At 38.8% G+C, this 72,089-nt stretch overlaps 2 protein-coding genes and 1 non-coding gene across 9 annotated transcripts; 2 read left to right on the top strand and 1 right to left on the bottom strand.

Moving 5' to 3' along the window:
* Window positions 1-13,949: 13,949 nt before the first annotated feature.
* On the bottom strand, window positions 13,950-21,133 carry NPY5R (neuropeptide Y receptor Y5). Its single transcript, XM_045831869.1, has 4 exons — window positions 20,772-21,133; window positions 19,031-19,070; window positions 17,125-17,159; window positions 13,950-15,607 (listed from the first exon to the last, which is right to left on the bottom strand). The coding sequence occupies exon 4, from the start codon at window positions 15,596-15,598 to the stop codon at window positions 14,258-14,260; it is 1,341 nt and encodes a 446-aa protein (XP_045687825.1). The 5' UTR covers window positions 15,599-15,607; window positions 17,125-17,159; window positions 19,031-19,070; window positions 20,772-21,133; the 3' UTR covers window positions 13,950-14,257.
* Window positions 20,445-40,191, top strand: NPY1R (neuropeptide Y receptor Y1). Of its 7 annotated transcripts, XM_045831872.1 has the most exons (6): window positions 20,445-20,496; window positions 31,547-31,626; window positions 32,094-32,203; window positions 33,304-33,531; window positions 37,484-38,328; window positions 38,450-40,191. In XM_045831872.1, the coding sequence occupies exons 5-6, from the start codon at window positions 37,633-37,635 to the stop codon at window positions 38,906-38,908; spliced, it is 1,155 nt and encodes a 384-aa protein (XP_045687828.1). In that variant the 5' UTR covers window positions 20,445-20,496; window positions 31,547-31,626; window positions 32,094-32,203; window positions 33,304-33,531; window positions 37,484-37,632; the 3' UTR covers window positions 38,909-40,191. The 7 variants fall into 7 exon arrangements, with proteins under 7 accessions (XP_045687828.1, XP_045687830.1, XP_045687831.1 ...); XM_045831874.1 differs by lacking the exons at window positions 32,094-32,203; window positions 33,304-33,531; XM_045831871.1 differs by lacking the exons at window positions 20,445-20,496; window positions 31,547-31,626 and having other exon boundaries at window positions 31,894-32,203; window positions 33,415-33,531.
* Window positions 40,192-58,382: 18,191 nt separating this feature from the next.
* On the top strand, window positions 58,383-58,486 carry LOC123814233. Its single transcript, XR_006784858.1, has one exon. It is a non-coding gene; the product is annotated as a U6 spliceosomal RNA (small nuclear RNA).
* The last annotated feature ends 13,603 nt before the right edge of the window (window positions 58,487-72,089 follow it).

Raw genomic sequence — 72,089 nt, 5'->3', positions numbered from 1 at the left:
CTCTTGATCCCAGATCTGAGCACATCTTGGGAAGGCTGCCATCTCTTGGGGATCAACCCATTGTAACGGTTTATTGTGTGTGTCAACTTGGCTGGGCCATGATGCAGTCCGACATTATTGTAAGTATTTCTGTGAGTGTGTCCTTAGATGACATTAACATTTAAATTGGTCGACTTTGAGTAAGTCAGATGGCCTTCCATAACATGAATGGGCCTCTTTCTATCAGCTGAAGGCCTCAGGAAAACAAGAAACTGACCTTTTCTGAGCAAGAGGAAATTCTGCCAGCAGACAGACAGCCTTTGGACTTTGTGCTAGTCAGGATTCGCCAGAGAGACAGAATGAATATAATATATAAAGATGTGTCAGAGGGGATTTATTATGGGAATTGGCTCATGTGGCTATGGAGGCTGGGAAGTCCCATGATGCACTGTCTGTTGTAAGCTGGAGAAACAGGAAAGCTGTTAGTCCGAAGTCCAACCCAGAAGGCCCGAGAACTAGAGGCTGCAGGTATATGTCCTGGAGCCTAAAGGCCCAAGAGTTGGCTCTGATGATGAGCATCTGAAGACAGGGAAGATGCATGTCCCAGCTCAAGAAGAGAGAGAGAGAGAATTCACCGTTCCTTTGCCTTTTTATTCTATTTGGATCCTCAAGGAACTGTATTCTCCCTGCCCATATTGGTGAGGGTGATCTTGTTTACTCAGGTGGCTGATTCAAGTCCCAGTGTCTTCTGGAGACACCTACAGACACACCCAGAAAGAAGGTTTTACCAGCTCTCTGAGTAACCCTCAGCCCTGTCAAGCTGCCACATAAAAGTCATCACAGACTTCAACTTCAGTATTGGCTCTTTGTGGGTCTTTTGCCTCCTAGTGGGGCTGCTCCACACATTTTGGACTTGGGAGTTTCCATAAACACAGATGCCTATTCCTTTAAATAATTGCCTTTGTATTTTATATATACACCCACACATAAACATCCTATTGGTTCTGCTTCTCTGGAGAACCCTAATACACTTATCCACCATGGGTTAGACAGCCAGCTCCAGGAAAGATCGCCCACTGTGCCCTTGGCCAGGGCTCTGAATTTTCATGGTCCATGTGGGCCACAAATCATGTAGCCAGCCATGATCTGCCCCACACATTTTCTGTCTTCTTCTTTGTTCCTGTAGGTGAGTTTCCATACCAGGGTAACACCCCCCCACTTCTGCACTAGACCCCATTTTGTCCTCTGTTTGAGGACACCGCTTTCATAATTCTTTCCATCTTGTGTGGTTCCCCCCTCCTCCTACTAGATTGTACCCGTCATCAGGCCAGTTACTGTGATTTCTCTCAGCTTTGGAAACAATCCTGTTGTGATTGCATATACGTCCTCAGTCACACCTGATTTCTCCACTGTCCTTTAGATCAATGATTCTCAATTGAATAGTTTATCCTGGTTGTCTCTGATTCTTCCTTTGGTCTAGCATTAACTGACTGGTACGGGGGTTTATTTTGTTATGCTACTGGCCTCTCAAGTGCTCTAAGGAGCCTACAGCAACTCTCACTCCATCCAGTGCTGGTGATCATCTCTGCCAGCATTAACACGCCTGCTGACTTTTGGCACATGCTTCTCCCAAGGTAGTCAGGAGCAACAAGGAAAAATGGGGGGCGGGGGGTACAACATTACACTGGATGTTCTACAACTACCACCTGTACAGGGAGTCCATTGACAGAGGTGTAATAAATACAGTCTTTAGCCCAGCTTTTAGCATGCCTCATCCACACATCTTATTTGGCAACTTTTCTGGAGTAGTCTAGAATGTCAAGTCTTCATTTCCTTTATTTCCTGAGATGAAGGAGAAATAAGTCCTATATTTGTAAAGAATAGCAACCTATCAGGGTCTCTGTTCAGCTGGTATTTCAGTGTTTTCTAAAAAGAATACCCTGTTAAATGAATTTATCTTTCCATGGACACAAATGCACTGAACAGCAGGAAGTAATCTCCTACCAGAATAACTAATATTTGCGCTTTTGTCTTTAAAGGTAATGTTTGTTTTCTTTTTTTCCTGTGTGCTCAGAGACCTAAAGCTATAATTGATTTTGGAGGGGAGGCTTTCTAATGAGTGTTTTATAATAAGGCATTTGTTTGGGGGAGCCACCTGTCCCAAATACTCAGGTCTCAGAATTCACATTTACCATTTCATTTATGCTGGAGAATAGAGGCAACAAAAGTACAGAGAAAGCTAAAAGCAGGATGAATACATGGACATCTACAGGAGAACATGAAAGAGTATGAGGCAAAGAGTGATGCAGCAAAATACAACCCAGAGGGGAAACATGCCCGTGTCCTCAGAAAGCAAATAAATATAACAAAGCAAATAAATACAATTGTAACTGTTTGATAATAATCAGTTACAAAAGCATCTATCTATAGTTGAAAAATTCCTGCTCCCTTGTTTCTTTCCCATATCTCTGTATCTAAAAACTTACCCTTATTCTAATTATGTGGATTTTTCAAAATTTGATGACTTAACATGGTATTCTAAACATTCTATGGCACTTTTTATATATATATTTTTCTTTTAAATAGATCTTATTTTAGATTCTCAGCATGATTGAACAGGAGGTACAAAGATTTCCCACATACATCCTGCCCCCCGCCTGCACAGCCTTCCGCATCGTCAACAGCCCCACGAGAGTGCTACATTTGTTGATACCTCATTATCACTCCAAGTCCGTGGTTTACATTAAGGTTCACTCACGGTGTTGTATATTCTATGGGTTTTGACAAATATATAATGACGTATATCTAACATGAAACCATCATTCACAATAGTTTTATTGTCCTAAACATTCTTGGTGCTATATCTATTCTTCTCCCTCCCCCAACCTCTGGCAACCATTGACCATTTCATTGTATCTATAGTTTTGCTTTTTTTCAGAATGTGATGTCATTGGAAACATATAGTAGGTAGCCTTTTTAGATGGGCTTGTTTTACTTAGTGATATACATTTAAGGCTCCTCCATGTCTTTCCATGACTTGATAGTTCATTTTTTTGTGCTAAATAATATTTAATTGTCTGGATGTATCATAGTTTACTTCTTCATTCATTGACTGAAGGACATCTTAGTCACTTCCAAATTTTGGTGATTATGTATAAAGCTGCTATAAATATTCGTTTTTATGTAGACCAAAGTTCTCAAACCATTTGGGTACATACCAAGGAGTGTGACTTCTGGATCATATGGTAACAGCATATTTCATTTTCTAAGAGCCTGATAAGGGGTCTTTCAGAGTGACTGTACCATTTCCCATTCAAACTAGCAAAGAATGAGATTAACTCTAGCTCCACATCCTTGCCAGGATTTGGTATTCTTAGCCTTTTGGACTTTTGGTCATTCTAATAAGGGTGTGTGGTTCACTGTTTATATTTTATAATTTAATTCCCTGGCACTCTGCATTTACCTCTTGAGAACAGAAAAAATTTAATTGCCTGAGTTGGATCCCTCTCCTCCCTTCTCTCTCTCTCTCTCTCTCTCTCTCTCTCTATATATATATATATATATATAGAGAGAGAGAATATATATATATATTCCTCTCTTTCTTTTGTATTTGCTCCCCACCTTTTTTTTGCTCCAAATATAACTGTTTCAGCACCCCCACACACACAAATAAATTTTTTAAAAAAGAAAGAATGAAAGAAACTCTGACACACTTTGACAAGGATGTAACAAACGTCCCTACCTAAAGATGCAGCATATCTCACCTACGGGTCCTATAATTAGATTTAGCAACTTCTCAGTAGTTTCAAAGGCAAAGGGTGAATAGCATTTAAGCTCTCTCTTAGCAATTGTGTACTTTTAAACAGAGAGTAGGGATATGTTGCTGCTGAGGATCTTTTTCAGTGTGAATGCCCATGAAGAATGTAACTTGTGTTTATCAGCTAATTTAAAAACAGCAGCTTATTAGGCACTCAAATAGTGCTGTTTAGATGTATACATGGGTATCCATAACATATGCATATTTATGTACTTATATGCTCTTGTTTAATTTTCCTGACTGAACGGCGATACTTCAGTTATGTATAGACCATAATCTCATCAAATATTTGACCACTGTTGGCCTTAGGGTGTACAGATCACCCTTAAACAACACAAGTTTGAACTGTGTGGGTCCACTATATGCACATTTTTTCAATAAATAGAGTCAGCCCTTCATATCTGTGGGTTTCGAACCTGTAAGTGCAACCAACCACAGGTCAAAAACAGTATTTTTTGCATTTCCATCTGCAGTTTTCTGACCATGATGAACACTGTTTTTTGTTCTTGGTTGATTGAATCTATATATGTGGGTTTATGACTGCAGGGGGTATTACACAAAGTTCAACAGGGTAACCTAGAAATGATGATAAATTCCTAGGATTGTACAACCTAGCAAGCCTGAATTGTGAAGAAATTAGAAATCTGAACAGACCTATTATTAGAAAGGAGATTGAATCAGTCATCAACCCTGCCCCCAACCCAGAAAGTGAGGACCATGTGGCTTCACTGTTGAATTCTATCAAGCATTTAAAAGAGAATTATTTTCAATCCTTCTCAAACTCTTCTAAAAATTCCACAGAAGAGAGAACACTTCCAAACTCATTTTACTAGGCTGACATTACCCCGATAGCAAAACCAGACAGAGACACTATTGAAAAAGAAAATTATAGGCCAATACACATGACGAACATAGATGCAAAAATTGCGTGCTAACCCAAACTACCATCTTTGTTCTCAGCGACTCCCAACCTGAGGCCACCTGAGAGCTCCTGTCACCACACTGATTCAAACAAGACAGAAACCAGTCCCTTGGGCAGCTGCTGAAAAATCCAAGTGTCAGATGTATGATCCCATCCTTCCCTTCTGTTCCCTCCCCAGGGAAAAGCTGGGAGATGGAGTTTCTCCCATCTCTGACAAAGTGGGCCAGGTTTTCCTACCAACTGTGATGTGTTGTTTGCATACTCATCTAGGGTACAGAATCCTCTCAACTGACTTCTGGCTTTTTCACAAAGGAAATTGGCTCCTGCGTTGTTGCTGGTATGGTGTGTGTGCCTGTAAAAAGTCCTGGGCTTCTTATCCTGCCATCTTGCTGACATTATCTTCTCTAAAAAATGAATTTTAACAATCCCCTGCTTGGACATTCTGATTATATGCATTTTTTAAGTCATATACAACTTTCCATGAATATCCTATAGCTAATTGTACACATTTCTGATTATTCCCTTACTGTTCTCTGAAAGGTACATAAGAGTTATCAGACAATATTTAAATGATCATTTAATAACCCCATTTAGAAGTGAATAGGGTCAGTTATAAGAAGGATACGGACATATGGGCGAAAAGAAAATTGAGAGAGGAGAAAGTGGGCAAGGACAGAAAGTAAGTACTAAGCTTCACATCAACAGAACATATAATTGATCTTCAGATTGTAGAGAACACAAGCCATCTATGACATTTATGAATTTATCATGTATTGTAATTCTTGTGCAAACTTTTTCTCTTAACATTCCTACCTTGTAACATAATGACAAAAGTGTAGTTATCCTGGAAGCAAGACATGAGCACTCTTAAACTTTACTCTTATTAAACCAGACTCTGAGAGTCGTCCATAGTCCCCCTTTCTAATCTGTGCCATTAGTACTGAAGCTATTTAGGTAAGATGGTGGTTAAGAGTCCATTTAGCTTTTGGTCAAAAGTAATTTGCTGTTGGAATTCAGTGGAGATTCTGCTATCACATAATCCTTTCCTTAGTGTATGGGAAATTGGACAATTATTACCTTGGGATGATTTATATAGAGAGCTACCGAGAGCCGGTGCCTGCTAGCTTTGTGACAATACAGCTGTCACAAACCCAAAATGTCTCTTTCATCTACCTGAAATTTTCTTTGTTTGCTTTTCTTTTTCTTTCTCTTGGATCTGGCTGAAGCCCTATAATAAAGAGACAAATAAAATACTAATAGGAATAATATACAATGCTAAGAAATGTTTCTGCCTTTTTATGAATAGCTCTTTTCAGTGTTTCTAATTTTTGTATGTATTTGGTGCAGAAGTGTGTTAACTTTTTTGGCTCTAGCCTTGATCTGGAAATTGCAGGAGAAAGATAAAGGGAAATAGTAATGATCCTTGATTGGAAACCCTTCAGTGAGGGAAAACTCACATGTCTGAGACATGGTACCTAATGAAGCAGAGGAGAGAGAACTTAATGTTTTTGTATTATTTGCGTGTCTGAGTATAGCCACCTCATGTGAGCTCTTGTTTACTTAATAATGCACAAAAGGAGATAATGTGTACACACTGAGCTTGCAATATCAGTCAATCTGTAACTTCTTTCTAGGTAATATTTATAGTTTTTATTAAACTGTAAACAGTTCTTAGGCCTGAATATTGTAAGGGTTCCAATTTCTACCAAACACCACTTATATAAAAAGATGGCTCATGCTAACCCAGCAGTTACTCTTCTGAGAATAGTTAGCTGACCTTGCCACCATACCTAGTGCTTTATGAAACACTGCTAGCACTTTTCACCAGGTCACGGCCAGTTACCAAGAAGTGGCTAGCAACAATAAGTCTGCCAGGTGCTGGTTTGATTTATTATGTTTCAGTATACGTCAGTTCCAGGTTGCTAGGGTGATAAGTGACTTCTTTCTTTAAAAACTTCTTTTAAGCTGTGAAGACATAGAAGTAACTGAAACCAGCAGGCCTGTTTTTTAGAAGAGTGAAACACACAAGAACAATCTGAGAGGAAAGGTTAATGAAAAACAAGAAAACTTTACTGGAGTAAGAGCTGATGCTCTCTTTTACTAAACAGACAGAAACATCCACACCAAACAAGAGGCCTGGCAGTAAGCAACTGATTTACTGATGTTCAGTTGGACTTTTCAACTGGATACTTAAATTTCAGCCATTATATATTTAATTAAAATGTTAGACATGTTAATGAGCCATGGGCATATAGTTTCGAAACCCTATCCACAAGCCTCCAGAGGAAAATAATGAAAATGAGGGTGACAAAATATTTGTTTTATGAAACATGAAAATATAGTTCATTGCTGGGAAAAATCACTTGATAACAGTGGTAAAGAAACAGATATTTAATTTTATGAAAAACTTTGTATATACATGTCATACATATAGGTGGCACTACTGTATGATATATGGGAAAGTTATTAAGAGGATAGATCTTAAGAGTGTTCATCACAAAGAGAAATTCTTTTTTTTAATTGTATCTATATGAGATGGTGGATGTTGATCACAGATACTGTGGTAATCATTTCACAATATATGTAAATCAAACCATCATAATGTATACCTTAAACTTACACTGTAATGTCAGTTATTTCTCAATATGACCAGAAATAGAAGAACCATGTAATGTAGACAACTCCGTGAATCTTATCCAGCCCACGAGGTAATACACTTCCACCACAGTCTCACCTTAAGAAGGGCTGTTCTGTTTGTGTGTACACCTCATAACACCAGAGCAGTGGGACCTACATTTACAGTCTGCTGCTTGGCTATCTCAATAAATCTTTTATGCTGTTAGTATAAATCTTCAAAATAAGGAACATGAAGAGTACTTATTTTAAAACCACTATTTTAAGAGTAAAAGTATCCATATTTTTAAGAGCCTTAACTGCTAATAGCAATCAAATTCTCATACCCAGGAGTCAGCCAGGAAGCTCAACTGCAGCCTTTACCAAATGCAGTTTGAGTTGGGCCTCTCTGGCCTGCGTGCTAAACTCCAAGTGCTCCTCTCAACCTCTAACCCTGTCTATTTGTTCCAGCATGTTCTCCCTGACGCGTGGCATTGAGTAGGATAGGGTGGATACAGGTTACTTGCCACCGGCCTGTAATCCTTACAGATTTTAGCCCCTGCAGAGGCAAAGGTGGATAAAGTCAATCGTTTTGTTTAGAACAAGAAGGAGCCAGTTTGTTTTTTAAGACAATATAAGGTGGAATGAAGAGCGAACAGTGATACTGAACTCAGACAACTGAGTTTCAAGGCCTGGCTCTGCCACTGGCAAGCCGCTGACATGTGTAAGTAATTCGGTTTTACAAGCTTCAGTTTCCTAGGCTCTGAAGTGAGGATAACATCCTCATCAACACCCAACATCACATTGGGTTGTTGAAACAATGAACTGGAAAACACAAAGGTTCAAATTTCATTTTAACCAAGGTTAAAAATTCATTTTAACAAATGTGAAAATTTTGAGTTCATCTGAATTTCTTTACCTTTTTTCAGATTTCTGAATAATCCTATTTTACTGGTAGGAAAAAAAAAACCCAAAAACTAGGACACACCACCAATGAAAAACTTAAATCAGATTACCTGGATGGTTAGGTAGGATCCGGAAAAGTCTCTATCTCCCTCCTCTCCTGAGAAATACCTTTTTTTTAAGGATCAATGCATTTGTTTTTAACTACTCTTAAGAGTTCTTTTCCAACTTACTGACAAACAGGAGTACATTTAGTTTCACAGCATGAAAGAGAAAAATCTCTTCTGTGGTTCTCTCAGATACTGACTCTAGCTGTTTCTTAGGAAAATAATTCATGGTGTCCTAATGGGTACAATTCATTTAGGTGTGTCCACTCCTGTTCCGGAAATGAAGGTCCTACCTAGATCATTAAATAAGAGTCCAGGCGCCCTGGCTGGCATAGCTCAGTGGATTGAGCATGGGCTGCAAACCAAAGTGTCGCAGGTTCGATTCCCAGTCAGGGTACATGCCTGGGTTGCAGGCCATGACCCCCAGCAACCACACATTGATGTTTCTCTCTCTCTCTCTCTCTCTCTCTCTCTCTCACCCTTCCCTCTCTAAATATAAATAAAATCTTTAAAAAAAAAAGAGTCCAGGCAATATGATTACCAGAAGGTCGAAGATTGCAAAGAGAAGATGCAGGGGATTTCAAATTTCTGAACAGTAATCATCATGGTCTTGTGGGGGTTTGGTGAGAACACCCGTAAAGTCAGTTTTGAACAGCTTTTTGCAGAAAAGTACAAGTGGTATTTTTGAGATGACAAACACATGAGATCTTGTTTCTATATATAAACTTAAAAACAGAAAAATGCATTTTAAGAAGATAAGTTTATTGATGAGAAGTTAATTCACAGGATAAAGGTGAGTGTGCAAAACTATGGGAAATTTTAGGACTTCTCTTGTCCTATATACATCCTCTATTTAGTGTATGCATCTGTTCAATCCTGACATTTCGAAGTTTGGAACTGCTAGATCAATCTTTCGTCGCGTGGTTCTGGTGGAGCTGACCATGGTGGTAATGGAGAGAACTGCACTCCCTAGCTCAGGCACCCTATTGGGAATTTTCCATATCCTACCTCGCTTACTCTTCGTAATGTTTAATGGCAGTAATAAGACAATAGATAGATGAGACATTCATTGCAGGCTTCTCTTGTACAGAAACTGTGCTAAGTCTCTTCCATAGAAAAATCCCCTTTAATTTTCATTTTAATTCTATAAGGTTAGTGTCATTTTCTACCTAATAGATGTGAGAACTTATTTTCAGAGGTGTTAAGTTACTTACCAGAGGTGTGAGTGTATTCTGTTTATTTACATAGCTTAAAATTCATGCAACTGAGGTTTAAATGCACATCCATGTGATTACACAGGGTGAGCCTGTTTTTCTATCATTATATTACATTATTCAGATATTTTATTAATGCTTTTGCTACTAATAATAGATAATTTTATATGAGACCAATCCAAAGTATCAAGCAATGTACTAGACACTATTATATTATCTTGATTAATGCTGATATTTGCCTATATCAGCTCTTATCCTTATTTAATGGATGAAGATACTGAGGTTCAGAGAAATGAGTCTTGTAGGCCAAGACTGCTCATTAGTTGAATGACTCTAGTGAGATACTGTTCCAGGTCTGTACTGGTCCAAAGTCTATGGTCTTTTCGCTAAATTTGACTGCTGAATCAACCCAGGTAACACACACACACCACAACAACAACAGTGACTGTTTTGCTTTGTAGATATATAGCATTTTGTAGATATATAGCATTTTAATTATGTTAATTCTTGCTATCCATGTGCACAGTATATGCTTTCATTTATTTGTATCTTCTTCAGTTTCTTTCTTTAGTGTCTTATAATGTTTTGAGTACAGGTATTTTACATCTTTGGTTAAATTCATTCCTAGGTATTTTATTCTTTTTGAAGCAAATGTGAATGGGATTATTTTCTTAATTTCCTTTTCTGATAGCTCATTATTGGCTAGTAAAAATGCAACTGATTTCTGAGTATTAATTTTGTATATTGTTACTTTACTGAATTCATCGATCGGGTCTAGCAGTTTCTTAGTGGAATCTTTAGAGTTCTCTATGTATGTATCATGTCATCTGCAGATAATGACAGTTTTACTTCTTCCATTCCAGTTTGGATGTCCTTTATTTCTCCTTGACTGATTGCTTTGGTTAGGACATCCAGTACTATGTTTAATAAGAGAAGTGAAAGCAGACATCCCTGTCTTGTTCCCTATCTTAAAGAAAATGCTTTTAATTTTTGCCCACTGAGGATGATGTTGGCTATGGCTTTGTCATACATGCCCTTTATTATGTTGTTATATTCCCTCTATTCCCACTTTGCTGGGAGCTTTTGTCATAAATGGGCGCTGGATTAGATCATTTTCTTTCAAGAGCATTGTAAATTCCTCTTCTGTCCTTTTGATTTGTAGGTCTTTTAAAAAACTCAAAGAACTTCTTGTTAATTTTACAGTCCAGGAAATTTTTTCTTAAGGGCCTTGGAGACCACTCTTTTGAATTGAAAATGTCAAGATCTCACCTGATCACCCTGTCTCTGTAGGAGCTTACCCTAGGTGCCTAGCTCCTGCTTGGCAGACAGCTATATGGTATTTTATTTCTTGTCCAATCAGGAAAATTAGCAAACACAGATGTCCAGTCAATTCCAAATGAATTTAGGATAAACTATCTGAAGTAAATGGTTCTGTCAAGTCCTCTTACAGCAGCCTCAGCAAATGACTGCATCTATGTATACACTATATCATTACTATGTAATTTGTTTTTATTGTTCTTACTGCTTGTTGTTTGTCCACCTTCTGCCACTGGCTCTCCACCTCCCAGAAAGCTCTCCATGCAAACAATCAAAAGGGAGGGATCTTTTCCATTGCTATATCCCAAAAACCTAGAAGAGTTCCTGGTATACAGCAGCTATTTAATACATATCTGAATAGAATAATCTTCATACATTTTTCATCATTTAACCATTTTACTTGCTTTTGGTGCATTTCCCAGATTTTTTTTATTTACTGTTTTATTATCTACAGTAATGGGCAACTCAGCTAGCAGGAATGCTTTAACCACTAAAACTCAGTTTAACATCTCTTCCTGAATTAAATATTTTTAAATAATTGTTAAAAGTAAGGATGTTAACTGTTTATAATTTCATCTCCATTTATTTCCCTAGCCATGCTTTATGATAGTGTTGAGGAACAAGTAATCAAGTCAGACACCAGGAGAGAATAGGAAAAAAAAAGTTAGATAATCAGCTCTTGAGCAATGGAGAATTGATTGAATGTAAATTGTTTAGCTCACTAAGCAATCTCCATGGAAGAAATTATTATTCATAATAATCATCTAAAACCATTGAACCCCTTCTTAATAACTTCAATTCACCAACCCATTCAAAGTTCTCAGCCTTCAATTATTAAGAACATTTAGTCATCTCTGGTTAGGGAAATAAATTGCTTTCTCTTGGTTCAATGGTTTGAGAGCTGCAAATTAGTTTATACAGTTTAACTAAACTCATTTATCAGCAACCATAAAATCTGTGAGGTTTGACAGTTATTCTACATTTGCTATTGTAAGTTACTCTAACTTTATAAAATATCTCCCTATGTATTTATAAATATTTGCCCTTATTGATGAGATTTTCCCTATTTATCCACTAAACTTTGAAATTGATTGCCCTAGAGTAAGTGGAAATACCTATCATTTTTTAACTAAGATGTTATTCTTTAGCTTAGACTTTTTTTTTGTCTAAGTTAAGACAATAGTCTTACACCTAAGTCTTAAACAGGGAAGGTTTTATCTTATAAGAGGTCTATTTTCCAAAAGCAAACCTTGATGTTTTTTAAACTTTTCAAAAATTTTTGTTTTATTTATTGATATTTAGAGAGAGAACATTAATTCATTGTCCCATTTATTTATGTATTCATTGGTTGAGTCTTGCATGTACCCTGACCAAGGGATAGAACCAGCAAACTTGGTGTGTTGGGAAGACACTCTAACCAACTGACATACCTGGCCAGGGTCAAAGCTTGATGTTCTAAACATAGTTTTACTGTAAGTCATAGTGCAGAGAAAAGTGAAGATATTGTCAGTAAGGGATATTCTTAGTAGGCAGAGAGAAGCACAAGACCTTTGAATAAAAAGGAGAGAGAAAGAAAAAAGCAAATGGGCACTTTTTTCTTCACTTTTTCTGCTATCATATAAAGACTTGGGGAAGACACTCATATAGGGCCAGATTGATTAGAGGGAAGCTAAAAGTAGAGGAGGCTTACCCAAGTCTCATATTTGAAAATCTAGAAAGGGACTGAAAAGCAGAGAGCTTTTGCAGCAACATAAGGTAAACACAGCAGCGTAGACAAGGCCGCTTATCGCATTTGACCAAAGAAAGCCATGCTGCCTGTCTTAGTCCCTGGTGACCTATATGAGGATCAGAATTTTATAAGTTCCTGCTGAGTTCTCAATGATGAGTTTAAAGCTCTGAATAGTCCCAGACTTGGCACGGGCAAGACCCCACAAGACACCCAGGCTCAAGATGAAACAAAGGATGTGGCTGAGACTCAGAGTAAGCAGGGTTTACACCTGAATGTTAGCAGGGGTGCAGGATTCTGGGGCTGGAGTCTCAGGCCCTGGTTTTGCTGAGATCAGACCGTTTGCAATATGACACAGGCAGAGGCTGACGTAACACGGAGGTCAGGCAGAGCGATTCCTGTGCTGGGCTGGATGGAGTTCAACAGGAGCCAGCAGAGGCTACCGTGTGGATCAGCGCCACTTTCAGCTTCCCCTCTGTGGGGACATCTTCTAGTGCAGCAGAGGGGGCACCCAAAGAGAACCCCCAGAGAGATGATGGACTTCAACTGATTAAACAGTTACCAGAATTACCTATTATTTGCAAACTTAATAACTTTGGTTTGTTGTTTACCCTGAAGAACAGGAATCAAAGCAGGGAATGGTTTTAGGAACTGAAGACGAGGTTAGGAGACAGCAATTTGAGCCATATGTGCAAATATTCGACTATTTCCATGGACTGGCTTCTTGAAATAACTGGAAAAAACTGGCAAAAACAAAAATTTCAATTGAAAAGCTTGACCTCAGTTTAGTAAGATAGCATGTGAGATGTCCGTCCTGAATAGCATAAATTATATTAATCATTCTACAGCTTGGCCAAAAAGAAATCAATTTTCCCCTGTGGATACTGAAAATATTCTTTAAAATTATTTAATACTTGGAAATACAGATACCATTCATACTTCACATTTCAGAATATAAAAGATGTATACAAAAATAATCATACTGTTGTGTATGTCTAGAGAAAATTTAAAATCTATTTTTATTTGGTAAATTAATTGTGTATTCCTAGGAAAGTGGAGATAAAGTGGCAGTTTGACCAATTATCCATAATAGAAGATATGAAACTGTAGGAGATCTAAAACTGTACCCAATGTTTGCAATTATTATCCTGCCTTAGACATACAGCTGTCATTTATTTATAATTTGCTGGGCATACTAAACATTTTTTGTATATTCACAAACCAAGAATTAAGAAGCACGTGAAACAGCAATGAAGATAAAGAGGTAATAGATATTTCTCACATGTTGAATTAAATGTTTCTCAAGAAAAATATTATTATAATTTTAAACAAGAAATACTGAGTTTGTAGATATAACTTTTATTCAAACAAAATTACACTTGTTTACAAGACAAAGGAAAACGAAAGGTAATGTAACTACTTTTTAAAGTGAAATCACAGATTGGACTGACACTGACTTTATACAACTAAATGAATTCACTGCACTATAACAAACAAAACTACCTTCCACACACTATGAACTGACATTCAAATTCAGAAGTCTGACACATAAATTAAACTAATAAGTTAACAAAATCTGTTGATCAGGTACACGTAGGTATCGTGAATATACATTGGAATGATCCCAACATTCATTCTTCCCTTGGTAAACAGTGAGAATCACGACATATGAAGACAGCGTATAAGAGACAGTAAGTCGGCTTTGATTCCGTTATTAAGGAACCCATACAGAATTGGGTTAAGACAACAAGACATCATGCCCAACAAATGACAGATGCAGTACACCAACTTGAAGTGCCTATTTGAAATAAGGTTATCATTAAAATCGGTTACGACATGGAAAAGGTGTAGTGGCATCCAACTGACGGCAAACACCAGTATCAGTATGGTCAGTCTGTAGAAAACACCTCGAGATCTCTTTTTTAGTCTCATGATAGAACGGTTTACTCTCACTTCATGAGCATCAGAGTTTTCTTCAGGTTTCATCTCAAAGCAGGTGCGGACCCCAGGTATGGACTTACTGGAGGAGAAGAGCTGACTCTTCACAGAGCCTAAGTTTTCTGGAAGTGTGCTTGAATGATGGTCTTGAGGAGGTCTTGCTGGAACAGGTAACACGCATGCCTTCTTCCTGTTGTATCTTCTTCTGTGTTTTCTGATGAATGAATAGCTCCATTTGTGGCTGTTGGAGAGTTTCACCTGAGGCCCACTCTTTTTGGATGGATGAAGAGTTAAGTTGATCATCTCATTTTCTTCTAGTTTGTTTTCTTTGTCGGGCAATCCACAGCTTATACTCCTGCAGACACTGGTATGACTTATAGTGAGACAAACTAAGGGCAGAATATACTGCACTAGCAATAAAGAGATTGTAAAAGCAATTCTATATGAGTCAGATGGCCATGATTCAACACATAAATACCTGCTGCTCAGCAACGCTGGGCCAAAAGTCTCGCGAAGTTCCACAAGACTGTGAAACACTGGAAGGGGAGAACAAATTGCAAAACCTAGTGTCCAGACAGTAGCTATCAGGAAGTAGCCGTGGTTTGCTGTTAGATTATTGGATATAGGGTGCTTTATCATATGATACCTGACAATGGCAATCGATATTAAAATTAAAGTTGAAACCAGAACCGACACACACTGAAGGAAAGGCATGATGTGACACATGACTCTGCCGAACATCCACTGGTCCAGCAGGACGGAGGTCAGCGTGAACGGCGAACAGAAGAGCACGACCAGGATATCAGAGAAGGCCAAATTCCCTATGAGGAAGTTCACCGTCGTCTTCTGATGACGCTTTCTCAGGAGAGCCATTAAAATGAGGAGATTCCCCATGAAACCAAGAAGACTTACGAATGTATAGAGTCCAATCAGGAAATACTGCAAGTCATCTACACTGCTTTTATAGTCATCCCAGACTGGGAAATTGGAATTCCGAGGGGCAGCAGTATGGTTCTCTGTGGGAAATGTCTGGTTATAATAACCCTTAAAGTCCAAATCCATATTATTATCCTGCTTGGAATAAAAGGACATGAGTTAGCAATTTGAAAAAAATTACATGACTACTATAAATTAATCCACTGAGAGAGAAACTGAATTTTATAGTTGGTTCCCATTATCTTATTCAATTCCTAAGAATGTTTCGTGAGGCCTTCAGTTGGTTCCAAGTGCAGTGCAAATGTCAGTCATAACAATTATAGTAAGTCTAAGTCTATTGTCATTTCAATGGTGTGTTTGCTTGTGTCAGAATAGCAGACTGTTGTTTAAATTAATGTAGGAAATAATGTAAGGACAAGAACAGGCAAATGTAGATGAGAGTTTCAAGATACCTAATGTACAATAGCTCAGTAGTGCTCTTTTCCAGTCAAAGTACCTAACACGTGGTGTAGTCATATAACCTACATTAAACATTCCTTCCTTTCCTACTTGAATTAAGATCAAAGTTAAGAGTCATCTATCCTAAAGTATTCCTTGGTCTATTCAGTTGGATGTATCTCCCTTTCCAAACCCCTGTAATGCTCTGTTTATAGTTGTCTAATGCTACATGTTACAATCTGCCTTGCTTTGCAATTATAACGCAAACCACCTATCTTATTTATTTATAAGCAATGGAAAAGCAGAGACTGCCCCTTACTCACCATGGTATCTACCATAATGCATGGCACAGTAACTTCACCATTGCAGATGTTAAATAAATATTTATGGGAAAATAAAAAATTCAAACAGAAACCCAGTATCTTAAATGTTATCTAGCTCATAAAGTGTCCAAATTAAAGCTTTTCAAGTGTAGAAACATTATTTCAGTAACTACATGCATACAGTAGGCACTCAATAAATGTCTGTCAAGATGTACTGTTGGCAAACGCATCCCATGATCAAGCTCTGTCCCTTGAAATTGCCAGATTATCATGAATTAACACTACCACTGACCAACAGTGCTGCTGGTGCTTTAAAAACAAAAATTACCTGCTAGAAATTGAAAATGGATTTCAGCTTTAAAAAGATTCAGTTATTTAAGGAAAATTATTTTTGCTTAAGAAAAATATTTCATATTGTTTAAGGAACAATACTATGTCTTAGGGTATAATGTAGACATGATATTAATATAACACCTCATAATAAGTTTTTTCACTTCAAAAGAAATTAATGTTTTAGAATCGATATCACCATGGTATTACTTATTTGCTGAGGTATACCAGAGATTTGACAGCACTGCCTAATGAAGCACAAAACTGCCCATAATATGTCAACAAAATTTAAAAAAAACTCCTCCTCCACTTTAAAAAAGGTAAGCACTCTTATTTAACAAAAATTTCCTACAGAATACTCTAGACAGTGTAGTTAATTCTGATGAATATACATTGTTACGGAGATCCTGATATGTATGTGGCTTAAAAAAGCAATATGTATTTATCTACCTATTGCTAAACTAAGATGAATAATTATACTTAAAAGTATAAAAATACATATATTTAAATTAATAGTAAACATTATTATCTTCAATTTAAATACTATTATCTTCAACTTACAGGTCTTGGTCCAGTAAAGTTCTAAGCAGGAACTCCTGTGAACAGACATTCATTGTAAGTAACTTTAAGTTCAGTTTTACATGCAGCAAGTTTCAACTAGGCACCATTGGACAATAATATTTTACTCTAAATGAGTGCCACCTTATAAGTCTCAAGAAAGCACAAAGCCTGTGTAGAATTAACTCTCCAACGATTCTCTTGTTCTTACCTTGGTAGTAGGAAAGACAATAAGTAACTACTTATCTAACAAAAAAGGATTTTCAAGAACACAAGTCAAAAGAAAACCTAAGGAGGAACAAATAGCCTGTATACATTATAAGCATGAACACAATCATTGACAAACCAGATGGAGTCAGGGGGTCATCAGGACCCATAAAATTAGGCAGAAAGGCCAGTCAAGGTCACACTGATTTGAAGTTCACTCAACTATCCAGGGTAGTTGCAGGGAGGCCATCGACTACTAAAATGTGACAAGTAAGATGATTCAGTAGGCCATGTGAATTACTTTTGTACCAGTTATACTTCCTAACTTGAGGTCATGTTAATTGAAATTGTTAGGACTTAAGAATGACTGAATAAGATCATGCGTTTTTTAATAAATTTATCTTTAAAAGGATGTAATTAGCTTCCAGAGGGTAATCAGTCAACATAGAATCAGATATAGATGTTATGAAAAACTTGGTTTCAAATTTTCTCATTAGTCAATGTGTGGTAGGCAGTTAGACATAAGAAGAACAAGACAGATGGGCCAGGTACAGAAGTACAGAAGGTGCCAGGGGTAATCTTTTCTCCCCTAGCAATTCGCTGGTGGCAGAGTAGACCCCTTGACCTTTTATCCCTAAAAGGTCATCTAGGCTTGAGTTGTATTTTAGCTCCAGGCCCAGAAAAGCGGCAAAACCAGGTGAGTGATGCCTGGATCACCTGCAGGGATGAAGGGAAAGGCTCCCTGCCCTGCTGCTGACCAATCAGTGGAGACCACAAACCTCAGAGGACACACCTGGAAAGCTGATGAATATTCTACTGAGAGCCTCCCCTGGAACCTCCCTTAAAATCCCCACCTTTAAAAGTTCTTACCATAGAGGACTTAGAACACTCTCTCCCAGGAGCTTGCCCTGGCCTTTCCCCTCCTCTTTGACTCCTCCCACCCACCCCAGGGAGGTTACCTTTACCCTTCTCTCTCCTAAGCTCCAAGGGCCCCTACTTTTGCCTCCGTAACTTGTTTCTTGAGCCCATTCCTTCTACCACTCATTTCTTCTACCTCTGTGACTTTCTAAATAGACACGTCTCTTATGGTTTGAGCCTTGGTACTGAATTCTTTCCTAGCCAGAACACAAGTACCAAGGTTGCCAAACCAAAGTCCAGTCCAGTCTGACCCCACTGTTCTAACACCTGGTGTTCTTCTCACTGCTACCAACAAATGCATCTGGTCCTGAGGTCAGCTGACGAGTGGCCTGTCTGCTTTTGCTGCTTTCCTGGGCCTGCAGCTCAAACACATCTGAGATCTGGATATATTTGATGCAGATTAGAACCTCATTGTCCTGGGGGTCTTAGTCCTTACGAGCTATTCTCCCGAGCCCTTGGTGAAGAGCCCTTGATTCTTCTTCATTGAGGGAGGTCTAACCTCCATGACTACCAAGGTGCCAGGGGAGGATCCGAATGGCATGACCAGCGATATGAAGGGTTTAGGGGGACTAAACCTGCACAACCAGTGATATGCTAGGAGAGGAAATGCCACCCTGGGGGAAACGTCCTTGTTTTCCAGGTGTTGCCCCTGGCTAGGCCCCAGGGGCTTTCCACCCTGGGGACCATCTTCCTTGCTTTGCTCTTGTCTGTCCAACTGCCTACCACAGAGCCACTTTAAAATGAAAGAAAAACGAGCATAGAGAATTTTCATCCTTAAACTTACCCCTTCACTTTCTTTTTCCTGAAAAGTGCAGTACGCAGACCTGTAACAGAAATGCCAGCCAGTGGAATAATTCTCTGCTTTCAACGGGTGTTAGAATGAATACTTTATAATTTTATGCAACACAAATATTTCATGCGTAATAAATGTTATATGTGAACCTTTCTTCATCTTATAGTAGATTCCTAGGAAAAATATGAAATATAACCAGGAGAATGTTTTGTAAATGCAATATTTGATAAGAAATATGATAATGCTGTGTGAAATCTTTGTTGTGGCTAAATACTGTATAAACATGAGATTTTGTTTCTTGCTTTTGTATGGAACTCTATCTCCCACCATATAAATTACAAGGCTGAACATTAAAACTTGAATCCTCAGAGTAGAAAGTGAAAAATGTAAGTTCTTCTTCAAACTGCGGCAACTTTAAAAAAGCAACGTCTTTGTAAAGACTTATTGTAACTTTTAAATAAAAATCTATATCTGAAAGCAAGACAAATAAAATCTTCTGAGAAGACTTCAAGTGTGTTAGGTAGGCACTTCTTAGAAAAAATAATAGGAGGAACTGCAGGGAGCTCAGAGGAGATACTAAGACTTAGCTCAGTACATTTAGGTAACATTTATTAAGATAATTACCTGCCTAATGAAAATGCACATTTTTCTTCTCACACAAAATGCCAATCACACAAAATAAAATTGATGTAAATTTCCTCTCTAACAATGATAATGAAAATATTGACTATTGCCTATTTTGCTGTGATCCTGAAACAATGGGGAGATTCCAGGCTCCGCACTCTTTCCATGATTCGTTTTTAAAGCCAGAATCTGGCAAAATTTGAATTGGAAAGATAATTACAGCTCTGCTGCTCAACTAACAAACAGGCAGGCATGCGCCGCCGTCTTCTCAATTCTAAAAGCAGAGCTGCTCTTCTCTTGAGAAATCTGAAATTTAAAATGCACTCGGGCTGCAAAATTCTGCTTAGAGTGCTTGAGGCTATTTCCCCGGCCTACGGCAAAGTCTCTTTTTAAAAGATAAAATAAAGGTCGGTAGACTTGGGGATAACAATTTCCCGTCCCTCTCTAATTCGAGGTGATGGATGGATGTTACTGAGGTATTTGTCACACGAAGCCACCTTGCACATAAGAGAGCAAGCCTGGGGGCGCAGCTGCCTCGAGTCGCGGGCCAGCTTCGGGACAGCGCGGCGGCTGGACGCCCGGAGGGGCGCGGGGTGGGCTGCACCCGGGGGCCTAACCCAGCGCCGGGCTAGGGCTGAGCGCTGCCGGGGGAATCCCGCGGGCTGCTGCTCCCCGCCAGCCACGGACGCCCGCGGGGCAGCACTGGGCTCGCTCCACCGAGGAGGAGCGCTTCGTCCTCCCCGATGCCCCCCGCCCCCACCGCTCCCGCCCGGGCTCCCGCGTGGATCCGGGGCACCCTCTTCCCGGGTTCAGCCCGTGCCTGCTCCACTCGGGTGAGTACCTGCCCCGAACGAAAGAATTCTGCCTCGTCCTTTCTCCCCTTCCCTTCCCTTCCCTTCCACGCCTCACATTCGCCCGCTCCGCCAGCGGATCCCCGACTTTTCCAGCTTCGCCACCTAGAGCTTCCCCACCCCGCCCTCCCGGGAGCCCCGACAGCGCCCAGGGACCGAGGGTCCGGTGCAGCTCCCGGGCCCCACGCGGACTCGCCCTTCCCTGCAGGCCCACCCCCGCGCGGAAGGGGGCTGCGGGGCGAGGCTGAAGCCCGTACCTCGGGGTGAGCCGGCCGCGGTCGGTCGGCGTCTCGGCTCCCGGGCACCTGGCGAGCGCTGTCGCTCCTGCGCGGGCGGTGGTGTCGGGAGGAGCAGACCTGGAAGATGGCAGTGGGGAGGAGGGGGCAGGGAGCCGCAGGGGTTTTTTGAGGTGCCACGGGGACACGTGACTGCTCCCGCGACCCCCGAGACCCTGCTCCAGAGCGCCTGCTCCAGGGCGCCTGCTCCGAGCCCGCCTCTCCCGAAGTCCGGGCGGGGCATCCCAGCCCCGACTCTCCCAGCTGGGGCCCCAGGGAGAAGCTGCAGGCCCCCGGGATGGCACGCCGTGGCCTCGGCCTCTGGTTCTCCACCGAGGCCAAGTTAACTTGACGAGCAAGAATATTCCTGCCCCTTGTGAGCCCAGCCGGGGGAAGTGAACTCCGAGTCTGGAGCTGGTGTGGAGTGCGGGCGTATCTGTAAGGGCTTAGGGTCCCCGCGAAAAAGCTGCAAGGCCCAGGTTTTCTTTTTGTTTGAAAAAATAAGATAACATAAAATAGAAACAAGACCAAAACAGAGCATGACTCTATCTTGCACCGTTTTGGAGTGAGGAAGGGAGAAGTCTAGGCAGGAAGGTTGCCCGGAACGTCTGGGCACTGCAAGGGGAGATGCGCGGCGCAGAAGGGGAAGAGGAGTCCTCCCGGGTCCTCCGGAGGAGGAGTGGGGCTGCGGGGAGGCGTGGAGCGGGGCGTGAGGCTGACGTGGAATCCACGCTTCTCGAGACTAAGTGGCAAAAAGACGACGAAGGGTTAAAAAGTGTTGCCATACATTTAAAAAGACAAAGGAAAAATAAAACTTGTTTTCTTGTTTCTCCTCATGTGATGCTCATCCCCAATGTTTCCGAATCTGTATTTCGGAGGTTTGCCTTATTATTCTTATTTTTTTAGTCATGAGGGGTGTGTGTGTGTGTGTGTGTGTGTGTGTGTGTGTGAGAGAGAGAGAGAGAGAGAGAGAGAGAATGTCTTTGACCATAGCTGTGTGTGTGTGTGTGTGTGTGTGTGTGTGTGAGAGAGAGAGAGAGAGAGAGAGAGAGACTGTCTTTGACCATAGCTGTGCAGGAGAAAGCGGAGAAAGGGCGTATGCATGGTGCCCTGGAAAACTGAGAAGGATGAAGTGACAGTCACAGCGACGTGTGTGTAGTGACGAGTGCAGCCCCGAGGGACTGACGCTCTGTACACCGGAGCGGTCTGTGTCCTTTGGGACCAATGAGACTTGAACATCTGATTCTGGGGCCAGCAACGTATCTGTTATCCGAAAAGTCAGACGCAAATTCTTTTGCTTTTCTGTTGAATTTTAGCATACTCAGGGGACCTGTGTAGATTGTTATCATATCAGCCAGATGAACTTTTAAAAACCTCAAGTAAATCCAGTTCCTTGTTCATTCTTTTCCTTTTTGTGTCTGGAATACAAGCATATTCTCTCCCAAATTTTAACATAACAGGCAGTCCGAGCAGGCCAATGGGATTCTGAAGTAGGTGAAGGGAGGGATGCAGGTGTTAAGAAGGGGTGATCAATGAGAAAGCAAAGCTTGGCTCTTAGACTTTCTTAATTACAACATCTGTGCAGTTAATGCACTACACATTGTCACCTAACTTTCCGTCCTTCCATCCCTTCCTTGCGCAGTCACAATACAGACCAATGTCCAATACACACTGGCTTCAAAACAACATTCGAAGGAGCCCCATTGTGACTATCTTCCCAAAAGCTTGTCTATGCTATAAGCTCTTGTATGGTAAAAAGAAAGAGGGCTTTTATTTTTTCTCGTCCACAACTTTTCTTGTACTTTGGATGATACGAACTTTTAAGATGAAGTCATTTTTTTTAGAGTATTAAGAGACCTACACGCCACTGAGATGAAGACTTTGATTAAGTCTGCCATTGCCCTTCCCACCACATCCCACCTTCAGAACGCAAGTCTCAAAAGGGGAGTCACAATTTCTTCTTTAACTACATATTCAATGTACAAAGAGTAAACAAATTACTGTTAAGGATTCTCGATGGATGGAGACTTGAGGTGATGCACGCACCGCACAGAGTGCTGATGATGTGCTGTGGAACTGTGCGCTTGGAACCTGTGTGATTTTGTTAACCAGTGTCACTCCGATAAATTCAGTAATAAAAAAAGGATCATTTTTTAGGAAGAAGCAATTTAAAAATTCCAACAATATGCTACATAAAGAAGATATGAACATGCATATATTTTTATCTTCAGATTTCCCAAGAAGGGATTCAAGACTAGTCATCATCACTCCTTGTAGAACATAATAATTTTGTTTCTGTTTTATGGAGTAACATTCCAGCAGGAGGAGTACTACCTCTGGGAACAGAAATAGTAATGTCCACCCCTGCTCCAGTGTTTTTCCTACTCTGTGTTTATGAAATGCTCATTTGGGAAATTAACTTGGATTTTAAGTGTGTTACAAAATTAAACTTGCTGTTTCCCAGTAGTCATGGTTCTTTATCAGTTATGAAAGACAGCTTATCTGTTAAGGTTAAAGTTAAAATCACTGGGGACACCCAAGACAAATTATTGAATAATAAAACACTCTTCAAACAATGCCTGGGGTAACATTTTTCTGAAGAACATGTCTCTTGTTCTTGTCACAGTTATTAACAAGTATCATTTGTGGAGGAGGATGGTTGCTAAGGTGTTTCAGTATGATCTCAAATGATATATGATCTTGGAATATCAGCTATTGGGATAGTGGGGATAAATAAACTAGAAAAAAGAGTGCAATTTTACTTGGTGCATTTTTTTCTCCAAGAATCTTTTTTGTATTAAAAGTAACATTTCTTTATCCACTGCTTCTATCATGGTCCAGCTAAATCCTTAATTCTTAATACATGTAGAAAGGGCCATCTCTGCATGTTATCAAAGATCTTTTTATGATGCTCTTGGCTTCATTGATTTCTTTAGATTAGTAGTAGTTTGTCATATAATCAATAGTGAGGGGTTAAAACGAGGAACTAAGTTGTAATTGTGAAAGATGTACAATTTTTTTTTTAAGGAACAGCAGCTATTTAAAAAAAGTAAACCTAAATTACTTGGGTGCACAGAGTCATTTCCCCAGGCAAGTCAACAATTGTTCTGAGGTCCTCAGGGAGCACTATAAACATGTCGTTGCCTTCTAAGTATCTGTGCCACTGGAGCAAAACTTGATCTTTCCTTCTGATACCTTAATGATTAAATAATTACATATAAAGGAATGACTGATTTCCAGAGAGACTACGCAGTTTTAAAAAAAGTTTTCCATGTTAAAAATACGTAAAACCATATGCGTGATACACATGTATACGGTTATACAATCACACATACATTTGTATATGGGACACTTACTTGTCGGAATACCTGAGTTGTGGTCAGGTTTTATTGTAAGTTAATGGTGTGTCTTTAGACAAAGCACTCAATCTTAGTCTTCACTTTCTTTTTCTAAAAAATTGAAATGTAGCCCTGGCTGGTGTAGCTCAGTGGATTGAGCACAGGCTGTGAACCAAAGTATCGCAGGTTCGATTCCCAGTCAGGGTACATGCCTGGGTTGCAGGCTGTGGCCCCCAGCAACCACACATTGATGTTTCTCTCTCTCTCTCTCTTTCTCCCTCCCTTCCCTCTCTAAAAATAAATAAATAAAAATCTTTAAAAAAATAATAAAAAGGCAAAAAAAAATTGAAATGTTTCGGCCAGCAGATCTGGAGCCCCTTTTCAGTTCTGGATTTCTATGACTTTATGCCATTAATGAGCAGGCATTACAGGCATATATGTGGAAAAGTAACCCTTTTCTGTATTCAGAAATATTTAATAGTCATAGAAATTGTTTGTCTCCTCTCCGTATTAGGAAACAAAAGAAAAAAATACTGTTGAGTTTCCCATTAATACAGTCACATTATTTTACTGTATTTTCTTGTACTTGCAACTGTATAATGATATTTGATTCCTTCTTTTACAAAGTTGTGGGTGTCTTCAAGATTAACAAATCATTCTTTATCTAATTTTATGATTTTTAAATTTTCAGCACAAAATATATAGAAGAAGAGAGCATGAATTCCTTTGGGAAAATAACATCCTATCATGTAAATCCATATTTAGGCTGTATATTCTCTTTTGTGGATCAGAACTCTTCACAAAAACTAGTGTTGTTGATAAATATCCCCCAATATTGTTTTTCTAAAATAAGGTTTTAGTTCTTAGCTGATTTTTCATGGTTAATTTTTAAAGATCTAGTTGTAAGTCTAATTATAACTTTAAGTGCAAATGAAAGAGAATGAGTTTATTTATCTATTTTTAGTATGTTGTTTTGAATAGTCTTTAAAGAGAGTATTTAGAGAACTGTTGAAAGCCTAAGCTTGGAATCAAAAAGTGAGATGGTTGAATAATATGCTTTTCAAAAGTGCATCTGTTTCCATGTTCTCACTCTCACTATTCTCACAGGTAGTTCAGATGTAAACAGTTATTATTCAGCAGGTAGAAAAATATATGAGACATTTTCTTTACTAGGCATAGACATTTTCAAATGCAGTAAGCTCTATTATTTGAGCTTAAACCTAACAGGGAAAACAAAATCAACACATAAGAAAATCTACAAATATGAGAAGAATCATCAAAAGGAGTACAGTAGTAAGCCCATAGAAGTATAAAATATATACATATATACCAGGGTTTTGTGTATATATACAAATAGCAATAATCCACCATAGCTAAAATGACAAAGATATTTTTTAAATGTTTGAGATAAACACCTGATCTTGATTTGTGATGATCATAATTATGTAATCATATCTTATTTCTTGTTCTTCAATCCTTCAACAACACCTTTTCAGTATCTTATGACATGGCAGACATTATTCTAGGCTTTAAGTTGAAAGAGGTGAAAAAAGTAGTCGCTGCCTTTCAGTGACCACAGTAGAGTTGTAGGTCTGTGCAAATAAAAAATAAATTGCAATATAGTGTGATAAATTCCATATTAGAAATATTCTTAGAGTGCTGTAGGAATAAAAAAACAAACTCAGCTTATGAGGGGGTCTGAGGAGATGGCAAGATATAAGAGAGGTCTTCATAGTTAAAGAAATAGTTGAGCTAAAATGTGAGGAACTGATGAGAGTTAGGCCAGTAGATGGAGGGGACGGGTGAGTAAGAAGTGAGGAAATAGCAGGAAGGTGAGTGAGAATGTGTAACATTCAGAGAAGTGCACAGAATTCACTGTGACTGAAGTGTGTGGGAAGTGGTGGAGCATGATACTAAAAATGTTGGTTAAAAAGGATATTGTGTTGTATTTGAAGGATCTGGAGAGCAACTAGACGATTTTAGCTGCGGAAAGATACGACTGGATTGCTGTGAAAACGGCTAGTGGCAAAGAGATCGTTTAGTAAGAAAAATAAGTAGAACATGATGGATGTGAAGGAACACGTTTGAGAAGTATTTAGGGAGTCAGGTGAATGGAACTCTGTGTCCAGTTGAATCTGAGAGTGTGAGAGAGGGACACACTGGGGACAATTCTTAGATTGGGGCTTGGGGATATAGATCATGATAGTAATTGCAATCCAGCCCACTATCTGAGAAGCACATTTCCAAGGAAACATGAAAGAGATCTGAACTTTAGAGGTTTAGGATTAGGAGCATTAGGAGTGATTAATGGCAGAAGTTGTAATTATGCATTAAGAGAGAAAAAAGGAGAGGATTAAGAATGAAATCCTCAGTAAATCTGGGCAATTCGGGGTTGATCAATGAAGAGACAGCATCACAAAAGGCAGTAATACACAAACTTTATTTAGATGTTTTTGGACAGGGTTGCATGACAGGGGAAGTCTCTCCCAGCAAGACCTTCCAGAGATTACAGTGTGGGGCTACCACCATCAGGGGGATAGGACAGGGGATTCTTGGAAGAGGAGGGGAAAACAGAGAGGAGGCTTACATATCTAGATGAAATCCCTCAACAGCAAGGTGGGTAGGTTTGGTTCAGACTGCTCCCAAGAGCGGCAGCAAATTGGTGTCTTTTATGGCTACAGGATTTGTCTTATCTCGGGGTATGTAAAGTAGGTAGTCTCTAAATGGCTAAATAGATATTTATTTGGACTGCATTTAAAGCAATTAGAAGTGTGAGAATTATTTGAGTTTGGTGCTGTCTGGCTCTGGGCCAATAGTCTGAGCCTGCTGTGAAGAAGTAAACAATATGAGGACCATTTTAGGCTAATACACAGATGCCATCTCTGGTCCATTTGTATAACAGGACTCGAGGGAGAAAAACACAGGACAGATAGATGGAGACATCTGATCCTGAGGTAGAAAACTGAGGAACAGCCACTAAGGAAGAGAAGTCTATAGTGCAGAGAGTAAAGTGTTGAAAGAAAAGAAGATGGCCAGGAGGATAGGATGGTCAAGAGAGGGAACTGTAGCATAGAGAATAAAGTCTGAGTCGTGTCTCCTGTCTTCAGTCATTGATGTCCCAGGCAGAAGTTTCAGGTGGGCTGTGTTTGAGGAGCAAATGAGAGGACAATAAACGTACCTCATTCTTGGAGAACATACCAGGAAAGAGAAGACAGCTAGAGACGCTATGACATGAATGAGGGAGTTTCAATGAAAATGAGTGAGAATTTTAGTTTTGTTTGTATTTTAGTGTTCGGCCAAGAATACTGAATTATTGAATAACCAGGTGTTATAGGTATGTTATTGTTGTTTAACAAACCTCCCCAAACTTAGTAAAATAAAACAACATGGATTTTTATGCTCATAGATTGAAAGAGCGAGCACAGTGGTGATGGCTTGTTTCTGTCATGTGATGTTTGGGGTGCCAGCTGGGAACACTCAGCAAGTTAAAGTGAATCCAAGTCTGGGGGCTGAAACAGTTGTGCTGGAGAATTGCTGCCCAGTCGAAGGATGTGAACGTTAGAGTAGGTGCCCTGTGGCTTAGACTCACTTTAGAAGGGAGGAGGAGGCCATTGAGCCTGAGGGTATGAGGTAGGAGGCTGGAGGAGAGTGGTGACAATTTGAAATGCCTTCTCAAAGGGGAGGGATTGGGAGTTACCCAAGCCCAAGAATTTCAAGGTAATATTTAAGGCACACCTAAGGTTTTGAAATTGTAGTTGCGATACTCTATGCAACTTCACTTACATGCTATGTTAGCAGGGAGCAGTAGCTGAGTAGTTTCCCAGTCGAGAAGAGTCAGATTATACCACACCCCATCCTTGGATACTTATGCCTTTTCTAGATGTATATATCTTGAGAAAGTAAAGCAACAGCTAGACCTTAAACAAAGGAATGAAGAAAGCATACTTGCCTGAGCAAAGTGATACCTGGGAACACTTTGTACCACTTATGTACCTGTTTGTGATATTATCTAGGTGCATATAAGGAACCTTTTACTGTCTTTGGGAGAAATCATCCTACCTCAGGAAGCACTGTGTTGGGAAGGGGCCTGATGCTAAGCCTGAGATTCTAGAAGTGGGGCTGGGGTGGGGCGTGGGAGCAGGCAAGGTGAGCAATTAGAGATGCTTGTCACGGGTGATGGAAGGTTCCGTGGCAGCACTCATACTTTTCCTTCTCAGCAGCCATTCCTACTCCAACTGTTTGAAAAGCGATATGAAGGGAATAGTAATCATTACAATATATATATATAAAAAACAAGAATAGTAAAAATGCCCAAGATCTTTTCATTAGACATGCAACAAATAAAAAATGCTACACTTTTGTAAAATAGCATATACTTTTGCTGAATATCTAAAAGTTGTCTGACAAGATGAGACCTGCAAGAAAAGATTTGGGTAATCACTAAATAATTTTCAAGACCTAGTCCTCCAGAGGTTTATTCTAACAGTTTTAAAACAAGTGTTCTAAATGTGTCGCCTATGTAACCAAATGAGAACTTTCCTGAGATTCTTATTTCAAATCAAGAACAAACCCATAAGGAGCATTTGGTGTCTTCTACACTAGGAAGTTAATTGAATTGTTTGCTTATATACTTGTATACTAAGATTTTAACTAAATTGTTATTTCTTTCTGCTAGTTAATTCTCTCCGAAAGACAATTGAGTTGAGTGACTGTATTGACTATTTGTACAAAGCAATTTAGTTGAACTCTTTACTAACTACATCTCACAGATTCCGAGATGAGGATTTTTTATTTAACACCATAATACTCTACTTTTGAGATTCATTTACAATTAATTGTATGTCATTGTTTTACTGGAAACATCTTTTTCTTTCTTGTTGGTGGGTAAAATAACATTGCAACTTGCAGTTTATGGCATCATAGATTTAAAGAAAGGCAGCAGGGATGTCAGAGAAAGAAGGGAAAAGTGGCACCTAATTAATTCATAGACTGTGAACTGATTCACCAACATGCAGCATAGTGAGTTCGACCCCAGTGGCATTTCTCTGTGATCAGTGTCATCTACATTCCAGTTTTCTAGCTACATATCCAGTTATAGGAGTGTTAATGACTGTCAGATTTTTCTGAATGACCATTTGTTGTAACTTTCCTGTATCAGGTCGTAGTAGCATTTCAGAAACCTTAACCTTCCAGCAGAAATTCACCAGGAGATCAATAAAGTAATTACAGTGGACAAGTTATTGTACCAAGGATAGTGACACACTTGGATCTAGACAGTTACTGGATCATGGAATTTAAAGAGTACGCCCATAAAAATGCTCCGTTTTTAAAAGATAAAACTAAGATCTACACAGATTCAATAGCAGATTCTATCTCTCTGTTTAAATGACAGAACAAGATGATTTGCCCAAGAGAACATGAGAATAGGTCATTGATTTAATTCTCCTAGTCATGGTTCATAGGTCCAGCTGTTATGAAATTATAGAAGGAAATACACAAAAAAATGCAAAAAATTCTCTCTCCCTAGCAAAGGTTTTTATCTAGTTTGAATAGCAAATAGGAAAGTATGTGACTGACTGTTCACTTAAGACTAGAAAAAGAAATGATCTTTACTTAACTCATATCTTCTTCTTAATACATCTTTTGAGGAATGCAGATTACTCTTGGGTGCATATCTTCTGAGGAACTAAGATGACTTTATTTCATAGTTTCCAAGATTACATTAAAAGATCTTGTGTTATATTTAGCAATCGTACTATGCTTTATTTTTCTATCTTATACTTGGAAGGAGTACTTAGTAAATGATATTCTAAAGAATTAAATAATTTTACTGTTGCAAAATTATTTCTCCTTGTACCACAAAATTTGACATTGAAAAAGTCTTAGAGACCAATGATCTTTCAAAGATTGGTATTGGATATGACGCTGAATACCTCAAGAATTCAACTTTATAAATTTGCCTTGGTGGGGACACTTGATGAAAATTAAGTTTGTAAGGTGACAAAATAAAGCAGCCGCAGTTGTTCAGGCATGCCTTTATTAGCGTTCTTGGAAAATACAGAAAGTAATGTCCAACCGTTTGGTGTCTCTGGGTCACACATTAAATACACAAACGCTAACAAGAACTGATGAGAAAAAAAAGGTTTTCAGTAAATTTGTGATTCTGTGGCGGCTGCGCTCAGAGCCATCCTGGGCCACGCGTGGCTCGTAGGCCGCGGGTTGGACACTCTACTCAAATGTGTCCAAATTGTGTGCTCACGTCCAGGGTATTTGCTGGTGTAGCAAAAATGCTTAATAAGATGTGTTCTTCATAAAGAATTAAATTATTTCACTTGTAATTCTTGCAGCAGGCTCTAAGTAGCCAACTTGACGATTAGAACCTTGGGATAAACTTCTAAGAACAGTATGTGACTTAGGCAAATAGAGTGGACACATAAATGAGTAATTACTGTTTAAAAGAATTGAAATTCCTAAATGCCTTAATTTTCATTCTTGGTAAAAAAAAAGAGAAAAGGAAAAATATGTATGCTATTTTACTGTATAACTATTAGCATTAGTATAACTATTAATGGGACACTTTTAAATGTATGCTTATATCTATTATTATAGTAATAGTACATTTATTACACAATCATGTTTTAATTCTTGATCATATCCCTTTGCAATTATATAAAAATGTCTAATGACAAATGTCAATGAAAAAGCTTTCCTGCAACAAAACAGGAGAGATTGTGTGCATTACTGTCTGTACAGATAAATGAGCTGTGGCTTATATTGAGGTTTAAATAGTGTTTATTCAGCCTAACAACCAGGAAAAGAAAACATTTAACAATGTAAATTTCAGGCAATTACATTTGTCCTGGAATTTTGGGTTTTTTAGTTTTGAAGATAGAATGCAATCACAGTTGTTATGTAATAAAACCTTTATACATATCCTAGGCAGTGCCCTGTATCTATATCAGGAAGGCTTTATTTTTTGGCAGTTTGATGTGGAAGAAGTCTTATTTACCTATACCAGTAAATAATTTGTGTGTGTGTGTTTGTGTGTGAATTACACAACTTTGACTTTCAAAGTAGAGTGGAACTATGTAAAAGGTCTGAGATCAGCAGATCATTAACTAGCCCGAACCATCGGGCATCATGATGGCTTTGCATCATCAGTGGTCTGCGGACATTCTGCTCTTTTCTTCATAATGTTCAATGCGGTAGTAGAGTAGGCACCAAGGAAATGTCATGGACTCTTTTTGACCACCAAGAAAATGTTCTGTTCATCGTGCTCTCCTTAAAAAAAAAAAAAGAAAAAAAGAAAAGCAGCCAGGCGCTGGGAACAAATCTGACTCAATGCATTTTCTCAGTGAAAAGAAAGAAGGGCTAAAAGGCCAGGCTCTCCATTCGACTCGCTTCTTTTGTTTTTCAAAGGTCTTCTCTTCACTTTTCAAGCGAGGAAAAAAAGAAGTCAGCACCAGCATAAAAAATATTGGAACGTCAGAAGAGAGAAGGTAAGAAAGATATAGTGGCATTTGTCTCTGTGAATTCTTTCTCATCCCATGAATATAACAGCCTCTTCGGTTCTGGAGCTGGGCTCACGCTCTAGGTTTTCGGAGGGGTGAAACTTCGGCCACAAGGTGGCACTGACCTGCAAACAAAGAACACAGTGGCACCGACTTTGGAGAAGCCCTGTAAAATTGCCTCGCCTTCTCAGAGTCACTGGCCGTGCGGATGAGTGCTTACTTTCCTCGGCGTCGTGAGTCTGTGTCTAACAGTGTGCGTCCGTGTCTAAGAATGTGTCGATTTCATTGCATTTCTGCCCAGAATGGCTAGGCAACGCACCCCCGAGGGGTACAGCCAAGGAGAGGTGTTTGTGGGGGGAGCTCTAGGCGCGACTCTTGGGGCGCGTCACGTGATCCGGGGATGAGGTGGAGTTCGGCTTTAAGGGGCGTCTCTGCTTATCTTCATCAATCTTTAGGGTGTGAGCAGGAGAAATACCAGCGGTTCTTTTCTCCTCTCCCTGCTCCCTTCCGTGGCCATCCTTCCTGCTTCACTGAACAGGGGCGACAAAGACAAATCCAGCGGAGGGTAAGTTGCAAGTTCACACCTTGCAAGGGACTTTTGAGAAATTACTCACTGATGGAGTGAAGGATGAGAGAGGCAGAAAAAAAATGTACGAGAGCCAGAAACTGGCGCTGGGGCACTGAGTTGGGACGAGCAGTCAGCCTTTCTGTTCAGGTCCTGGTGCCGGTAGGTCGGGATCGCAGGGTTCCAGGACTCCAGTCTAGGGGTGTGGGGACGTTGGTGACCAGGACCTGCGGCATTCGCACACCCGGCTCCCCGGGGATTTCTGGACGGGATCCGAGTTCCCTCCTAAGAAAGCCGAGGGGTGGACAGGTGCCCTACTTGCTCTGCCCCTCACCTTGCTCATCCGCCGCATTTTTCTGGAGCTGGCTGGAGCCCCTGCCCGGGTGGCTGACTGGAGTTTTCGCGGAGGAACCAGTACTGGGATGGTCTGGGGAGCGGGCGCTTGGCGGGTCCTCGGCTTTCAGCCCCCTCTCTCGGCACGTGTCAGGCTGAGGTCCTGGCTAGTCCCCGAGGCCGCGGACCCCAGCGCCGGTGTGGTCTCTCGGGACACTTGTGGGTTCCCGGCTGGGCTGGAATCGAGCCCCATCCCCCTGTGCTGGGCCCTCCAGTCTATCGCTGCGCCCTGGTGGATACCCTGAGCCTTCTACCCCTATTCCCCAGTTCTAATCATCTAACACTTTAGCTTCTTCTATAACAGTGATGTTGGCAGCCAGCTCGTTTAGAGGATTGGGCTGAGGTGGAGGTGATTTAAGAGTCTTCCAGGTCCCCAGGTAGACTGGAGGGGCGAAAGCGTTAAGGACTGATTTTGGAACAAAACGAACTGACCGAGTTTGGGGTCTGCTTGTTTGTTTTTGGTTGGTTTGGATGGTTTTCCGTTTTGCCAATCTCTCATCATCATAGGTAGAGATGTTCCCTAATAGATGGGTGGCAAGTGTGCTTGTGTGGGGGGAGGTGACGTGGGGGTTGGTGTTAGGAATGAGGCAAATGTGGGGCAACTCACCTAGTTACACAATATGAAAACGGTGGGTGCCTAAGCACGCTCGCTGCACGGTAAAATCCTAGGGGAGGACAGAGTGTGATTTGACTTTTGTTTTTTTAAGTGCTCTCAGATATGCCATGTCCACCTGGATCCTAGGGGAAAGCATAACTTGCTAAGTGGCATACATGCACGGGTAAGTGCAGAGCTTGTCGGTCTCTCTCTGCTTGGACAGAATGGAGAAACAGTAGCTGCCAGTTCCAAGACTCCAGGCTGCCTCCCTGGTGAAGCAAGACAGCAGAAAGCTCTCCAGACCAGTTTCCAACCCATGACTACAGATCAGAGCTTCTGTGTGAGTGACTCTGATGGTATCAGCCTTCCTTAGTGTTTTAAGGCAGCGGTCTGTTGAACAAGCCCTCCTTGGAGAGGAAGGAACCAGGAATATGCAACTCATGGAGATAAACTTGCAGGAACTTTGGGAGACTGCATGTAACAAGACTGATATTTCTTTTCCAAAGGAAATGAGGTGCACAGCCAATCTGAGTATATAAAAATTTTTTTATCTGCATAAGGCTATGAAATATAGAAGCAATATTTTCAAGTAGTAACAGCACTAAAACAGTGAGTGGTGAAAGGCCAGTATTCTAATTAGAAAGGAGAAAGAAATGTGCTTTTGGAAAGGGGCTAATTTCCCAGCTGGCGATGTGTGCAGTGTCTCTGTTTTGTCTATAAATGCATGTGATAGTGATAATGAGATTTAACGATCTTTAATTTTTGCAGTGTCTGTAGTTGCATGCCGTATTTTAGAAATATATATTGGAATAATAAATAATTTTTGCAAAGATAATGCATGTAAATTCTTTCCCTCCTAGTATTGTTGCTTTCTGGCAATTACTCTGTCTTGAAATTACACTAAGGTAGGCTGAAAATATATACATTTTAACCCAATGGGAACTGCTTTATCCAACTAGAATGATTATCCAACAATACACTTAGTAAAGGAGGCTTGCAAATACTTAAAAAAATAGTTCAAATTTCTCTATACCTCAGTTAACTTCTTAGTAAGAACACTGCTTTTCCTCACAGGAAGTGTCTACCACATATAATTTCAAAGGTATTATAGTTTCAGTATATTTACCTAAACTCACCTATTAGAAGGCTATCTTTGTAGCCCATATATTGTAATAATTTAATAAATATTTGTGTTAATTTCCATACATACTGAATTTTGTCAAAGTCAATGGATGTAAAATTTCCATTTTTTCTTTCCATTGCATCTTTGGTCTGCACCTTCATTATTTCTCACTTGGATTAATGCACTAACCTCTTAATGAATCTCCCTACTTCTTTTCTTTCCTGTTCTTAAGTCTGTTGAAAACGGCAGCTAGAGTAAAAATTTTAAAATAAGTCATGTAACTACATCCTTCACCAAAGACTTTCCAGGGATGCCTCATCTTTCTTAGAGGAAAAAGTCAAAGATTGTTCCATAGAATAGGGCCCTACAGGGTCTGCTCCTCCTCTGTTTACCTTTTCCAATCCTGTCCCGCACACCAGGTCCCCCACTCCGAGGTCTTAGGGATTTTATATTCTGTCCACTTGGGATGCAGTCCCTGAGCTCTCTGCATAGTCTCCTCCCTCATCTCCGTCAAGTCTTAACTCACATCACGTCAGGCAGGCAGAGGCCTTTTCTAGCACTCAGGAATAAAGTGCAACTCCTAGCAATCCTAGTCCCCTTCCTTGCTTTAGTTCTCTCCATAGCACTTACCATCGTCAGGCATACTCTGTTTTATTTGTGTATGTCTTTCTCTGCTCACAAGATTAGAAACTTAATGAGAATGTCACCACTGTCTCCACTAACACCATGCTTGATACAAAATAAGTGTTCAGTAAGTATGTATTGGAAAAATGAATTTTCTTTCATAAACAATTTCTTTTTTAACCCCAAAGTGCAACATTTTTTCCCCCTGTGTACCTGACCTAATAACAGATCTATTAAATTAGCACCCATTTTGCATGTGGAAGGACCGGGATAGAATTCAGCTACTGATGGTAAGACTAACTCATGGAAGAACCTGCTATTCCAACCACACATCTACTGTGTCACATTTTTATTCTAAATCTAATATTTGCAACGTACTATGAGGTATGCACAGTACCTACTTTAAAGAGGTTATATGAAAACCGAGAGGAGCCAGTTAAGGATCTGAGGGATTAAACGGTGCTTTGAAAAATGGGTAGAGGTTGCATTGGTGATGAGACAGAACACCCGCAAGAAGAAATGTCAGGGGCGAAGGTGCAGATGTTCAAACAGGCTGAGTGCGCTGGTGGACTGAGAAGAGACTGGCCTACCTGGAACAGAGTGTTCACAGTGGGGTTATCAGAGCAAAGAGTGAAAGGCAGAAGAAAGCATACTGTGGAGGTCTTCAAGCGTCAGGCTGAGGCATGTAGTCGATAGTCCAAATCTCATACCTGGGTATCTATTCACCTGCTGGTAACTGGTGACAGGGGGCCATGAGAAGTCACAGGACAAAGAGGATATACTTTCCTATTCAGCTATTTTTACTGTTAATAAGGAGGAAATACTCACAATTATTTTGTAAGTATCATGGTAACAACCTGCATATGAAGCATGATGCAGAGTTTTCTTGAATTCCTAAGTGAGAAATTTCCAAAGGATTTTTAGATTACTTGCTTCTTCAAGGCTTGTTTTCAGAAACTTAGAGGCATAGATAATTCTCTCTGCCTTTGGTATTCTTGAGAGGAAAAGTGTGATTACCACATAAGTTTAGGAGTCACAACAGGATGTGGCCTAGAGGAGAGAAGAGCCATATTTCTAGTAACATTCACATTAGAAACCGGTCTACTCCCATTCCCAGTCTTAATACTTTTGTTCTCACTTAATGTTAGCAGCTTTTCTTTTATTCTTTTTGTTTTATAAATGCAACTTTTGGTTGTATAATGAAAAGCAGTTCACATTCTAGAAAGTAAAAACATTCAAGGAAAGTTTCATTAGAGACACTACTTAAAAAGCAAACATATTGTTGGTTCATTAAATGTCTTACATCCTTTTCAATGGAAGTAAATCTGCATGATTTCCTTTATTGTTCTCAAAAAAGAGGGAAAGAAATGGAATTCCCTTTCTTAACATAGGCACAATGGCCTGGTAATTAACAAAGAAGTCTCACCTCATTTATTTACTTAGTAATCTAGGGAAAATCAGAGATGCTCTAAAAAGGAGTTTTTAATTTTTACAAAACTATGGTCTGTAATTTGTTTGGTTGGTAAAAGTGCTGTAAAAGATCAAAATTATGACCAAAATTAGACCCCTGCATTGTATCTGTATATATTTTAGAGAAGAGGGAGGATATTTATAAGAATAGAATCTTAGAAAGCTTTTGAAAGCTGCTGACATATTAACAAACTTATATAATCTTACAGTTAGGAAGAGTTTCAGAGCTATCCTACACAAATGCAAGAACTCCTAGAAAGCCTTACATGTAGTGGTCATTAACTTTCTTGTATAGACACTTGCTAGATTTGTAGGCAGTTCATTCCATTTGATTAAACATTTGTTCCTCGTAATGGTATGAAAAAATTTTAAATATACTTCTTTTGGTTCTAACTTGTGTAGTTAGACATAATATTCTAAGCCTAGATTCCTATGCCAGATGCTGCCCACTCAAAGATGAAAAGACATCTATTACCATCCCTGTTAATTTTTTTCTGGATTAAATATCTTCTATTCCTTCAACAACCCTTCATATGACAGTTCCCTGATGTTTCATTGTATTAATCATTTCCTTCTGAATATATTGTGTTAAATAATGTCTGCCTTAAAGAGCAGTTCAGTGTATGATGGAGTTACTATTACATCTTGACCTTTACAAGAATTCCTTCATTTCTATAGTAAGAGAAAGGATTAGGAAGTTTTGTTTTTGTTGTGTTGTTGCTTTGCTTGTTTCATATATGTTTCTTATGTTTTAAGCTGTACATTAAGGTTTTTTGTTATACATTCATATTCTTACAGTGTTTAGAAATATGCTGATAGTACTGTTTATGTAAGACCTTGAACATGAGATTTACATACACTTTACTAATTTACAGACCACTGTGTTTGTGTAAACAAGCCCAATGAAAAATATTGAGATTTTTTCAAAATGTTTACACAGTTTCTGCTATTTTAAAAATATGTTTATACAGATTTCATTTTGTTTGTTTTCAATTTAAATGGTACTGTGAGTCAGAATTCATTTTGCCTGCCCTCAATAAAATTAGTAACACAATTGGTCATTTTCTCTTTACAGATTGTTCGGTTCAAAGAAATGAATAATTCAGAATAATTTTGATAAGTGGATGCCAATGGGGAATAAGAATAAGCTGAACATTTGACCTGCTTTGAAGAAACATACCATCCATTTGTCTAAAGTAATCTATAACAACTAAAGCAATCAAAATGGATTTAAAAATATTTTCCCAGGTTGAAAATCATTCAATCTACTATAATTTTTCAAAGAATAATTCCCAGTTTTGGGCTTTTGAAAATCATTGTCATCTGCCCTTGGCCATGATATTTGTAATAGCTCTAGCTTACGGAGCTGTGATAATTCTTGGGGTCACTGGAAACTTGGCCTTGATCATAATCATCTTGAAACAAAAAGAGATGAGAAATGTTACCAACATCCTGATTGTGAACCTCTCCTTCTCAGACTTGCTTGTTGCCATCATGTGTCTCCCTTTCACATTTGTCTACACGATAATGGACCACTGGGTTTTTGGCGAAGCCATGTGCAAGTTGAATCCTTTTGTGCAGTGTGTTTCAATCACTGTGTCCATTTTCTCTCTGGTTCTCATTGCTGTGGAACGACATCAGCTGATCATCAACCCACGAGGATGGAGACCAAATAATAGGCACGCGTATGTAGCTATCGCTGTCATTTGGCTCCTTGCTGCGGCTTCTTCTTTACCCTTCCTGATCTATCAAGTGTTGAGTGATGAACCACTCCAGAATGTCACACTCGATGGGTTCAAGGACAAATACGTATGCTTTGATAAATTTCCGTCGGACTCTCATAGGCTGTCTTATACCACTCTCCTCTTGGTGCTGCAGTATTTCGGCCCACTCTGTTTCATATTTATTTGCTACTTCAAGGTAAGAAAACTCCTCTCTCCTCCCACCATTTCCATTTTTACCTTCTTTCCAAAGAATTCCTCATTCAATAATTGGTTTTATTGGTTTTATTTGAGCTCACTTTCCCCCCTTTTCTCTATAGATATATATTCGCTTAAAAAGAAGGAACAACATGATGGACAAGATGAGAGACAATAAGTACAGGTCCAGTGAAACCAAAAGAATCAACATCATGCTGCTGTCCATTGTGGTAGCGTTTGCCGTCTGCTGGCTGCCCCTTACCATCTTTAACACTGTGTTCGACTGGAACCATCACATCATTTCTATGTGCAACCACAACCTCTTCTTCCTGCTCTGCCACCTCACGGCGATGATATCCACCTGTGTCAACCCCATATTTTATGGATTCCTGAACAAAAATTTCCAGAGAGACTTGCAGTTCTTCTTCAACTTCTGTGATTTCCGTTCTCGGGATGATGACTATGAGACCATAGCCATGTCTACCATGCACACAGACGTTTCTAAGACTTCTTTGAAGCAAGCAAGCCCAGTCGCATTTAAAAAAATTAACAACAACGATCACGATCTGAAACTGCTGTAGCACATGGTGCCAGTTGACATCTGTTTCTAAAAAGCACAACCTGCAGCGTACTTTCACTACCCGTTCAACCAAGGAATGGGGTTGAAATCACTGAAGAAAGACCAAGATTTTACTGTTTTGCTTTCCACCGCTTTTGTTGTAACTGTCATAATTACATTTGCAACAAGACATTTGGGCTTTGGAATCTTCTGGCAATAGTTTTGACCAGACATCTTTGAAGTGCTTTTTGTAAATGTATGCATATATTATAGAAAATTTTTTATATTATATTTATTGGAATGAAATTTCTTTGAAGCATTATTATTGATGACTTTAGGAGCACTACACCTGACACTCTAATTAGACTGAGCCATCCTTTGTGACAATTAGACTGCCACTGGATTGAGCAATCTTGACATAACTAACTATAGTCATTGTTTCAGTCTGTTACAGAGGTGGCAACCTGCAAATAGCATCTAGGATATGGGGCTAAAAGAGAGTCTGTGTCTTGCATACCTATAGTCTAAAGTCATCCAGGAGTGATTTGCATTTTTAAAAAAATTTAGGATAGGATTTAATTTGCTTTTAATTAATTATTACTTATGATAAAAATGCATAAAAATATAAATATTTCTCAGCTGTGAATGCCAGGGGGATTGGGCCACCCACAGGAATTAAGTGGCAAAGCAGTTCCCTAATTTCAAAACTATTTTGGTATCCAACAACCAAAGGATTTCAAAGTAATCAGTTTAATAATTAAATTGATAATGCAGCAAATAGTTGGATTATATGTATTTGAATTGACAGGCAAGAGGTTTTCTATTCTTCACAAACTGTTCGGTGTTTGTCAAGCTTTCTAGATAAATATACATGCAGTTTCCAGCTTACAGTGTATAAAAACACTAAGTGTATTTTCCGTACATCAGTGCCTATATAGTAACTCATTTTTAATTTTCAGTGTCTTTCAAAAAAGGACACCAAGGTACAATGCTAAAAGAATGCTCACCCTGGCTAGCAGGGATAAATACCTAAAAAGTGAAAACACTTCACATAGCCCATGTTAACCTGTATAAACTGTACCTCGTGGAGTCTTTTAAATAATGGACGATGTAGAGTCCTGAGTAGCCGTGTCATGTTAATATACTCAGTTTCCTGTACCTTGTAATCGTGATTGAGCCTCAGAATCATTTGGAGAGAAGATATTTTAAAGAATAAGACCTATCTTTGATGTAGTATATAAACAAAGTATTAAATGTGTTGATTTCAGAAGGTGAGACATTTTCTTTATTAAAATTGCTGTTGCTTTTTCCGAGTCTCTTGTGTCTCTCTGCAGCTTCATTTCCTTTACTTCTTTCCTTCTGTTTCCATGTCTCCCCTCCCATGGTGTTCCCACGGCGCCCTATGTCCGCTTGGGAGTGAAACATTTTCCGCACTGTGGTATAACTGTTGATGGCCCAGTCTTTTTCCTTTGCTTCTTGAAGCTTCCTGAAGGCAGGGACGGTTTTACATGGTTCTATGTGCCCAATGTGTTTAGCACAGTGCCCAGTCCTTAGGACTTTTAAAATTACATATTTCTAAAAACAAATGAATACATAAAAAAAGACTAAACTTCCTTCTCTCTTATTTATGAGCATATTGACTTCACATCCTGACATTTTCTGGGACTCCTGCTCCTAAGTTTATTTCTACCAACAAGATGTTTTTTCTTTTTTATTATGTTCTTTTTTTTTCCTCCCAAACTAAGCAAAAGGGACCTTGTAGATTTTAGAACCTTGCATGATTTGTCTTATAAATCAAGCAAATATCAAACTTTTAACATTTAATGTTAACATGAATTTAAATTATAGCCTAAGAATGACTTTTTTTAACTGAACAAGAAAAAAATTCTAAAACCAAGTTTTAATAATAGATGGCAAAATATCATTTTCTTTTTTACCAAAACCTGGAATTGTAAACTACTTAATGTTTTTTTGCTTTGAGGGTCTATTGGGAAATGTTGTCTTTGTTTACCTGGGTGCTATGGAAACAAATCACCACTTGAGAAAAGCCTTGATACGGAGGTGCTTCATTGTCAGCACATTTGCTAAAATGGCCATTTCTAGGATTTTCATTCAACTGTTTAGGCTGCTGCTTCCTTAAGCTTTACATAAGTAATGAATTTAATATTAAATTCTCCTCTCTTATCAAAAGATGTCAGTGAACAAATAGTAAAGCCTAGGTTCCATCCAGATCCATCCAACAGATCCATCAAAATTCAAAAAAATAAATGCCACGTTACATGCAAACTATGGAACCACTGGGTGTGCTTAAACCCAAGAGCAAATAAATTATGGGCTTAGTACAAGAGCATAGCTATAAGGTAGCTTATATAAATTTATAATAAAATGATAATAGCTAGAATTTTTAAACAGTATGTGCCAAGTATTATGTCAAGTACTTAAGTATTTCTGAGAATTTGTGACTAATATTTGGCCACTTCCCATGATGGGAAACTGAAGCTCACGTTGAAAAATTTGAGCTACACACTGAGTAACAGGTGGAGCAGACATCAAATCCGGGTCTGTCCAGTAGGGGTAAACTAAACAATGAGCTGGAATTAAGGTAGGGTTTTAGAAAAAATCATTCTTTTCTGTCTTAACAAGTGACATTTTCAGGGCATAACAACATCACCTGTCTTCTTTCTCAGTTTGGCTGCCATAAAAAATGGACTGAAGTGGAAGAGTTGAGAGAAAATGGTCACTTGGATTATTTGTGTCCATAAATTCTCTTTTGAATTGGAGGACTCTACCTAAAAATCAAATTTGACTATTCATATTAACTTTATTTATTTACTGTTAACTGGATATTCTCATTCCCTTTTTTATACCACAAGCTTCCGAGAAAATATAAATGCATATTATACTATATATTTCAAAATTTCACAACTAAATATACAGATATTTTCCCAATGAAAGTGTGTCTCCACACAGAGTAGAAGTGTTAGAAAGCTGTTGATTTTAGTTGGAGACCTCGGGGTAACTTGAGCTTTGTTCCCTCACTGCAGTTCAGTGAGTTTACGAACACTGCTGAGTCCTTTGCCACAGCCAGGCTTGCTTTTCTCAGCAATCTGGGATTCTGCTGGAGAATGTATTGCTCAGTGAGATGCACATTCTGTCACAGTCTCCATGTTTTCTTCATTTATCCCTCTGATCCTTCAGAAATATGTTAGGCTTAAAAGAGTCTGCCCTTGAAAACAAGGCATAGCTTTCTAGGGCAAATTAGTAAGATTTCCTAAATTTTTTCATTTGATGATTCCTTTATCAATATGTTTGCATTTACATTGTATGGATATGAATATACATATACATATACATATAGAAATGTATAATTCTGCAGTGGGTTTATGTTTATTGCTATTCATTTCCTGATTTCTTATAAAAACTATTACCTACAGAGAGTACTATGACAAACTGCCCTATAAAGTACTACTGTTGATTTCCTCATTTTACCGACAAGGAAAATGAAGCCTAGAGTGGTTATGTGACTTGTCCAATGTCACTCAACTACCAAGTAACAGCTCAGATCTAAGTCCAGGATTTAAATGCACTTGGATTTAAATCCAGGCAATTTAGTTTCTGACCATGAGTCTGTAACGTACACTGAAAATCTTCCCGAGGTGCCACGCTGTCTGAATTCCCCCACCTCTCCCTCTCCAATCTTTCCGTTACTGGATCTACTCATGTCCTCTATTTGGAATCCAGACCTGTTCCAATTCTAAACAACCTCAGAAGGGTAAAAAATAGATATTTTTCAAAGCCATTCTCTGAGATGTACCCAAATTCCTAGTCATGGTAATTTAGGCAGAATTGCAGTATTGAGACACAGATCTGCTACACCCAAGGATGATGAATGCAGATCTTTTTTCCTTTTCTCCAGGTCTCCATTTCCTCTGCCTTCCTGGGTTTTGGTAAGTTTCACGTGTACAGCATAGTGGTTAGCCAATCATGTACTTTACAAAGCAGTGCCCTGATATTTCAAGTACCCACTTAGCACCATACACAGTTATTATAATATGATTTACTTTATTTCCTATGCTGTACTTTTTCTTTTCATTTTACTGTATTTTTATCTTTATTATATTTTTCCATTAATATTCAGTCATTATATCCTCCTCCCCACTGCAGCCACCACACTGTTGTCCATGTCCATGAGTCCTTTTCCCTTTTTGCTCAATCCCTCCACCCCGGAACCTCCCCCCACCATGAGCTGTCATCTGCTCTCCATCTATGATCTCGTCTTTTTAGTTTCCCAGCCATACCTCGGTCGTCCTCTAGGATCATTTTCCCAATAAGTTAGTGGGGTTTGAAACCTCGGTACGTTTCTGTCAACCTTCCTTTTTGGAGCCACACGCATAGCCCTACATGATCTCACACTCGAGTCACTGACTGGGGAACTGTCATCTGAACAGACTTAGAACAAAGATTTTGCCTACCTGACTTCTAAATCGGGAATCCTGCTTGGGAGAGAACACAGAGGACACTCAATTAAAATTGTTGATGTTCACAAAAGGTGAGCAATATTCCACTCAAACCAAAAAACATACTGAAGCAAAGTTTATTGATGGAATTATACAACTGCCCCCTCACCTAGCAACATTACATTATGGGCTGCATTTTTTGTCATAGTTTAAACACAAGTATATTTTATTACAAGACTATCTTTAGCCTTGCTTAAGGTTCTGTTTGCTCTGGCATCAGGAATGAACATTGAAAAGATAATTTGTATTTCTGGCCAATATTTTTTCTTCATTGTCTTTTGCGATATAATTGACATAGTATAAAATTCACTTTTTAAAAGTGTTTTCCAGTGGATTTTGGTATAATCATAGACCTGTGTAATCATTGTCAGTCTAGAATTCCAGACCATTTTCATCACTCCAAAAAGAAACCCCACTTCTGGTTTCTAGTATGGCTAGTAAGGAGCTTGGACTTTGTCCCCCACTTAAACAAGTAAAATGCTGAGCAAACTGAAAACCGAATGATTCTTCTGATACCTATCAGAGATGTGAGGTCATAAAACTAACTGCTGCCCCCAAATTAAGAGACAGGCAGATACAGAGAATCACGGTTTACCATAGCAGAAACTGCTAAGTGAAACCTCCATGGAAACAAGTGCTGGTGTAAAAAAACCTGAACTATAATTGACAAATTGGTGGAAGCCTGGCATGGACAAGGCTTTGAGTTAAAAATCTTAGGAGGACCCAGTCGTCGGGAGGGCCCCTTATTTTTACCTCTAGGAGCTTGACCAAGATTTTACAGTTGATTGACCAAGTTTTGACAAAATACATAAAAGCCAAATTTAAAGATCCACATAGATTAAAAGAAATAGTAACAAAAAAAATTAAAAAATGGGCAAAGGACCTAATGGATATTTTTTCAAAGAAGACATTCGCATGGCCGACAGGTGTATGAAAAGATGCTCCACATCGCTAATCATCAGGCAAATGCAAACCAAAACCACAATGAAATATCACCATGTTAGGATGTCTAATACCAAAAAGACAGAGGTAATCGTTGGCAAAGAGATGAAGAGAACCCTTGTATACTGTTTGTGGTTATGTAAATTGGTACATCCACTGTGGAAATAGTATGTAGTATTTCTTTCATAAGAAATTAAAAACAGAACTACCCTATGATCCCACTTCTGGGTATATATGCAAAGGAAATGATATCAGTATCTCAAAGAGATATCTGTACTCCAATATTCATTGCAGCATTATTCATAAAAACCAAGGTATGGAGCCAACGTAAGCATCCATCAATGGGTGAATGATAAAGATGATGAAATTCAGCCTTAAATATAAAGAGATCTTGTCATTTATGACAATGTGGTTGAAGGTTGAACCTGGAGGGCATAATATGCTGAGTGAAATAAGCCAGACAAATTCTTCATGGTATCAATTATGTGTGGAGTCTAAAAAAGAAAAAAGAAAAAAAAAGAACTTTTACAAAAAGAGAGGAGAAGAGTGACTGCCAGGGGCTGCAGGGTGAGGGAAGTTCAGGAAGAGGTTAGTGAAAGGGTACATACATTTTCAGTTTAAGATGAATTAAGTCTTAGGATCTAGTGTATAACATGGTGACTATAGTTGATACCACTGTATTGTAAAACTGAATTTTACTGAAAAAAAAGGGAGAACTTAAATATTCTGACAAAACAAGGAAGGGAAACATGAGGTGATGGAATGTTAATTCATTGCGGGAGTCCTTTTACAATGCATACATATATTAAAGTGTTAATTGTACACTTTAAACATCTCACAGTTTTATTTGTCAGTTATACCTCAATAAAGCTGAAAAAATAAACCAAAATACTGGTATCCTGATTTTATTTAAAGTGCTGTTAAGAAAGGCAAGAAAACTCAGTAGAAATATGGACTAAATATTTGAACTTCACAAAAAAAGAAATTGAAATTGTTGTTAAAAATATAAGAGTTATTCAGTGTCCTTAGTAATCAGGAAAAAGCAAATTCAAATTACAATAAGATGTCACTATACACCTGTAAGGCTAGCGAAAATGGGAATGGTGTGAGTCATGCACACTGCTGGCAGGACTGTGAATGGGTACAACTACTTTGGGAAACAGTTTAGGATTAGCTGGTAGAGTTGGAGATGTACATGTCTTACTATCCTGCAATTTCAGCCCTAAGAACAGAACTCACAAAATCTCTTGCCTATTTGGATTAGAATGCATTACATGTAAAAGAATGTCCACAGTATCAGTGCTTTTAAGTATCTCAATCTAGAAATAATCCAAATGTCCAAAGATGGTAGAGTGGATAAATAATCATAGCATATTTATAGACTAAAATATTTTATAGCAATAGAACAACAATAAACTCTGACTGTATTCTAAATCTTCCACAAATAATATTGAATAAATAGAAATAGACATATAATAATACATTTTGTATCATTCTACTCATGCGGACTTCCAAAAAACACCACAAAACTACTTCTTTAAAAACTTCACGCACAGCTGGGGAAACTACAGAGAAGCGATTACTGTAGAAGTCAGGGCGATGGTCACTTCGAGGCGGAGCGGAACGGGGTCCGGACGCAACACTGAGTAGAGGGCGTCTCGGAGTGTAGCATACTTTATTTCTCATCCTGGGTGTTCTCTTTATAATTATTCCTTATGTTATTCAGTTATACTTAATGTCCTTTTCTGTATGGGTGTAGCATGTTACAATTTTGAAAAAGCTAAAATATAGCTATGTGTGGGTCAGGTGGCCGCTTGAAGCATCAGGGGGAAACGCTGTGAACCGCATGTTTTCTGCCCACGCGCTGTACGTCTGAAACGAACACAGAATGGTCTTGAACGTAGACTACCATTGGGGGGAAAAAGGAATAAAAAGGAGCCTACTTAAACAGACAGCCTCACATAAATACCATCGAATTGGAATATCATAAGAATTTGGGAGTAAGAATTGACAAAAATCACATAGGTTGGGTTTAATAACGAAATGGTGTATATGTATGTATAATTTTAGAAACTACCAAATGTGTGATTTTTTTGTTGCTACATGGTGGGAAGTGGCTGGTGATTCTGAAGCTGCTTTGTCTGTTACAATAAAACATTTCAGACAATGATCACTAGAAATTACAAAACGACAATGCAGCTTGGCTGCTGGTGGAACTAACAATGAAGAGCTTGCAGGCAAGGCATGAGGAGGGAGATTTTCATTAATCAGCATGTTTATTTTAGTATACATAACACTCCCACAACTTCCTGTGTCCAAAGTCTATTATCGATAATTTCTATGGGTGATACATCTTCTAAGACTCTGCTTCTTTCTTTCTTTGTTGTCTTGGGTATTTAGGAAAGGGTTTTCATTTAGTTCTGGCTGATTCTCACATGAATCTTTTTGCAAGAAAACTGACAAAATGGATAAACCAATAAATTCTTACTAAAACACAAAAAAATAAAAAATAAAACCATGGGCAGCATGGAAACAGGTTTGATCATAAAACCAGGAGCACACTATGTCGGAACTAAAGCGTACTTACACATTAAATGAGAACATTATGAACAAGTTCCCAGAAAATAGAGCCATCACAATAACGTAAATGGAAACCAGACCTGATCGAATTGGACACTTAGGAGTATCCTTCACCCTTCATCATCCAGGGAAATAGAAAAGAACTAAATTACAAATAGAGGTGTTCTTTTCAGCACCTCTGACTTTCCCTTTTTGCCTAGAGCTGTTCTCCCTTTTTATTCTAATTATTGGGTCATGGTCCAAACCAAAAAAAAAAAATGACTTTTCTGAAGTAAGAGCAGATTTTAGCTCTTCAACTGAGAGCAACAGCCAACTCTATTTAACACTTAACATCTATCAAGTGCCTTACATATTTTATTTCCTTTAATCTTCATAAAATTTCATAAGATAGGCAATATTATGCTCCCCATTCCATAGGGGGGCGGAAAACTGAGGCTCAGAGGAAGTGAGTATTTGTACCCAGCAAACCAGAGTCAGAAGGCAGTCCCAGGGGCCTGGCTCCGGAGGCCACAACTAAACCACTACATCATAGGAGATGACAATGCCCTCCCATCAGTGAAGAGTTCCGAGAGACCCCACAGAACTCGCTGACAGTTCTGGAAATGCATCAGAGGCACTACTTTAATAACAACCACTAGGGCAGTGCCTAGACAGCATCCTTAACATCCGGGAGAAATTTTGACAGATTTTAGAAGCACATAATTTAGTCCCAGAAATTTTATCCAGGAAGTCTATCAGAGCAGATGAAGGATCAGAAAATTTTCTAGAAGCCTAATAGAGCAATGGCAAGACTTTCAATTACAAAAGCTTCTAAAAGCTTAATGTTGTCTTACCCTCAATTCTGCCTTGATCCCCCTAGGCGATAGTCTCATGTCCCCTGTCATTGCCCTTGTCACATTAGATGCCATTTGTTTAGGTTTCTCTTCTCTCTATTAAAAATTTTGAAAACCAGTAAAGCAAGGAACATGAATTCTTACATCTCCAGTACCTGGCACAGAATCTAGAATGTAGCAGAAAAAAATAACTATTTCTAGAATCCAGGATTAAGCAATAATATAACAGTGCTTAAATTAAGCACTAGAATGTGTTAGGTGCAATAGAGGATAATTTTTGTACATTATCACACTTACTCCTCACAAGAATTTAATGAGGTGAAACACTTGCATTAGCCTTATCCTCAAGCATATAATTACAGGCTCAGGTTTAACAGCAAGGAACTAGCTCAGAGTCATATGGTGAAGTTAGAATTCAAACTCAGCACTGTCTGATTCCGGTGATTTCCCTCTCAAATTCTCTACTGCCCTGTTTTCATGTCTCAAAATTCGTGACTTTTATTTAAAAAGGTGAGTCATATTTAACTCATAGATTCTCTTTTTCATATAATGTTATGGTAATGTTCACTGTTTAGGCTAGTGTGTGTAAATATGCCTTTTCAAATATCTTTAGTTTTCTAGATGGATGAGTCCTTCAGAGTTAGACCCTTCGACCCCGTGCAGCCGTCTTCCATAAGCACACGCGCGGGGGCACGAATAACGCCTGTTCTTGCTGGACGGCCACGACTGAAGGGCTGAGTAGTGAGAGCGAGCTCCTGCTGCTTGTGTACTAGATATTAAAATATAATGGCAGTGGAGTTGTAGAAAACACAAATTATTCTTCTGAAATATAGTCACTTCATTTTTAATAGTCCTCATTGGCCTTAATATAATCTCTATCTATTCAAGGAAGCAGAGATTGATTAGTGCAAAAGAACACTCCAGTGCGAGAGAGGAAGAAAATGAAAGCTTTTAATCATTTGGGAGGCTGCAAATACAGTTACAGACGTTGTAGGTGTGGTTCCATCCAGGATGAGCTGTTTTTACTGAAGCTGTTTCTTCTATACAGTAGGCCTCTGTACTTTGCTTTTAATGAGAAAGTAAAGGAGCATTACCAGGGCTGTGGGAACAATTTCACACAGCAAGCAAGAGCTTGAGAGAAACATCCAACCATGTGTGTGAATGTGCCTGTGTATATAGATCCCACTTATTCTGGAATCTTTCCAAAACTTTTGAGAACTTTTAAACAGTTCTCTCTAAGGTGACAAAATTCAAAATAAGTTTAAAGAAAAAACTCACCAAGAATTGCTTTCATAGCAATTCATGGCTTCTAGGATTAAATTATTTCTATCAATAAAATCATTGAAATTATGATACTGTCCAACCATTAGGCCAAGATTCAGCAAGAGCTGCTAACGTTTTTTCCCCCTGTTATCCTCCTTAGTGCCTGCTCAAACTATTACACAAAAAAGTATAAGAAAATTAAGTACAGTCCTTACTTAGAAAGGACAGAATTAGAATGGCAATTAGCTAGGCAGAAGGTGAAGCCATTTATTCTGGGAGATAGTGAATCACCCGTGACTGGGGATATAGACACAGGGAGTTGACATTCACTGGTCAGGATATAGTGGAATATTAAGGACCAAGTCATAATTAACGTCTTCTTCCCAGACCTGAAGATCTAAGTATAGATGATTCTAACTATAAATGATTCTAACATTTATTGGTGCTCATGGCTTGTACTTCCCGGCTGTGAAGTCATTCAACTACCCTCTCTTCACTTCGCTTTTTAAGAGCAGGGTTCACGTTCAGGCCTTTGACTCCTGCCTGGCTGGAAACCACACCTCTGGGTCCAGGAGCATCTCTGTCCAGAAGGCAGTTTAAAATGGGACAGAGCAAAATTATCTCTGTGCTCATTCTTAGAATTCTGTCCAGAGTTTCCCTACCCTGGACCTCCTTCAGTCCTGACCCACTTATCTATCTATAAACACAGCTACTGAGAGGTGGGTTGGGATTAAATCAAGGTCTGGCTCTAAATCCTACATACCTATTGCACCACATATCATCCGTTATCCTAGCTGTTTGGCACCTGAGCAGGGGAATATCAATGTGTTGCTGCTTGTGCTCTGGCTGTGCTCGCAGCATGACAAAGTTGCCTAGCCTAGAATGTGCAAGGGTCAGGGCCATGGTCCATCTGGACTTTCACAGCTAGTAAGAGTCTTTGGCCCATCATTCAGGCTATCATTGATGTCTCCAGTGTATCAACTGCCTCCTTTCAAAGAAGTAAAACTATGTTCCCCCTGATATCATCCTGAACTTGGGAACTACTGGCTCCAGGATTAACTTTGTGTGCTCCAGCTGAATTGGGGAAGTCACAGAAATCACAGAATTATTGAATTAAACATAGAAAGTGTCTTGGAAGTCCTTGAATTTGTAATTCATTTTTCAGAGATGGGGAAATTGGAGGTTCAGCAGAGTCTAAGCAGCACCATCTAGCTGATGCTACTACTGCTGGGACTAGGGCTCCAGCCTGCCCTTGCTACCACACAGTCCTTCACACTCACTGTGGAGGCAGCTGAAGGTGAGCAGCTCTCTGTGTGTGTCAGGGTGAACACAGGCACCGACTTTTCCACCAAAGTCAAAGACCAGCAATAGCAATAGAATGAGCTATTAATAGACTTCTCACAAGAGCAGGCCAGAGAAAAGTGCTCCAAGCAATGCTAAAGCAGGTAAGACTGAAGAGCAGCTAGAGGGAAAGAAAATTGTAAATTTAAAGTGAAGTTGACCCTGAAACAACTAGAGTTTGACCTATGTGGGGCCACTTATATGCAGAAATTTCTCTATCAAGACCTGCAATACCAAGAGTGCATTTTCTCTTTCTTACGATTTTCTCAATAACACTTTCTTTTCTCTAGCTTCCTTTATTGGAAGAAAATAGTATATACTACATATGACCCACAAAATATGTGTTAACCAACTGTTTATGTTATCAGTAAGGCTTCTAGTCAACAGCAGGCTCTTAGTAGCTAAGTTTTGGGGGAGTCCTAAGCTACACACAGATTTTCAACTGTGGGGGTGCTCTAACCTCTGCTCAAGGGTCAATTGCAGATAGAATTTGAAACACCTGTTCTGACCTCAGTAGGCACATTCTCAAGTATTCTACTACTCAAAAAGTATTTTAATGGACTTCTCAAATACTTTTCCTTGCCAGCAAATTTACCTAAAAAATAGGATAAAATCAGACTGTTAGGCAAATGAGGATATAAGTTAACTAAAGCTGAAAATACCTCGAGCAGTGCTAAATATGGCAGCCAGAGCACGAAGTAAGCCCGTTATTCAAAAGCAGGTCTTTTCCTGTTATAATTTCAGCCCCACATAAAAATTTTAGCCTGCAGTACAGGTGGAAACTCATCTAATTATGAAAAAAATGAAGGCATTTTTCTAAGGTTCCAAACAAACTTTTATAACATAAAACTATACACACGCATTGCACCAATGTCAAATTTCTCCTTTCACGATAGTTTGATAATTATATTAAGGTGTCACTCTTGGACAAAACTTGGTGAAAGGCAACTTCCTATGAATCTATCATTACTTTAAAAGTAAAAAAGACTACTTTTGGGGGAAGTTAACTAATAAAATAATGCACACTTATTGTACATCATTTCATAAACTATTAACATAAATGTTCAATTGTTATTATGTTGTGTGAAGTTCATCTCTGGCTTCTGCTATTATATGTTTATGTTTTTAGCCCAAGTTAAGCACTATCATAAATACAAGGTAGACTCATTTCCAATATCAGTATCACAGGGAACTCACTGAATGCCAGATATATTCTTCCATTAATTCAGACTGTTATTTGTACCACTTAGGTACCTGAAACTTCACATTGGTTCATATTTTACTTTGACTAATATTCATTCAAAAAAGTATGTTAATCTCAAAGCACAGAAGACAGTCTTCTGCACTGGTTCATTTAAAGATAACCAATGTTGATAGAGTGTTTTTCAATGTTATATGTTGTGACCAAATTCTGTTCTTAATTGAGATGGCAAAAAACCTGATTTAAGACATTTTTAATGTTATTAAATATAGCCTAAGTGGATCATGATTCCTGTCTCATGCCCATAATGTTCAGTTATTTAAAGACATTAATATGTGCTCCTCATGGAATGTTGGAGATGGAAAAGACAATAAAGGTCACATAACCCACACAACACACCTTAGAGATGATGAACCTCAGGCTTAGTAAATTCAGAATATTTGCATCTTTATCCCTCTAAACAATCTGTAGCTAAATTTTGTTTTTCTGAGTTCAAAATAACCTCTGCCCCTCAGAGCAATGTAACCTAGGGCAAGTGATGTACTTTTTCTGTGCCTCCTTGTCTGTACATGTAACGTGGGGACACTAACGGTGCAGTTGTTGAAGCCTTTCTGAGGTTTGACACTTTGAATTCTAGATATGCCAGGTTTTCGCTGGGGTGAATTTATACTTGTAATTTTAGATGTTCTTTTTAAAATTAAATTTATTAAATTTGTTGGGGTGGCATTGGCGAATAAGATCAGATAGATTACATGCGTTCATTTCTGTGATGTGTCATCTGTGTACTGCGCTGTGTGTTCCATTGCCGTATGTTTGACCCCTTTATACTCTGCACCCCCTCATTCCCTTCCCTCAGGTCACCACCGTCCTGCCGTCTGTGGCTATGAGTTTTTGTCTTTCTTGCTTGTTCATTTGTTGCTTTCACTTTTGTATTCCCCATATAAGTGAAATCATATGGCTCTCAACTTTTTCTGTCTGACTTATTTTGCTTATCATGATATTCTCGAGGTCCATCCATGTTGTCTCAAATGGCAGTATTTAATCTTTTATTATGGCTGAGTGGTATTCCATTGTATGTATGTACCTGGTCCTCTTTCTCTAGTTATCAGTCTGGTTGTTACTATGTCTTGGTCACTGCAAATAGTGCTATAATGACATAGGGGTGCATATATGGGTATCTTTGTAAATAAATGTTTTCAAATTTGGGGGTAAATACCCAGAAGAGGGGTTGCTGGGTCATATGGTAACTCTATTTTTAATTTTTTTTGGAAATGCCATACTTTTTTCTATAGTGGCTATGCGAGTTTATAATCCTACCGGCAGTGAATGAGAGTTCTTTTTTCTTTACAACTTTTCTAACACTTGTTCTTACCTCTCTTAGTGATAATAGACATTCTAACAAGTGTGCAGTGGTTACTCATTGTTTCATTTGCATTTTCCCAATAGCTAGTGAAATTGAGCATCTTTTCATATATCTGTTGGCCATTTATATGTCTTCTTGAGAGAAATATCTGCTCAGGTCCTCTGCCTGTTTTTTAATTGGACTGTTTGTTTGGTGATAAGTTGTATGAGTTCTTTATGTATTTTAGATATTAACCTCTTGTCTGTTTAAACTGAGCCTTAAACTTGATAAGCAAAGACAGAAAAGAAGACATTACAAGCAAAAAATACTTCACAAATTAAAGTATGGTGATGGAACAGTTCTATTAGGTATGGCCAAGGAATAAAGCAGGTTCAACAGTAGAGTTTATGAAAAGATGGGACAAACATGTTTGTGTAAATATTTTAGTGTAAGCATTTTTCAAGAGAGAGAGACAGTCCATAGCTGTTTTCAGAAATCTCAGTGGAGTCTCCAATCTCATGATATTAATTAAGGAGGTTGGCTTGCTTGATACTAGTTTTCCCTTCTGGGACTACTTAATGTTTATCCATGGTCTTGGTCTTTTCTGCTTTGTTTGAATCATTTGGAGAAGAAAGACACTCTACCTTAATTACAGTTAAAAAAGAAGGCTCATTAAACAGAGTACTAATGGATGTCTATCATTTACAACTTATTTGTTTCCATTCAGAAGAGAGTGTTTTTCTCCTTTTCACTGATTTTAGCTTTTGAATGTGAGGCTAGGCATCCATATGCAGTGGATTGAATATATCCACTCACTCTTTTAAATTAACCTCTTCTTGACCTTACTATGAGATTTGTAAATTTTGTTCCAGACCTCTAATACAAATCACCTCTTACATAGGGCATATGTAAATACTCTAGCCATATACCCAGATTATTATTCCATACCTAGACCGATGAATCCAAATAGCAAGTTTCTAAACAAAGATGCATAGTGCCTCAGATTTCTATTCTGAAGTCTGTTTAACTCTTACAGATTTTCAGGAATTGTTTATTTTCCACTAAGGATATTTTTATTAGTAATGGTATCTTGCCATGGCTCTCCTAGGTGTGAATATTAGGCACGAAGCCTGGTTTCTCAGTCACTGAAAACACAATTCAGAGATGTTGGTATTGATCTGTTCTTGCTGTGCATGCTCTCTCCTGCAGGACTCAAGCACTCATTCCCTTCAGCTGTTGGCAGTTGGTTGATTACAAGTTTTGCCCTTGATAATGAGAACTCTCCCAGCCATGCTGCACCCATTGTGCAAGAGGTCTACAAGCAAAAGGCCATGCCCATATGGAGTTCATGTCCATCCTTCTGTATCACTCCATGGTTACTCAGGACCTTGAAATTCCTCTCCAAAGACACCCAAGCTTGCTCCCTTAGTAGAAAGTAGTATTTCTTTTCTTACTCAATATAATTTCCCAAAGATTCATCCAGGAAGTTTTATGTATCAATGGTTCATTAAATGTTAGTACAGAGTAGTATTTTCTAGTATGAAACATTCCAGTTTGTTTAACCCTTCATCTGTTTTAGGATGAGTTGTTTCCTGTTTGAGGTTATTATTAATAAAGTTGATGTAAACGTCTGTGTATAGGGTTTTCACATGAACAAAAATTTCCATTTTTCTGGAACAAATGCCCGAGTTCAAATGGAGGATGGCATAGTAATTACACATTTAGTTTTATAAGAAACTGCCAAACTGTTTTCTAGACTGGCTGTACCATATTCCATTTACATCGGCAGTGTATGAGTGATCCAGTTTCTCTTCATGCTCGCCAGCAGTTGGTGTCACTGTTTTTATTTTTGCTATCCTGATACAAGTGTAGTAATTATCATATCATGGTTTTAATTTGCATTTTTCTAATGGCTAATGAAGTTGAACATCTTTTCACATGATTATTTTCCATCTGTCTATCTTCTTTGGCAGAACATCTGTTCATGTCTTTTGCCCATTTTCTAATTGGATTATTTATTTTTTATACTGTTGACTTTTGAGAGTTCTTTCTACATTATTCTGCATATTAGTCCTTTGTCAGATATGGGATCTGCAAATATTTTTTTCAGTCTGTAGTTTATCTTTTTCATCCTCTTAGGAGGGTCTTTTGCAGAGCAAACGTATTCATGTTTGATGAGCTCCAGCATAACAATTCTTCCTTTCATAGATTGTTCTTTTGGTGACACGTCCAAGAGTTCTTTGCCTGGAATTTGAAGACTTTATCTTATATTTTCCCCAAATGATTTATAGTTTTACATTTTATATTAAATATCCATTATCTATTTTGAGTTAGTTTTTTTAATAAAGTGTGAGGTTTCAATTGATGTCCTTTTTTTTTTACTCTCCTTTCTCCACTGAATTACCTTTTTCAAAGATAAGTTGGGCATGTCTGCATGGGCTCATTTATGGGCTCTCTGTCCTGTTTCATCTATCTAGATGTCTATCTCCTCACCAATATCACACTGCACTGATTAATGTAGCTATATTATAAGCCTCGAATATAAGATACAGATATTCCTTCAATTTTATTCTTCTTTTTCAAGAATGAATTAGTTGTGCTAGGTCTGTAACTTTCAATATAAATTTTAAAATAAGTTTGTTTATATTATTACATATTGTTACATGCTGAGAATTTTCATTTAAAAATTAAATGTTAAGAATACAATTTTCCTTTTCTCCTTTTTCTTTTTTATAGTTACTATTACTTAATAGAAGATAATATTGCAACTAACAATGTAGCAAGCACCTTTATTAAAAATAAAATATGTGCTATTATTACAATAAACCTGCCATTAAGAATAGAGCACTTGGGACCGTAAAAAATTTTAGTAGTATCTTATATGCATTGCCTCTTGGCTGAGAATGATTGGTATTAGAAGACTTACCATGGGATCTTGCTGTGCCCACATGTGCACCATGCTTTGAAAAGTACAGCAAAACTCAGCAAAAGAACATCGTTATTTGAAATTGTCATTGTTCTGTTTCAGTGGTTTTGTGAGAGGAATGATGTCATGTAAGCTATTCTGCCTTTTCTTGACCTTTAATGAAGAACAAGCTCTCTAGCCTGTCCTTGAGATAAGGTAGTTCTGGGTTTTCTGTTTGTTTTTTTGTTTTTTTCATTGTCACAATATTGTGTCCTCAAGCCTGGAGAGCAATTCAACAATGCTTTAAAAAAGATAAAAAATCACATCCCAAGTATATCTCTTCCAAACAATTTAGCTGCCTGATTCTTTTTTTAAAAAAGATTTTTATTTATTTAGTTTTAGGGGAAAGGAATGAGAAAGAGAGGAAGAGAAACATCAATGTGTGGTTGCCTCTGGAGTGCCCCCTACTGGGAACCTGGCCTGAAACCCAGACATATGCCCAGACTGGGAATTGAATCAATGACCCTTTGGTTCACAGTCTGGTGCTCATTCACTGAGACACACCAGCCAGGGCTGCCTGATTCTTTTTAATCCTGTTGATGAATTAACCCTGGTTAGATCCTGTAGTAGATGATTTTGGAGGTTTCCTCTCCAAAGGCCCATGGCCACATTTCCTTGACAGCTGCCATATCTTTCATATGTAGCCTTACTCTTCCCACTTTTAGCCCACCCAAAGCCTGACCATAGGTGGATAGACTAGAGATGGATGCTTGACCTTAGCTCTTTCTAATCTATTATATCTCCCAGGAGTTTGGACTCTGAATTAGAACATGCTAGTCATCGTGAGGTCATAGCAACCCGGCAGCCAAGGCTGTCACTGTGTGGAAGTCATTTTTAGCCAACGCTCTTGGACTCTACATAGCCAATTTTCCATGAGGCCAAAGATAATACTGAGCTTGTATTTTGCCAATGGAAAAAAATGAATTGAAATGCAGGCTAAGCCAGGGGTATGTTTCATAAGTATAAATGTGCCTCTAAAAATGAAGGGAAATGAGAAAGATTTCTTTGAACATGTGAGCATGAAGAAGGATAAATTATTTCTGGCAAAAATACCCTAAGGATATGTTTCCAAATTGAGAAGTGTGGGTGGTTTCCTAGGAGCAAAATGTACTATATGGTGGGATTTTTTTGGTTGTTTTTCTGCTGTTTTCTCCAAAAGATGTCTCTAGTTGTTGTGCATTGTATAGGAAGCTATACTGAGTAGATTGAAATAGGCTTTTGGTGTCCTCTTCTGATTTTATCCTGCCATATCCTCCTCATGGTACCTCATCACTTTTATCTTCCTTTTTTTTCCCTAAGTGAAGCTTCAGTCAGGAGTGGCTCTACCAAACACAGGCTACATACATCAGGAGGAGAAGGAGTGGTGTGAGGCACTGCTCTGTGGCCTGCTAATGCACACAATGTCCAACAGTGCTTCTTTCAAGAAAATGATGATGTGAGACACCAACAAAGCTTTTCAAATTTTGTTGACTATTCAGAGGAAGGCATATAATTATCTAGAAAGTTAGGAGAAAGAATGAGTTCATTTTATAGTCCAGGAGCTGAAGTGGGCCTCACAGAGGAGGGGACTCTGCACCTTCAGAATGACCCCACAGCTCTGCTTTCTGTCCTTTAACACAAGAAACATGGATAGGGGTTTGGGGTGGGAAGAGGGCCCGGGGTGATTGTTTCTGTGTTTGACTTGAAACTTTTGTTTGGTGCCCTTTATTTTTTAATCCCTTCGTTTTCTGAAATTTCCATTCCCTCCCTCCTATACTGCATCTCTCACACCCTCTCCTGCACACATAGGGAGCTGACTCTCTTCTGCTTTGGGGAGCGAACATCCTCTGCTTTGGAATCCATCACAAGAAAGCTCAAGAACTAATATGACCCTCCGTTTTCAACAATTAAAGCTTATTAATTGCATGTGTTTTTGTTTCAAACTTTTATGATCTCTTCTTTTTGTCCTTCACGCAGTTGGTTTGGTAAGACTGGGATTGCTTCTATGTTATAAGGAAAAACTGAAACTATTAGCTGGTTGATTACTGCAGATGATGCCAAACAGTTCAATTTTCTCCCAAATTGAATATATATTTTTAAAAGATTGAATCTGGTTTTATTTTTCTTAATGCAGAAAAATATCTGAATTTCCCTAAAAAAATCTACATATTCATCTTGCATCAAACCCCTTTTGAAATGAACACAATTTCTACTTAGGTCATGTACCAACTTTGGGTTCACTTGATAAAGATGTATGAGTGAAAAGAAGTTAGAGACCATTCTTTCCCATTATAGGTAGGTTTATGTCAGAAGAATAACAAAAGCTACTGTTCATTGGGGATCGTAACAGATAATGCTTATTGAACACTTTCTATATACTTGCTCTCTTTTAAATGCTTAACCCATAGTATCTTATTTAATTTTTACAGAAATCCCATATGGTATGTTATCCTGAAGTTATCACTTTAATTGTCCTCATGAGGTGGTTGAAGTACAGAGAGCATAAGGCGGTTGTTTAAGATCACAGAGCCCAGCTTTCACATCGGCAGCACGTACACTGAAATTAGAATGATACAGAGATTAGCATGGCCCCTGTGCAAGGATGACATGCAGACTGGTGAAGCGTTCCATATTTTTACCTAAGTGCCCATCAATAAATGAGTGGATAAAAAAAAACCATGGTACATTTACACAATGGAATACTATGTGGCAGTAAGAAAGAAGGAGCTCCTGCCCTTTGAGATGGCACTGGATAGAACTGGAAAACATTATCCTCAGTGAAATAAGCCAGGTGGAGAAAGACAAATACAATATGATCTCACTTGTAAGTGGAACCTAATCAACATAACAAACAAGCAAGCAAAATATAACCGGAGACATTGAAATAAAGAACAAACTGACAGTAACCAAAGGGGAAGGGGCAGAGGAATAAAGGGGGGAATAGGGGAAGGGCTATCAAGGAACATGGACAAAGGACACGTGGACAAAGCCAAAGGGGGCAGGTTCAAGAGCGGGAAGCAGGGGAAGGGCACATGTTGAGGGGAAAATGGAGACAGCTGTACTTGAATGGCAATGAAAAATAATTTTTTAAAAAATCACACAGCCCCAAGAGGCAGAACAGAGAATTAAATATTCAGTGCATTCCAGAAAATGTGCCTCTAACCTAAATTTTACACTGTCTTTCAGCAATCTGAGGAATGAATAAATAATTAAAACTATCTCTTTTAAGCAAGTATTGTTTTTAAATATAGCTAGTAGAGGATTTATTCTCAGCCATTGTCTTTGCATTTTTGACTTCTAAGACATCTTTTATTATGATCCCATTTACTTGGTTCTTACTCATAAAAGTGTGATAAAGTGTGTCATGCTCAATAGAACAAGGAGTAAGAAAATGTTACATTTTGATAAAAGATGACTGAATCCAGTATGTAAGATGATCTACCTGATAGGCAATAAGATCCATTATAACATATCTCTCTGTATGCTAGACTTCTTGTCTTTAAAGCTCTGTTTTGAAATGTCTCTTTGAATCTCCACTTGGACCTCACACAAGCACTGCAAACCTACCTTCCATAATTGCTACTACCAGCCTCCACCTTGCACACAACCCCAAATTGCTTTTTCTTTTAGTTTTTCTTGTCTCAGGTAGTGGAACCACCAGTTATCAGAAAAAAATTAGTATCATCTTAATTTCCTTCCACCTTTTCACCACACATCACCTCTAAAATACTTACTTCTGTTTCTACTTCCATACCAGAGCCTTAGTTGAAACTCTTCTCATTTCTCACTTAGTCTTCTCTGGTTGTTCTAGATTATCACTTTCAGTCTATCTCTCAAACAGCTGCCAGATGAATTTTTAACATGCAAATTCTATTATGCTACTCATTGGCTTTCTTAGCAACTCCTCATACCTTCAGGATTAAGTTCAAACTCTTACCCTTCCAGACTTACCCCACCAAAGGTCCGTCCACACAACAATGCACACACAGTCTCTAGTGAGGCCAAATGTCTTGTGATTTTGTTATAACCCTAATGTTCCACCCCCTACTTAACTGCCTGTCTGACTTCTATCCTTCCCCCTGTAGCGATTGATACAGATCAATCACTAATCCTTTTAGAAACGTTTTTCTCATCGTAACGCCACTTCCACCAACTAAATTAAGTATTCTTTCTACATGCTGCCACTTCTTGCCTGCCACTTATATTTTCTCTGTTATATATGTTGGAATATAATCATACTGTCTCTAATCATTGTCTCTATTTATACATTTTTGGTGTATATTCTCAGTGTAAGGCTTTCAAAGACAGGGATTCTGTGTTCACCACCTCTGTATCCCACACTTTGCCTTGTTCCCGACATATTGGAAGCACTCAACACATGCTTGTTGAATTGAATTGAACTTTTAATACATGCCCTGAACAATAAGAATAAATATGAAATGGCAGAAAATTGAATATAACAGAAAATAATTTTCAGAGCTGTTATGGCTTTTAATATGTGAACTCCAATTACTTCCATATTCTATTATACTTCTATGCTAATTTATAACACAAGCAATGTTCATAGATTTATGATTATGATACCTCGAAACTTTGAATCACCAAGATTCGATTATTTGCAGTATTTTTTATCTTCTGTCACACACATATTTTATATACATGTACACACACAAAGCCAGATTATATCAACCTGAAAATAAAAACTGAATCACAATTATTAGTATAAGTGCATTTTCTTCTCTTCTGTGAACCACTGCTCAAGAATTCCTCCTGAACGGTTTGGGAGAACTCGAGCAGGTTCCCAGTGTACTGAATAAACTAGCACTCTTGACTACCTGTGGTACCTGCCATGCTTTGTTCCCGCTTCTGCTTGCCCTGGCTGTGCTTCCTGTCTCTGTTGGTGCCTCCTGTGTCTCAGGGGATTTTGTGGTCAGCAAGATGGTATCTGTGCCAAGAGTGGTTGGTAATGCCCTTGCCTCTCTCCTCCAAACAGACCATTATGAAAGCCAGCCTGGATAACCTAAGGCAGGGTGCGCATATGGTTAGGACACTTAAAACAGATAGGCATCAAAAAAGATTGGATAAATTTATTTGCTATTCAAAAAATTCATTGATTTAGGTTTATGATTATAGTAAAATCATAATTTTAATTTTTTGAACATTTATTTAACCATCTGGAAGAATTTTATTATTATTATTATTATTATTATTATTATTATTATTATTATTATTATTGGTTGTCCACATGGGAGAATCATAATCTCTTCAGTCTCAGGGCCTCTAAAATCTTAAGGTGGCCCTCATCAACACTGATGTCCACTGCTGTTCAGACAGCACCCGTGGGTGCCCTGTGTGAAGGGTGCTGATGTCCATGCTGCTCGCACCATCTCATGTTTGAAGCTCAAATGTATGCTTGACATTTCTAAGATCTTTTTCTCTTTTTGTTCTATCTTTATTGCAATTCCCTTGCTGTCGGACTCAGGTGTGAGGTCACGACGACTGCACTGAAGGGCAGCCTTGAGAACTGTACTCAGAAACAGTCTTCTCTTCGGACGTTGGCCTTGGCTCCTTGGTGGTCTTTTCTCTTGGGGTAAGTTGCTTATGGGGAAGCGCGGTGGGGAGACCCCTGCCACTGCAGGTGGTTTCACAGTGAGGCTCACTGACACTAGGTTCTGTATGAAAATGCTGATTCACCGATACACCTCTAGATATTTTTCAGTGACAATTTTTGAAAAGAAAACAATGTTTTATTTTATCAAACTCTAGTTAACAGGACTGTAACAGGGTGCAGCCAAGGGTGCGGTGGCAAATAGGGATTCATAATGGGATCCAAAAGAGCTTGGAGATAATTGGCTCCACACCACAGGGCCACACCTGCCTGGAATGCTGGCAGCTGGGGCCAGTTGTGGGAGGAGCTGGAAATGAGGCTGCAGGGGAAGACTGGCACTGGGATTTAAACCCAGGGAGGCAGCCATTTGGCATCTTTTGGGGGACCATGCGGCTTTGGAAGTGCTCTCTTTTTTGCCATACAGATGGTGCCGGGAGCCTGAATCATGGACTTCTACCTGTTTCCTGAGACACAGCACCCCAGACTGTGCAGAGGGAGAAGAAACGACTGTGTGCATTTTTGGGTATTTGAAAGAACTTTAGCCTGTGTAACTTTTAAATAAATAATAATCCCTTTCCTTTCCACCAATCTCTGGCATTGAGAGATGTCTTTTCTCTGATGGCAGGCAAAGCAAACCTAGTATGGGGGAGGAGCCCCCAGAGAAAAAAGGGGGGTCTTTTAAATCATTCAGCCCCCCGCATCTGTTCTGTAACAGGACTACTTCTCATACAAGCAAACTGATTAACTAAGGTGTTACTGTATAATTTTGATCTCAGGACTGTAAACATTTGAGGAGGATTTAAAAAGAATTAAGAAACCCACAAACTACCAAAAATTAAGATAGCCCATGCTAAAATAAAGGAGACAATGTGGGCGATACAAACAAACATTAGTTACCACTTCATGAAGCACACAGGCTCTGTTCCCAAGGGCCCAGAGAGCTGCACAATGGGGTAGAAGTCGGGAAACTTTTATAGGAGAAAGAAAATGGAACAAAGAAGAGAAAACAGAAAATAAATAAGGAACAAGAAACTAAGTATAGAGTCCTGAGTTGGCTTCATGTTTTGGGGATGGGATAACTGATATACTGCATTTCTGGTCAAGTGGAACATTTACAGGGACATGAGGTTTTCCAAGTTTCCATTTGCTGGTGTAACACCTTGGGCAGAAGAATCTCCATTTGGGGCCTAGACGTTTATTTAAACACCTGTCCCATGTGGCACGTGCCCAGATTGCCCCTGGGTAGTCAGGGCTTGAGTAGGAGGTGTAGTAGTCAATTGGATACGTAGTCCTCATTTAATTATCCCACACGCAATGTTCAGGTGGCCTCATCAGTTAATGGCACAAGAAGTAGGCAAGGGTGAGAGGATTTCCTCCTAATCCTCATCTCAACATCCCCCAGTTTACCTGAGTGCATAGAAAAATTGCCAAAAACTAACTATAATGATTTTTCTCATTTAAAAACAAAAGCCGTGGCAATGATTGTAACAATGAGTGCCAGATTTGCTCCGATTCTTTCTCTGGGCCATCTGCTCTTCTCTTTTCTCTGCGTTGTAGCGTCTGTTGAGATCGTTAAACACAATAACTGAGAATAAGCAAAATAGACTCTACTGAATCCTAAATTGCTAAAATACACAGTCTTGTTTAAGAAGTCATTTTTAAATATACAACTGAAATACATGTGGAAAATGTAAGTGATTTTGTGATAAATGCTGGTATTTGAGTAAATCTAAGCTGCAGATACAGGAAAAAACTACAGTGGATTTTTTAAAAAGATAGTTTATTTCTCTATCACATAAAAACCAATGTCACCCCCAAAATTTTAAAAAACTAAATGAATAGAAAGTGTACTAAGGAACAAATTGCTTAAGTAGAAGTTAAAATGCATTGAAATATATGATTTAAACAGATATTACTAGGCCACATTTAGTATTTATTATATTTGCTTACTTAAATATAACTAAGACAGAAGGATAACTAAGTATATATGTGAATTAAATACATGAAAAAGGTGGCAAAATTACTAAAGTAAAAATAGATTCTCATAATTTTTTAAATAGCCAGACCTGACTTCCACAGAGCCAGCTGGGAAGCTCCTGACACCACGTTTTCCTTGGTTCTTGTTTGACGTCTGCCAGAGCAGGAGGAACCACTGCCTGATGTGATGGAGGAGACAGAATATCACCCAGAAATCCTGGTTCTGTGCTGCATGAAAAAAAACAAGATGAGGTTTGGAGTCGGCTTTTGGGGAGGCAAGGAGTAGTTGTATTAATAGAAAGAAGATTGTGTGTGCGGAACTTGGGGGAGGAGGGAAGTACCGAGGGGCAGGCAGAGGCCCTCTGTCTCCCAGTATCCCTTCTCTTCTTGTGTTAGTAACAGAATTCTACGCACTATTCTCTCAGGCTCTCATACAGTCAGAGGATGAGCTTTGAAAGAATCTGAGGTGTGCTATGTCCGGGTCATCTCTTTACAGACGCTTACTCTGCACTCACTCCTTTCTGCTGCCAAAAAAAAAAAGGCGGACATTGGAGAAAACTTGGAAACCATGGGCTGAAGACAGAAGAGCCATCCCCAGTCCTGGAATACTCAGCTTTGGAGAGTGAATTTACTTAAGTACCTTGTGACAGTTTTAAAACAAAGCCTAAAAAAAACAAAAACAAAGTTCTAAAAAAAAGTGGGGTCTCTGTCTCTTCCCTTTGAAGCTCTCGTGACTTCTTTAACCAATGAAGTATGGTGAAAGGGACACCAAGTGACTTCCAAGTCATGACCAGAGGAAGCCATGTGATTTTTACCTGGTTCTCTAGGATGCTCAGCATCAGGTTGCAACACAGCTGCCCTGCTGTGTTGGTCCCAGGCTCCATGGACAGGCCGTGTGTAGGCTGAGGGCCCCACGCAGAGGTGTCAGTAAAGAACCCTCCAGTAATTCCTGCTCATAATTATCTGAATCCCCCCCTCCCCCTAGACCTTCATGTCTTCCCAGCCAGGGTTCCAGATGTCTTGGAATGAAGCAAGCCTCTGCGCTGCCCTGTCCTAGTTCCTGGCTCGCAGTATCTGTGAGTATAATAAACTCCTCTAAGTATTTTTGAGGTGTCCCTATTAAAAGAACTTAGCCTGTGTCCTAATAATGCAAGTAGCAGATAAAATTATTTAAATGCTTAATGCATCAAACATAAACAAGACTATTTTAAGGGCCCAACACCATCCTGAATGTTAATTATCTATGTCAGATAGTAACCGTTTGCCTATACTTAAGCAACCAGCAGATTAGGGCAATTGTGTCTAAAACTACCCAGATCTTTGGAGGAAAATGAAGGTGGTACTGAAATTTGACCCTCTGATACTGTAGTGTTAAGAATTTGATTTGCTGGACTGATGTCATTCATATCTGTATCTTCATTTTTCCCCCTTACAACTTGCTGCTCAGAGGGCTGAGGGTCTATTAGCTTTAAGCCTAGTGTATGATGTATACCTACCCAGTAAACCTGTGATTGAAAACTTTCCTGACAGCCTTTATCTCTGGGCTGGTACATACTGGTATTTCTGCAGTCATTAAATAGCTGCTTGCTTCTGAGTTTGCCTTTGAGTCTACATTCATAGACATTGAGAGCCATTGTTGTGACAAGGTCCACAGTAAAGTAACTAGGTGTTCCAACTCCATAACCTGAGAAGTCCCTTCTTAGAGGGAGCGACTCTCATCTCTATTATTTTTCTATCTTTATCATCCATAGAAAAGGAAACATTACAAAGTGATGTACACACACAGATCTAGATATAAATGACAGGACATTCCTAGGTCATAGACCACCACACTGGTAGGGGAAAAAAGGGGGTTCTGGTCAATACAACTATCCTCCAAGAGATCATGACCATCAGAAAGTCAGTGCAGGCACTTGGCATGTACATCACTTATTTTCTCTGAGCCTCGCTTTCCTCTTTCCTTAAAAGGAAACAATTTAATCTCTACTGCATCTCTCCCAGGATGGTTGTGAGGAAGAAATTATACAATGTGAATGGTGCTGAGCTGCTCCAGTGAGAGATCCTAGTAGAGTTATTATACATCCGGTTGGAGAGCAGTGGTAATGAAGAGAAATGAACACATCCCCCAAACCTCTCAGAGATAGAAAGAGTTCAAAAGGTAATGCTTTCTGTAGCTTCTCTCTCTCTCTCTCTCTCTCTCTCTATGTATATATACATATCTCATATACGTATATCCTAGTAAGTGATGGATTGAGGTAGGAAAATCCAATGGCCATTTATACCTTCTCATATCTGGAGATATAGTGAGTAATCAAATCCAGCTTTAGTTCTGTTCATTTCCACTCTTCTTTAACCCTCTGCTTTATTGACTCTTATTCTGTTGCTGCAGGTGAAATGTACTTCCTGCAGACCAGTCTATTAGTTTATGTAAGCTCTCTAAACCATCGAAAAACTTTTTCTCAGAAAAAATATTCTTTGGTTTGCACCCTTGAAAATGCTCAGACAACCCAGTAAGTGTCTCTTGTGTGTGGGTTTCTCCCTCTCAGTGCAGAGTGAGGCTCGAGTGTGGACACACAGACAGGAGACCTGGCTCCTTCTCCTGGACCTGTCAGTCTCTGGTGACGCTGACCCAGTTCTGAGGTCCAGGTTTCCTCACATGTAAACAAGGGGTTGTACAAAACACTTGCAAGTCTAAGATTTTGCAAACGTATTGATTTAAAGAAGAGTAACTCAAAGTGTGGTTTCTCAAGTCCTTTAGGCTGGGCTTGAATCCCAGTTCTCCCACTCACCATCTGTGTCACCTTGGGCAGATGACTTAACTTTTATGTTAAGTCATTTCAGCTTTCTCCTCTGAAAATGTGCCAATGATTGGCCTTACCTTATAAGGTTGTGTGAGGATTAAATGAGGCAATATGTGTATAATGAATAGGATAGTGGTAGAAAATACTGGGCTCAATTAGCATATAATTCTATTATATGCAAAACAACTACCATTTGTTTTGTTTGATTTTTATGTAAACTAAATATTTTTGATTTGATTAAATTTATTGGGGTGACATTGGTAAATAAGATTACATAGTTTTCTGTATATCATGTTGTGTGTCCACCACCTGAAATCAAATAATCTTTTGAACTAAATATTTTTAACTGAAAAGTTCAGCGAGCATTGGTTGGCTTGGCTGTAAGACTTCACACAACCAATGGGGCAGAATTCTTTTCAATAACTGGGTAGCTTTCCTCACACACCCTGCCTTTCCCTGATCTTTTCCACCCAAATAATTGATAATTGAATAATTCCAGTCCAAATGGGATCAGGATTCATGTGCAGCGGTGATCTCTGATACTATTTAAAGAATTACATGAAAATCTGACCAGTGATTTGGGAGGGAATTTTTGAAATAGGCAACACTGAATTATCCTAGTTTTCTAAAGAATGAACATCTTAGCACACTGATTATTGCTGTTGATGATCATTAGACACTAGAGAGCCCAGAAACCCAGGGTCACAAGACAGTAAGTTGTGGAACAACATCTCAACCATAGGTATGGCTGATTACAGATTCCTTGTATTTTACATATGCATACCCATGACATATGGCTTATTGAAAATTTCAGGTAATTGCTATATGTAACATATCCAGATCTTTAATATCTCAGAATTACCTAAAGACAGTAAGTTTGAATCCCTGAGTCTGTTATTATTATGTTCTCCTACTTTTTTAGTGTCCCTTTTGGGCAAGGGTTTTATGTTCTTTATTTTTCTTTGGCAGTGAGAGCCACTTGTTCTGTTTTTAGTTCCATTCCTGTGAAGCAGTCTGAATCCCATAGTTCACCACTTTCTTCCAGGATTTTCCAAGAGGCACATACTGGAGAAGTATATGATTTCTGTCCTTATATTAGCCAAGCAGTCTAGACATCAGCAATTTCCAAGTTAACCTTTTATGTACATGCAGGGCAACCTCTTTTATTCATTTATTTTTATGACCTGGACAAGAGAGAGACACAGAAAGACAAGAGGGTAAGTTTTCCTGAGGGAAACGAAAGGTAAAGAAGAAAAAGGACAGATGAGGGCAAGACCAGGAGAGCAAAGGCTAGTAAAACCCTGTGGGTTTGAGTAATGCTTGAACAATAATTTTTGAGCTCCAGCTCTTGTGAATGGGATCTGTGCTCTTCACTACTCAGAGCAGCACACGCAAAATCAGGCAACCCCTGGGTGATGTTCTCAGCCCTATTTTTCCCTCTAAGAAACAGAAATACTAAAAATGTCCACTGCCTTCAGATATTACTTCAAATAATTGTGAAATGATCTTCTGCTCTTATCATTTTCATTTCTTTAAGAAATATTTCTGAAGGCTAACCCTGGGGCAAGAGCTGACACTGGTGGTAGGGGGTGGGGAAGGCGGATACGAAGACATATGATGTGCAGGTGTGCAGACACCTCAGAGTCTGGTGAAGAAGTTGGACAGGTAGCATTATTAGCAGTAATGATGATAATGATAATAAAAGGCAGGGGAAGAAAAGAGTTGTTTGTTGTGACCTGATTGTGGAAGAGCTCCTAACTGGTGTGCTGCTGTGAGTGAGCCAGTGATGACCAAGCATTTTCTCAGTTTGGCCCTTCTGAATTAGTCAGTGTCACAAAGACTTAACAAGGCCTGGCAGCAGGGGTGGTGCTTTAAATCCCCTCTAGAAGCTTATCAGATGCTAAAGGACTTTTTCATTAATAAACATAGAATCAATCTACAGTTTTTGAATAGACACCGGCTGGGAGGCAGGACAAGTCTCCTGGAAATGAAGGAAGGAAGTATATTAGGCAAAGGCGATCATTTGAAAGTGGCTAATGAGAATATTTCCTAGACTCATCCAAGTAAATGGATATAGGCTAATGGAACCGTCCACATTCACAAAGCCAAAAAGGAGCTAGGGCAGCGGGGCTGGTCCTTGGTGAAGTGATTGAAGCAGGCGGAAATCTGCCTCTGAAACCCTGCAGTGCACTTCCAGCTCCTCTTCCCCCTCGCCTGGCAACCCAGGTGCCCTTCAGACCCCTGCTAGCTTGGCACCCTTTCATCCTATTGACAACTGTGCCATAAATTCCCCTCTAAAATGTAGGCTTCTTTAGTCTCCCTCCTAATGCCTCACTCCTTTGCATTTCCAAGGGGCTCCTAAAAAGTAAAAGTTACTGGAGCTTTAAGACACGGATATCTTTTTAATAAAATATTGCAATGTGTCTGAAAAAAAGTCATGTGGATATAATGTACAGATAGTGATGATAGTTATTAATACAGTACTGCATATTTGAAAGTTGCTGAGAGTAGATCTTAAAAAAATCATCACAAGAAAAAAAAATTTGTAACTATGTATGGTGACAGATGTTAACCAGACTTACTGTGGTAATCATTTTGCAATATATACAAATATTGAATCATTATGTTGTATGCCTGAACCTAATATAATATTATATGTCAATTATGTTTCATTTAAAAAAACGCAATGGTTTTTAAAGTAAAAAAAAAGACATGGATATCTAATGGTGGGTGTTTGTAGTGAAGGGGTTACCTGGAGGCCACAGGCTTTTCTGCATGTTAATGCCCAGCACTCGCAACTTACCATATTTTGCCATGTCTAATGCACTTTTTTGCCCAAATTTTCAAGAAAAAGGATGCACATTATGTATGAGTAGTTCTAATTTTGTATCTATATAAATGTTTTTAATTATTTCATTTATACTTATGCATTAAAAGCATAACTCTAGAAAGCAATAAGGATATCCATATGCAAAATATTACCCTGGAATACAATAATCAGTATTGTTTCTAAATATAAATAAATAATTTAATTAAAAAATTAAAATATAAGATTTTCTTTCCTGAAAGTGTGGGCCAAAAGTGTGGGTGCACATGATACTCCGGGGCACATTATACACGGCACAATGCAGTACGTTATCGCCTCGGTCAGGTAACCTGTTTGCAACTGTTCCCGGTGACTACCCGGTCCAGTTGTAATCCCTTCAGCCTTCAGTAATAGGGTTCCTTAGATAAGGACTCTTTTGATCTATTGGGAATGATGAAAATAACATTCTCTCCCTTTTTTGGTGAAAAGACTGAGACATAAATGTCAAGGACAAAATTTCTTTACAGAGCTACATGGCAACAACGTCAGTGTCCTTTCAGACTGGCCAGTCGCTGAGCTGTGAGGCAACTCCTCGTGATCACTGACCTTAGACTTGCTCCCTCTCCTTCTGTGTCCTTGCCCTCTCTTTACCCGGTTTCAGTGTGAAGCGAAATAATTTGGGGGTTCACTTGTAAATGGACCATTTAGAGATTTGTCTAAAGCATTGTCTCAGTTCTCTCCACAGGTAGTTTAACTTTTTGGCCAACCATTTTCCAAGGTTTTCTCTCCTCCCTGCACCAGGATGTATATTTAAAATAACTTTTATTTACACAAGTGTATCTTAGCAACAGTGGCACAGTACAAGAGCCAAGAGCATGTTATCTAAAGCAAACCAACTCTGAACATAAATTATATAAGCAAAGCAGCTAAATGTGATTGGGAGAGCTTTCCTGTGATCCCATGAGCCTGAGATGTTACAGATTAAAGGCATTTTTCTGACCTGAGATGACCCATTATTCATGTTTAATTCAAGGGATGCACAACACACTTTATTCCTAATTATAGAATCATTAAATTTTAGAGCTGAAAGGGATATTGGAGGCTGCCTAGTCCAGTCCTTTGATACTATAATAAAAGAAAAATAAGCTAAGGAAAAGAAATATAAGTTACTTTCTTCAGAGTGCAGGTGGTTACCAGCAGAAATGGTTCAAAAAATTGGGTTTTCTCACTTTTACTCCAGTAACTCCAGTGACTTTTGTATGAGAACACTGGTCCTGTCTTTATTCCACATGAATGCATTTGAACTCCCACTTTAAAAATGGGCTTCTGGCCCTGGCTGGTGTGGCTTAGTGTACTGAGCACCAGCCTGCTAATCAAAGGGTCATCTCTTCGATTCCCAGTCAGGGCACATGCTTGGATTGCAGGCCAGGTCCCCAGTTGGGGGTGCATGAGAGGCAACCACACATTGATGTTTCTCTCCCTCCCTTTCTCTAAAAATAAATAAATAAAATATTTAAAAATCTTATTGAAAATCTAAGCAGTTGCTTGTGATCAATGGCAGAATCCATTTGTTTGTACGTATCTGAATTAAGGGAGATTCATCCAGTGAACTAAGATGTTGTTTTAAGTGCCGGCTCTAGAGCCTGACTCCCCAGTTATAAATTCCAGCTCCATTGTCCACTACTGATGTAACTTTAGAGAAACTGCCTGATGCCTCCATGTGTCAGCATGCCAACTAAAAATTTGGAGATACATTCCTATTTATAGGGGTTTTGAGATAATTAGGTACTTTATTCAAAATGTTTATAACGGTCCCTTGTAAATAGTTTTATAGATGTCGGTTAGCTATTTGGATTTGTAATGGTGAGGAAGTTATTATGGTGAGGAGGATACTAGAGTTAAGTTCTGAATGCATTTTTCTTCTTTGATCTGAGAACCTATATTCAAATTGTAAGCACCTAGCTTTGTTGCTAAGGATACTCTCAGTGGCTGTTCCCAAAATAATGGCAAAGGGTTTTCAACTTATTTCCTCAGTGGTTTTTTTTTTTTAAATTCTTCTGATAAACAATAGATATATTTGAAAGATGGCTAACCAGGTAACTTTGAGAAAAGGACAAAAACACCTTTCATATGGTTTAAGGACCTTCAACCCCATTGGGGTGACCCCATGGGGTGACTTCAACCCCATTAAATAAATAATCTGGCTTTTAGAAATACTGGAATTGTATTTAATTGAAAAGCAGTGAAAAAAGAAACTGAGGTCCTGAGGTGTTAAACCATTTATTCTAAATAAAAAACAAACAAAACAGCACAGTGATCAATTTTGCTACATCAGTGTGTTTAAATGAATGTTTAATGAAAAGTTTCAATTTTCAGTTTTTTATTCAGGCATAAAGAAGCAGTCTCTTGATATTTTCATATTTATTCATAAAGTCTGAAAGTAAACATTGTTCTGCAGACTAATAGGTAATCTATAGGGTGAACCAAAGGTTCAGAAGGGATAACCCACATTGATAATGGAGAGAAGATATTCTTTGTATTCCAGCACATTATTGATAAACCATTAAGAACCGTTGCATTAAAACTACTGGAGCATGTAAAAATTAAAATGATATTTAATTACAAATAATTAAAATGAATATCTTATGGATATCTTTTATAGTTATAAATGGAACATAAATAATAAAGTAAATGAGAAAAATGCTTACCTTGATTTTTTAACTAGACCAAAACTTTTTTTTACATGCTATATTGATATTTAAGAATAAAAAGAAATGACATTTCTTTTCAAAAACATAAATGTGTTGTCTGGTATCCGTTAATACTGCATATTCATTAATTTGGATATCCTTGATTTAGCCAGCCTGTAACTTTTATATAGTTTACCATTATAAAACTTCCCTTTGAATCGCACGAACTGTAAATATTTTATAGCACTTTTTAGCTTTATTATTTATCTCCTTAGAAGAAAAGTTCACAATAACTGCATACCTACCAACAATTACTTTAAATGTAAATGGATTAAATGCTCCAATCGAAAGATGTAGG

This window comes from Phyllostomus hastatus, unplaced genomic scaffold (genome assembly GCF_019186645.2).
Source record: "Phyllostomus hastatus isolate PE091 unplaced genomic scaffold, TTU_PhHast_1.1 phas_contig_159, whole genome shotgun sequence".
Lineage (NCBI taxonomy): Eukaryota > Metazoa > Chordata > Mammalia > Chiroptera > Phyllostomidae > Phyllostomus > Phyllostomus hastatus.
The sequence above is the reverse complement of the archived record's forward strand: the minus strand, read 5'-3'. Positions and strand labels throughout refer to the sequence as shown.

What these genes read in the sequence shown, in the direction of transcription:
- NPY5R (XM_045831869.1), bottom strand. Translation starts at nt 15,598, where the DNA reads ATGGATTTGGACTTTAAGGGTTATTATAACCAGACATTTCCCACAGAG.
- NPY1R (XM_045831874.1), top strand. Translation starts at nt 37,633, where the DNA reads ATGGATTTAAAAATATTTTCCCAGGTTGAAAATCATTCAATCTACTAT. An exon ending in TATTTATTTGCTACTTCAAG is followed by an intron (nt 38,329 to 38,449) that starts GTAAGAAAACTC and finishes TTTTCTCTATAG; the next exon opens with ATATATATTCGCTTAAAAAG.